Source organism: Juglans regia, chromosome 13 (assembly GCF_001411555.2).
Source record: "Juglans regia cultivar Chandler chromosome 13, Walnut 2.0, whole genome shotgun sequence".
Taxonomy (NCBI): domain Eukaryota; kingdom Viridiplantae; phylum Streptophyta; class Magnoliopsida; order Fagales; family Juglandaceae; genus Juglans; species Juglans regia.
Window position 1 is genome coordinate 35858083 of NC_049913.1, and position 71453 is coordinate 35929535.

The 71453-nt window shown below is 34.2% G+C and overlaps 6 protein-coding genes across 10 annotated transcripts in view; 4 read left to right on the forward strand and 2 right to left on the reverse strand.

The window, feature by feature from the left end:
- Window positions 1-5033: 5033 nt before the first annotated feature.
- Window positions 5034-32088, reverse strand: LOC109021366 (tRNA (carboxymethyluridine(34)-5-O)-methyltransferase-like). Of its 2 annotated transcripts, XR_004798075.1 has the most exons (4): window positions 30864-32088; window positions 15468-15472; window positions 8630-8638; window positions 5034-5046 (listed from the first exon to the last, which is right to left on the reverse strand). XR_004798075.1 is itself a non-coding variant. In XM_018986872.2 (2 exons), exons 1-2 carry the CDS (start codon window positions 31970-31972, stop codon window positions 29809-29811), a joined length of 1065 nt encoding a protein of 354 aa, XP_018842417.2. In that variant the 5' UTR covers window positions 31973-32088; the 3' UTR covers window positions 29580-29808. The 2 variants fall into 2 exon arrangements, 1 of the variants encoding a protein (XP_018842417.2); XM_018986872.2 differs by lacking the exons at window positions 5034-5046; window positions 8630-8638; window positions 15468-15472 and adding an exon at window positions 29580-29917 and having other exon boundaries at window positions 31017-32088.
- Window positions 12780-17647, reverse strand: LOC109007268 (uncharacterized protein At4g37920). The gene is made up of 6 exons (XM_018986877.2): window positions 17298-17647; window positions 16744-17132; window positions 16351-16519; window positions 13987-14231; window positions 13339-13526; window positions 12780-13202 (listed from the first exon to the last, which is right to left on the reverse strand). The coding sequence occupies exons 1-6, from the start codon at window positions 17434-17436 to the stop codon at window positions 13043-13045; spliced, it is 1290 nt and encodes a 429-aa protein (XP_018842422.1). The 5' UTR covers window positions 17437-17647; the 3' UTR covers window positions 12780-13042.
- On the forward strand, window positions 18632-22251 carry LOC109007266 (pentatricopeptide repeat-containing protein At4g18520, chloroplastic-like). Of its 2 annotated transcripts, XR_004798074.1 has the most exons (3): window positions 18632-18851; window positions 19259-21719; window positions 21868-22251. XR_004798074.1 is itself a non-coding variant. In XM_035684836.1 (2 exons), exons 1-2 carry the CDS (start codon window positions 18725-18727, stop codon window positions 21034-21036), a joined length of 1905 nt encoding a protein of 634 aa, XP_035540729.1. In that variant the 5' UTR covers window positions 18632-18724; the 3' UTR covers window positions 21037-21791. The 2 variants fall into 2 exon arrangements, 1 of the variants encoding a protein (XP_035540729.1); XM_035684836.1 differs by lacking the exon at window positions 21868-22251 and having other exon boundaries at window positions 19259-21791.
- Window positions 23045-28879, forward strand: LOC109007267. 2 transcript variants are annotated; one of them, XM_018986875.2, is made up of 7 exons: window positions 23045-23265; window positions 24316-25620; window positions 26860-26915; window positions 27031-27264; window positions 27345-27636; window positions 28074-28270; window positions 28603-28879. In XM_018986875.2, exons 2-7 carry the CDS (start codon window positions 24436-24438, stop codon window positions 28754-28756), a joined length of 2118 nt encoding a protein of 705 aa, XP_018842420.2. In that variant the 5' UTR covers window positions 23045-23265; window positions 24316-24435; the 3' UTR covers window positions 28757-28879. The 2 variants fall into 2 exon arrangements, with proteins under 2 accessions (XP_018842420.2, XP_018842421.2); XM_018986876.2 differs by having other exon boundaries at window positions 24319-25620.
- Window positions 32089-39888: 7800 nt separating the features above from the next.
- Window positions 39889-46811, forward strand: LOC109021367 (probable LL-diaminopimelate aminotransferase, chloroplastic). Its single transcript, XM_019003985.2, has 10 exons — window positions 39889-40046; window positions 40174-40205; window positions 40321-40388; window positions 40679-40795; window positions 42600-42662; window positions 44111-44215; window positions 44339-44389; window positions 44513-44833; window positions 45167-45373; window positions 45995-46811. The coding sequence occupies exons 1-10, from the start codon at window positions 39970-39972 to the stop codon at window positions 46286-46288; spliced, it is 1335 nt and encodes a 444-aa protein (XP_018859530.1). The 5' UTR covers window positions 39889-39969; the 3' UTR covers window positions 46289-46811.
- Window positions 46812-63172: 16361 nt separating this feature from the next.
- The window catches only part of LOC109012582 (putative leucine-rich repeat-containing protein DDB_G0290503), a 15140-nt gene continuing 6859 nt past the window's right edge, over window positions 63173-71453 (forward strand). The window contains exons 1-8 of one of the 2 annotated variants that reach the window (XM_035684145.1): window positions 63173-63379; window positions 63890-63987; window positions 66160-66262; window positions 67387-67587; window positions 67772-67894; window positions 68116-68153; window positions 68228-68357; window positions 69551-71453. The exon at window positions 69551-71453 is cut by the window's right edge and continues 2591 nt beyond it. In XM_035684145.1, the coding sequence (XP_035540038.1) occupies window positions 66185-66262; window positions 67387-67587; window positions 67772-67894; window positions 68116-68153; window positions 68228-68357; window positions 69551-71453 (2473 nt within the window). In that variant the 5' untranslated portion in view covers window positions 63173-63379; window positions 63890-63987; window positions 66160-66184. The remainder of the gene's footprint in view (window positions 63380-63889; window positions 63988-66159; window positions 66263-67386; window positions 67588-67771; window positions 67895-68115; window positions 68154-68227; window positions 68358-69550) is intronic. The other variant, XM_035684146.1, reaches the window with a different exon arrangement.

Below are 71453 nucleotides of genomic sequence, written 5' to 3' on the forward strand. Positions count from 1 at the left end.
CTACGCCTTTTCCCACTCTCGACTTCAGGAAACTGTGAGCCTGAGGCTGAGGGGGTAGATGTAGGTGCCGCAATATTACCACCCCGCAAGGTGGAAAACTCATCAAATAATCTAGTAAGGGTTTCCCGAACCCTTGTTGCAATAAGCTCCGCCCATACTTGCCCGTACGCAAGGCCCAATCCAAATATCATGCCATCCAACTTATACCTCGGGTCAAATACGACAGCTACATATAACAAAATATTAGCTCTAGTTAAATCTCCCCAATACTTGTCGTACTTTGACCTCATAATCAATGCCATCTCCCGCAGCCTAATGTGACCACCCGCGACCATGTCATCTAATTCTTCTTTTACCCTACATATTTGCTGGCATACAACATTGGATGTAGGGTACAAAGTTCCAGATAGCCTCGTGGTGATATCGTAAAAAAGCCTCAAAAAGTCTACAAAAATAGTTACAACTTCCCAATCATCAGCTACGGGTTTCCCCAATCCCCCGTGATCATCAAAATATTTTACATATTGGATGTCTTCATCACCCAATAATGCAAATGCCAGCCTATATTCTTGGGCCGCCTCTAACATCAGAAATGTTGAGTTCCATCGTGTAGGCATATCAGTACAAAGACCCTTCTTAGATGTTAGACCCGCAGATCTCGCAGCAACCTTGAATTTCTCCAACCTTGAAGGAGAAGATCTCACCCATCTCACAGCAGTCCTAACTCGAGCAATCGAGTCATGAAGATCTCTCAAACCATCACTGACAATCAAATTCAGAATATGTGCTGCACATCTCACATGCAGACACTCACCACCCATAAGTGTCTTATTTGCCTCTCTAAGATAAGTTCTCAAATGTCCTAATGCAACATCGTTAGACGAGGCATTATCGACTGTGACTGTAACAACTCGGCTCAAACCCCACTCTTTTATTGAAGCCTCCAAGGCCTTCCCAACTGTCTCACCCTTATGATCGGTGATTTTACAAAATTTTATGATTTTCTTGTGTAATGTCCAATGGCAATCAATAAAATGCACAGTCAAAGACATATAATTAAAATTTTGGATCGATGTCCAAGTGTCAGTGGTGAGACAAACAAATTGATCTGCCAATTGACCCCTCAACTTCTCCTTTTCAATGTAAAAATGCTTTTTTACATCCTTTGCCACCGTGTGGCGAGAGGGAATATTAAACCTTGGTTCCAAGTAGTGAGAATACGCCTGGAACCCTTTCCCGTCTACAATTTGAAAAGGTAGCTCGTCCATTATGACCATACGAGCTAGATGTCTTCTACACTCATCGGGATCATACTTAGTATACCCCCTCAAACTTGCACCCCCACTAGTCCCATCCGCCATTTTTTGAAGTCCAACTTCTAGCCTAGATTGGCTTTTATCTTGTAATGATCTTAATATTGGACTTTTTTTGCATTGCTCTTCTAAGTGCACCTTTAATTGAGAGGTGCCATGTTTCCTATAGTGGCATCCATAAATTTTGCCACAATGGTTACACTTGGCTTGGGGGTTACTTGAGTCACCACCCTCTAATTTGGTGAAATGAGTCCAAACTATTGAAGCAGGTTTCTTGCTGGGCTTGGGGGCGGGGCAAGGTGCCGTAGGGCTAGGGGTAGGGGTATGAGTAGGAGGGGTAGGTGTAGGTGTAGGTGTAGGGGTAGGGGTGCCCTCGGCCTGAAAAGGAGAGCTCGCACTCGAATCCGCTGGAATATCCATGAACTAAAGCAAACAAGAAATCTGAAATAATAGAAAACATAACTATATAATGAACATAAAATAAAAGTAGAATAACAAAAAGTATCACACTATCACTTTACATTCATATATATATATATTGTGTACTTTGGTTATAAAATGTAATAAAGTATATTAACAACAAATACACTATATGTTGTTAATAAAGTATATTAACAAATACACTATATGAGGCAAGAAAATATGGATGTTTCCTTTATTTGGATTCTCACGAAAGTAATATCCAATGTGGAAGAAGGGAAAAGGAGCATTTTCATTAATAAAATGAGACATTGGTTAATGTTGAATGTCAGGAAACAACCAAATTCAAAAATTTTTAAAAGGCATCAATGCAAATATCGAGAAAATGATTGCTAGAGAGGTTGATTTGTTTGAGAAAAAATAGGCTGGCTTGAATTGGGAAAAAAAATACAAAGCGTGGGTTGTATACTCACTACTACAAGAAATTATTTATTTGTAGTCAGTTATTTTATAAGAAAATAATTATTTCTTATCAGAATGAGTCTGTTTTTGTTGTAAATAGTTATTTATTGTCGCAAATAATACGTAAAAAATACTCATTTATCTTGTAATGGTACTATTTATTGAATATTTAGTACTATTTGAAAAAATTACTGACAACAATAAATATTATAGAATATACCATTTAAATCTCTCAAAAGTTATGTCATAAAACTCAAACAAAAATTTAATATAAGAATTTAATTTATCACATTTAATTATATGTATGCGTGACTTTTGTTTACTTTTGATCAGCTTTCTTCTTCGAACCAAAGTAAAATAGGTACGTTGTGATATTCACGTACGGCTATATTATAGTCAAATCAAAAGATGATTCCTCAAGGTTAAATAGATTATTTTTGTTGGAGTTTCTTAAATAGATTATTATAGTTAGAGTTTCTTAAATGCTAGCTATTATTTCAAATTAAAGGGTCTAGATTTTATCTCTCACACACACACATATATATATATATATGTTGGTACTTAGATTTTAGAAAATTCTTAGTCTGATAAATGCTGAATTTGATTAATTATGAATGATTAGTTTGGTTTTAAAACTAGTTTGAAAAACATTAAGTAATTAGGATTTAAGAGTTCTTTAAAACATTAAGGGCTTGTTTGATACTTTAAACATTAGGGTATTTCGAAACCCTAAATTAATTTAGGGGTTTCAAAGATTGAAACCCCTAAATTAATTTAGGGTATTTCGAAACCCTAAATTAATTTAGGGGTTTCAAAGATTGAAACCCCTAAATTAATTTAGGGTTTGAATTTACCCCTAAATTAATTTAGGGTTTCGGATTTGAGCCCTAAATTAATTAATTAAATTATTCATTCCAAATTACATACCAATTTCAATCCAAAGATTCCAAACCGAAATAATTACAGAAATAATCAAACACAATTCACATGCATTTCACGGACTCATTCAAATTTCAAACCAAAACACATGCACAATCTAAGCTCCACAGCACACAATTCACAAAAATCCCATCCTCCATCTCCGATAAACCCCATCCTTCCTCCAATCTCCATTAAAAATATAAATCACAACAAAATAAAATAGGCCATTTCACCTTCGGGATCTTCTGATGAAACGGACCGATATGATGCGACGGCGAAAGCTAGTCAAAAGCCTAAACCGTGGACTTCTGAGAGGGAGGGTTGAGCGCTGAGAGAGATGAGAAGCGGAGGGTCTGAAAGCGGAGACAGGTCGAGGAATCAAGAGCTGAGTCTTGCGTATGAAACGAATGCTGCTTCATACTGAGAGTTTTATGAAACTGAGCCAAGTTTCATGAGTGGTATTTTTTTATAGCAGGCGGATGCAAGCGGGCGGGTATATGCGGGCGTATGGACCTGTTCCGCGCATCTTACCGATAGAGCCCCTGCATGTGGGCAGACCCCATCTCGGGATTTGTGGTTCAGCCTTCGCCGCATGTGGCAATAAATCGCAAGCCAGATATACCCCGCCACCACAATATATTTTAACTTTTATATGAAATTATGTTAATCATGTCAAATGGGTTATATATGTTAGTTCAACACATTTACATGAAACAAATTTAAATGAGGAGTAATGCTACATACAGTCGTGAAATGCGTAAACGTCGTGCAATCGCTTTGAAAAAAAGTGAAATCTACTATTAAAAAATTAATTTATTTTCATGTGGGTTCCATATTTATTCATTTTTTTTAAAACGACCGCACAGCGTTTGCATACTCACCACTGCAAGTATCATTTCTCTTAAATGAGTCATGTTGTGTTATCATATTTTTAATTAATTATTAAAAGAATTAAAATGAGTTATGATTGAGTTAAATTATTGCATATTTTATACATTTAGAATCAATATATTTTAATTATTTCATTACATTATTATTGGTTTTAGATAAAAAAAAAAAAATGGTTAAGATGAATAAATCCTAGTTGTGATTTAAATTGGTTAATAACATGATTTATGCTTAATTTTATAACTTGTAATTTAATTGGATAATATTCATTCACATGCACAACATATTTTTTATATTCTATTATTCTTATTTTATTTTATTTCAAATTTCAAATTCAAAAGAATTTCAGTGGGCAAGACGTTGGAACAACCTAAAAACTTTCAACGAGTGTAGAACTCTTCAAATAAGAATAATGATGGGGTTTGAGAGTAATTCGGATTAAAGTCCAAAATGTGTTAGGAGACAGAATAGACATACTTTAGTATTTTAATTATAAGTTTCTGCTCAAATATCTAATTGATACGATTCTTGATGCGTTGGAAAGCTATCTTAAAGAGTTACAAAGTTGTCTCTAATAAGGATTTCCAAATTCAAACTTCTGAAGCACGTACGTGGCTGCCAAGTTGAGTTCTAAAATTTAAGCGATTTTGTGTGCGGGAATATGAAGACATTAAGATTTCTTTCCTATCCTATTTAAGCATATCATTAGCAAGAAATTGAAAAACTTTTGCAGAGCAACGCCGCACATTTGAAGAACTCTTCCAAGGCCTAATTGTCGCTCAAGCCACCTCAATCTCCATTTGTTTTGCTTGCTTTTTTCACTCTCTACTATTTATTTAATTTTAGTTTAAAGTTTATGGAGTAATTTTGAGATTTTTGGCTTAGAAGTTTGGGCAATTTATTTGCTATTCATTTTACTTAATGTCGTTATTTTCCTTGCTCTTTTAAGCTTTCATTTAACAGTGATTACAATTGTTATGGATTAATTTTGAGAATTTATGATTTGAATACAAGGACGAACTCTAAAATCTTGATTTTGGGACTTTTCAATTTTAAGTTCGTATTTTATTAATTACTTTCTAATCTAGTTTAATTATTAGATTAGTTGTATTAATCTCTTAGTTTCATTGCATATTAGATCAATTAAAGATTAATTATGACTTAAATAATTTATGTTTTATTGTTTAATTTTCAAATTAATTAAGATTGTTTAGTTTAGTTGATTTTCTTTATTGTTAATTTCAATTTGTTAGTTTTTTTTATATTTCATTTCGACAGTCAAAAATTCAAAAATATGAATCTAGTCCATGACTAGTACCTTTTTCATTCTTATTGCACTCTTCCATTCATATCACATACCATCATTTTTATTTTCTCTTTGTGAATATTTTCAACATTTTAACCGAGTTTGATTTTAAGTAATTTTTCCTGAGAAGACGATGTAGGAATTTATTTCTAATTATTACGCGACATCCTCCTGCACTTGGGATAGCCTTTATGCTGCTCATTTTTTAGTGAGTCAAGCGACATGACACAACCCGTTGTTTAAATGGATTGAATTCAAATTTCGAATTCAAATTGATCCATATAGTCGAATGTCTATTACTTGACACAATACGAATATGACTCTAAACACGAATTGACACCCCTACTATGTTAATATGATGACCACCTAGTGGTTCCCACTTCCTAGGACTTTATAGAGGTAATTTTGGGTAAATCTTTAAAATTGTATGTTGGCAAGCACTGTTAACAATGTTAAGGGAAGCTTGCCTACTGGACTACAGAGCATAACAGATGCTGCAAAACAACTCCACACAGTAGAGGGATACAACCCACGACAGCCAACTCAGGAGGATTCAAGAGGCACCTGCATCACGGAATAATGAGTCACGAAAATATTCTTGTAATAGAATTTGTCCTTGTAGATACACGTGTCACTTGTATAGGAATTGAGTTTGTTATGAAATTCGTATATCAATATGCGTGTAAATGCCAAAAGGCAGAGTGTGGAAAATATCCTGATTCTGATTAATGATTCCAGCCCACTGAGGCATTTTCACAAACAGCTTTACTCTCTCTATCATTTACTTCAATATGGTATCGAGAGCACAGTAAGACTAGTCGTCTTCTTTTTCATCTTCTTCTTCTTCGTTTCCATTCCTTTCCTTTCATCATGACTTCGTTTGTCTCCTCTACCCCACCCTCCCCAAATGTTTCCTCCACAATCAATACGTCTATCTAGGGTTGTAAACTCAAACCGGAAAACCGGACCGGACCGGATCGGTTTTACCAGTTTTGAATCGGTCCGGTCCGGAACCGGTTTTTAAAATGTAAAAACTGGCCGGTTCCGGGATTTTTTGGACCGGACCGGTTGATTAAAAAAAATAAAAAATAATATTTTTATATATAAGTTTTATATAAAATATTTTATATATATTAAATATTAATATATATAAGTTTTATATATAATGTATAATTATAAATTTTTATGTGAAATTTTATGTATAACATATATATTTATATATGAAATAATTTCTTATTATAATTTATAAATTATTACATAAAATGTTAATATTAAATCATTAAAAGTTTATGATTAATACTAATATATAACTTATAACTATACCAATAGTCTAATATTAATACTATTATATAGTATAATATATTAATAAAAGTATAAAACAGTTTTTTTTAAATCAAAATTTTTTTTTATAAACAAATTTTTAATGACAAATTGTGAAATTTACATTTTAAAAAAACCGAAAAATCAGACCGGACTGGACCGGAAATCGATAAAACCAGAAGTACCGGTTTAGGAGGGTAACGGTGCGTAATCGATTTTGAAAAATACAAAACCGGTATATACCGGTTCGGTCCTAGATTTTATCTAAAACCGGACCGGACCGGTTACACCCCTACCTCTATCCTAAACTCTGCCAGTCATTTTGTCAATATTAAGTTGAATATTGATAATTATTTGTTGTGGAAGGCACAAATGGTTCCTGTTCTTAAAGGCCATCAGTTATATGCTCATGTGGATGGTTCCTCTATTGTACCACTCCCCATGATCAACAATAATACAAACCCAAAATTTACAAAGTGGTGCTTACTCGATCAGCTTGTAATTTTTGCTCTTAATTCATCCCTCTCCGAACATGTGCTGGCTCAAGATCTGGAATGTTAAACCTCTCGTGAGGTTTGGTGTACATTGCAGGATCTTTTCTCAGCTCAGTCATTGGCTCATACGATGCAAACTCATTTCCAGCTTGCCACACTCAAGAAGGGCTCTGAAACAATTACAAAATTCTTTCACAAGGTTAAAACCCTTTCGGCTTCCTTAAGCGCTTCTGGTCAACCTTTATCTAATTTTGAGTTCGCTATTTATCTTCTAGCTGGCTTAGGCTCTAACTATGAGTTTCTTGTGACTTCACTCACTACACGGGCAGATCCCTTATCACCTTACAATTTTCTCTTAAACCATGAATCATGTCTATCTCATCAGTCCAATGCTCTTTTGTCTGGTAATTCCCTCTTAGCTAACCTCATTGTCCCAAAACCAAACACGTCTCCTTCAAATATTTCTTCCAATTTTAGAGGAAGAGGTGGTCGTGGGGTTGGACGTAGTCGTGGGGGTTATCGGGGTCATGGGGGTGGGGGTGGGCGAGGTCAATCAAACTTCCTCCCACATAGACCTGATTCACGACCCACATGCTAGGTTTGCCATAACCTAGTCACACTGTCGTGTATCAAGTCTCACCGCCTTCTTTCTTCTTTGCTAATCTCACTACCACTTCCTCTCCAGCTACCTTCCCCACATTTAATCAATGGTTTCCAGATAGTGCAGCAACAAACCACTTTACAAGAGATTACAACAATCTAAATTTGGACTTTGTTTCCTATCAAGGCTCGGAACAAATCAGCATTGGGGATGGATCTACCATACCCATCCATCACACTAGTTCGGCTCACCTTCACACTCTTCAGGGAAAATTTCTTCTCACACAACTTTTGCATGTTCCTTCTATCTCTAAAAATCTCCTTTTAGTCGTTCAATTTTGTTTAGATAACTTTGTATATTTTGAGTTTTATTCCACTGATTTTTGTGTGAAGGATTTGCAAACATAGGAGGTTCGACTTCAAGGAACCGTTAAGGATGGCCTTTACGTTCTACCTTCTACTGTTTCGACTTCATCACCCACACCCTCACCACCTCAGGTGCTACTTGGAACTTGGACATCCCCTTCAAACTGGCACATGAGACTCAATCACCCCATTTCCAAAATCACGTCTTCCATCATCAATAAATTTCAACTGCCTTTAGATTCTAAATCTCCTTCTCCTACTTGTATAGCTTGTTTACAAGCTAAATCTCATGCTCTTCCCCATCTCCCTTCTCCCTCTACTTCCAAGTCACCTCTTGCTGTAGTTGATGACATTACAAAGTTTATTTGGATTTTTCCTTTGCAATCAAAGTATGATGCCTCTTCAATTTTTGTTGCTTTTATTCGCTATGTTAGTAATCAATTTTCTACTAATGTTCATACGGTTCAAACTGATGGGGGAGTCGAATTTCAACCCCTTCAAAAAAAATTTCAAAATTATGGTATTGGACATCGCCTAACTTGTCCTTACTCTCATGCTCAAAATGGGAGCATTGAGAGACATCATCAACATATTGTTGAGACGGATCTTGCACAAGCATCCATGCCTAAAAAATATTGGACATTTGCCTTTCAAATTGCTATTTATTTAATTAACTGGATGCCCACATCAGTTTTACAAAATACATCTCCATTTCAAAAATTGTTTGGTCATGCACCGACTTATAAATTTCTAAGAACCTTAGGGTCCGCGTGTTGGCCAAATCTTCATTCATTTAATAAACACAAAATGGACTTGAGGTCAAAATTGTGTGTTTTTATGAGATACAGTCTTGATCACAAGGGTACTATTGTCTTCATATTCCGTCTAGTCGAACTTACATCTCTAGGGATGTAAGATTTGATGAAGCCCAATTTCCTTTTAATTCTTCTAACTCTAGGCAAGCTACTGTCCCCAACTTTCATCATGATCCTTGTTCAAATCCGTTGGTTATGTCTAGTCCAACCCGTGTCATTTTCTCTAGCCCATCACTACATCATGGTCCATCTCATGTCACTCCAGACTCATCCATAGCCGCATCCAGCCCATCGAGGCATACCAGCCCACGATCCTTACTTCCTTTCCCCAACACAGTAGACCCCTCTGCCTCTTCATCTTCTAATTCGAACCCTAGGGAACTCATCGACACCAATGCTTCTCAAAACTCCTATGTAACTACATCTCCTTCTCATCCAACTCAACCCCACCATCCCATGCTCACTAGATTAAAAGATAACATCCGTTGCCCTAAGTCCCACACTGATGGCACAATTTTATGGCCCACTTCTCAACCCTCTCTCTCCCTTACCGAAGCCATTTCTGCATAAATTCCTGAAGAACCTCTCACATACTCTAAAGCAACTAATCATTTCAAGTGGAGATATGCTATGAAGCTTGAATTTCAAGCTTTATTGCATAACTCCACTTGGGAGATTGTTCCACCATCCCCTTCATATAATATCTTGGGTCCAAAGTGGGTTCTTAAAACTAAAAGAAAAGCCGATGGTACTTTAGAATGGCACAAGACGCATCTTGTTGCCAAGGGTTTCCATCAACAACCTGGAGTGGATTACACAGAAACCTTCTCACCTGTTGTGAAACCAGTAACAATTCGCATTCTCATCTCTTTGTCTGTTTCTTCCAATTGGCCCATTCATCAACTGGATGTCCAAAATGATTTCCTGCATGGTGACTTGGAGGAGGCAGTTTACATGAGTCAACCTCTTGGATTTGTCAATCTCGATTACCCAAACCATGTGTATAAGCTCAAAAATGCACTCTACGAAGTCAAACAGGTGCCTAGGGCTTGGTTTCACAAGCTAGGTTCTCAACTCCTCTCTCTTGGTTTTCAAGAATCTCGATCTGATACCTCTTTATTCATATTCAAAAATTTGTCTCAAGTTTTATTTATTTTAGTATACGCAGATGACATAATTGTCACTGGATCTAGTATTCAGCTTATCTCTGATTTTATTGTTGCTCTTGGTAAGTATTTCCCTGTGAAAGACTAAGGTCAGTTGCATTTCTTTCTAGGAATAGAGGTTCACCGAAATGAGTAGGGTTTATTTTGAAGCCAATCTCGTTATATTTCAAACCTCTTAACACGCACGACTAAGCATCATGCTAAGTCAGTTTCAACACCTACGGCCACTTCCACAAAACTTTTTACATTTGATGGATCTTTTTTTAGGATCCACAACTCTATAGGAGTGTCGTAGGAAGCCTACAATATCTAGCTTTTACCCGTCCTGACATTTCCCTTTCTGTTTATAAAGTTTGTCAATTCATGCACAGTCCAAAAAATTCTCATTGACAAGCTGTCAATCGTATATTATACTATTTACGTCATACATGTCTTTTTGGACTTTATTTTTCCAAACAATCATCAAATGTTATTTCAGCCTACTCCGATGCTGATTGGGTCGGTTGCCCTAATGATAAAAAGTCTACTGGAAGATTTTGTGTCTTCTTTGGTTCACATTTGGTTTCATGGGGTTCAAAGAAATAGCCATGGCCAACATGGCATGTGAAATTATCTGGATTCAACCCCTTTTTAAAGAACTTAGAATTTTTTTGAAAACTCCTCCAACTTTGTGGTATGATAATTTGGGAGCCACCTATCTCTTGGTCAATCATGTTTTACACTCACACTAAAAAACATGTGGTTTTAGATTATCATTTTGTAAGGGATTGGGTTGCATCAAAGTCTCTAATGGTATATTTTGTTTCTAGTAAAGATCAAGTGGCTGACATATTAACTAAACCACTCTCATATGCACACTTTGAACTTCTTCTATCAAGCCTCACTATCACTCAAGTGCTGTTTGACTTGCAAGGGGCTGTTAAGGAAAGCTTGCCTACTGAACTACAAAGCAGAACAGATGCTGCAAAACAACTCTATATAGCAGAGGGATACAACCCACGACAACCAACTCAAGAGGATTCAAGAGGGACCTAAATCATGGAATAACGAGCCACGAAAATATTCTTGTAACAAAATTTGTCCTTGTAGATACACATGTCACTTGTATAGGAATTGGGTTTGTTATGAAATTCGTATATAAATATGTGTGTAAATGCCAAAAGGCGGAGTGTGAAAAATATCCTGATTTTGATTAATGATTCTAGCCCACTGAAGCATTTTCACAAATGGCTTTACTCTCTCTATCATTTACTTCAATAAACAACACATTAAACTTTAGATAACACATGGGCCTCATGCATTGTTCTTTCGATGGTACTCCTGGGTGGATCTTTAATATTGGAGGCTAGCAAGCACGACAGTGTGGTGTGTCATACGATTCAAAAATAAGAAAAATGAAATATAAAGAAAGATAAGAGGGTTTTACAAGGGGAAGGGGAGAGATAGAGAGAGAGAGAGAGAGAGAGAGCGTTTTTAGAGAAGCTATGCCTAGGATTGTAATCGAGCCAAGCCGAGCCAAAGACGTCGAGCCGGTCTTTGGCTTGCCGAGCTCGACTCGACTCAAAATACACGAGCTCGAGATTTTTTTTTTATTCTTTGTTCGAGCTCGACTCAATAAGCTAAACTCTCAATTCGAGCTCATCCCACAAACTAGTTCGAGTCAAGCCTGAGCTCGAATTGTTTATTTTTTAATAAGATTTAATAATTAATAAATTAAATAAATATAAATAATAAAAAATCTAATATTGAATTTATACAACTAACAAGTAGAACTTTTATTGAATTAAATTTATAAATAATTAATATATAACTAGTTGATATTTATCCAAAATAACAATAAATTATACGACTACATATATTATTAATACATACACTTAATATGATAGCATATATCTATTTTATATATGGTTCTCACATACTAGTATATGAAATTATTAAATTTTATCGAGTGATTATTATACAAATTATAAAATATACCTATGAAGTATATTCATTATATAGACATAAGTAATTAAATTACATATTATATATTTAATTATAAAAGTGGTATACTTATATTATTAGCTAATACATATATATATATGTATATATACATAGGTGTATGTATATATTTATTAATATATGAATGAATTTTAATCGAGTCGAGCTAAGCATAAACGAGCGGACCTTAGCCGAGTTGAATTTTGTCGAATATGTGTCATTGACAAATCAAGTGGGTATTTACTTTCACGAACGAGGTTTTTTTTTATTTTTATTTTTATTTTTTTTTCACAAGTCGAATTCGATTCGAGTTTAACCAAACAGGTTATCGAACAGACTGGTTCATTTACCGCCCTAACTATGCCAACAGAACATCTTTCTTTTTCTTTTTTGATGAAAGGAGCCGTCCACTTTTGATTGACTCATAAATCGCCATTAGTATCACGCCAAGAAACACGAAACCAACCCCACTAGTTAGAGCCAATTGGTACTTCCTCTTTTGCTCTCTGAATATGGGAGTCCATTGGGGTACCCCTCCCCCACGGTATTGGTCTGCCTTTAATGAATTAAACAATCAAAATAGCAAATGCACAGAAGAAATTTCCTCCGTCGAGAAGGACTGAAAGAGAGTAATATATATTTTTAAAGCTCTTCAATGGTGTGTTCTGCTATACATCTGAAGTACTCCCCAAAAAAAAAAAAAACTACAGCACAATCAACCAAAGAAATGATGAATGATCATGAATATCTATCCAATATCTGAAACTTCATGGTAGAGATCATCCTGCCAGTTTTCCTCCATTTTCTATGCAGATAAGCAGATGCGAAACACTTATGGTTTATATCCTATTCATCTCTAAGCCCAAACGCATAATGTCTTACACATGTTAGCGAAGCTAAGCCCCCCCAAAGTTGCGCTCCAAATGCTTGAAATTATCCAGACCAAGGGCCATAGGAAAAACCTTTTGAGAAATATAATTTGAGCTCTTGGTCACATGAATTTATCTTCAACTATCTTCTTAATTCCCTCCAATTTTTCAATTATCTTCGGATTCATCAGGTCCCTAGCTTCTCTTATGAGACTGCCTTCCCTGCTGAAATGATAAGCATCCACCACAGCCTTTATCCAGCCATGCAGCTGCTCTGGCGTCCTAAGAAATTTTATAAGCAAATAGAACAAAAACAAGCCTGAAACAACTGTGGACAGTCTGAACTTAAAAAATCTAGCAAAAGCATCGTTAACTGACAACAAAAAATAATCAATGCAATCAAGTTTCAAATGCATACGTGTACAGGCTGTCTACATCTTTTCCTTCAAGTTCTTCGCCTGGGGTAAATGCATCTCTTAGGGCACATAGCTGCTCCTCCGGATCCTTAATAGTAAGAAGATACTTAACTATCCGAATCTCTTTTGGCATTAGCCTCTGAAGATTACCTCTGGCGGTCATGTACAAATGATACAGTACGTCTTTTACCTGCAATCAAAGAGAACAATGATTAACCCTAATGTAGCATTTTTGACACTACACAAATGGAATTATCAGATATTGTTTAAGGTAGCAATTAAAACGTTGAATTAAATACATTTTTTGGTTGAATGTAATTATTCTAAAATTTCCAAAGGCTGAATTGTCTAAAAAGGATATATCTTTTTCTGTGTGTCAGCATGTGTGTAAAGCATTTGAATAGACTTGCTCCCAATAAGAAGAAAGTTATGTTCTCTTCCTTCTTCAAGGCAATCTCTACCCTCTGTACAGTATAAATCTCTCTCATTTATCAGAATTTTTTTTTTTTGGCAAATTGTACAAAAAAAGTGATAAGTAGACAATTTGACTTGATTGGAATCTTCTAATGTTCTTAGCATAAAAAGGCAGCGCACGTGCGCACACATAGAATATAGACAATAGGCATTTTCAGAGACCAGTATCACTTCACCTCATCTTTTGTCATGTTTGACTCCTTGGCGGAAGACCAAGCTTTTGTGATCATCAACACCAATGCTGAATCAAGCTGATTTTTCTCAGCCAAATTGTCTATCTTCCTGCAAGCAGCATCTAGAGAAGGAGAGTTGATAATGTCTTTGAATTTCAACTCTGCAGCATTTAGCGCTTCAATGCTTTCAGTTGCAGTGTCATAGGCTTGTACGGCAGCCAAACATGTGTTCCCAAGCTTTGCCAAAGCTAGCATACAGAAACATATAAATATTATCATTGCTAATACACGGAATAAAAATTTCTCTAGATTGAAAGTTCTGGTCTGGCCAGCTAAAGTGGCTCATTTCAATTTCAGGCCAGGTCAGTTTTCCTAGTTTTCCCAACCTTGGCTAAGAAACCCATGCCAGTAAAGCTACATTCCCAGTTGCATTATTTCAGCATAAAGTGTTTGCTATTTGTAAGCCCGGTATGTATGTCACCACAAAATACATTATAGAGTAGGGGTGGGCTCCGACTACAACAGAATTGGAATGGCCAACTCCGACTAGGGTCGGAGGTCAAGTTGAGCTCCGGTTCCAACTCCAATCAGAGCTCCAGAGTCAGAGTCAGGAGTCGGAGCCCAACTCGGAGTTTCCAATTTTCTTCTCACTTTCCTAGAATCCAAACACCATCCAAAGATTCCAAACAATATCCAACAACATTCAAACAAAGATTAAGAAACGTCTTACTTAGATCCGATCTATCTCCTCCGTTTCTCGGCCTAACGAAACCCATCTCACCTCAGCCCACAGATCTGATCGATCTCAGTTCAGCCACCATCTCCGTTGCACCCTGTCCTCTCTCTTGAGTCTTGACAGCATGCACCATCTCCGTCATACCATGCTTCTCTTGACTCTCGGCACCGAAAAGTGAAAACAAGTGAAGAGAAGGATGAAGGGTGGCTCTTTGGGGATTGGGGGGAGAAAATGAAGAAAACCGCATTCAGTCGATTTCATTCTAGTCAATTTCAGTTTAGTAGATACAGCACCAGTTTAGCTAAAAAGCCTAAAAATAATTGTTCTCATGGTCGTGGGGCACTAGGGGCTCAAACTCCAGTCATGAAGTTAATAAAAACTGCAACAACCATTAGGCTAATCGAGCCTCAGTTATTTATGTTGTAACATAAAATATATTGAGTATATCTATTGGAGTCGGAGTCGGTAGTCCAGAGTCTTGTTCAACTCCAAACTATAACTCCGGACCCTTGAGTTTTCCAACTCTGTCAAAATCGGAGCGGGTGTCGGCCAGAGTCGGAGTCGACAGAAATTTTGCCCACCCCTATTATAGAGCAAGTAATGAATTTTGTTATTTGTATAGCAATGGTAGCAAAAGATCAGGCATGTCACTATTTTATTCTTGGAAAGATAAGAGATGTATGATATGTTAAAGAAGGTGGGTACACAAGGAACACTCCTGGGCGAGTAATCAAACCAGCAACAGTACTAGACCTATTAAGCATTCAAATATGTGTTCAGTAACATAACCCATTTGGAAAATTAAGCCAACATATGATACAGGTGTGGATTGTTGGGTTGTATGTGGAGTCTGGTTTGTGAACAAAAATCGAGAAACAAAGAGTTCGCTCGACTGTCGCTCGACATGGCGCTCAAGCGAAACTTAACCCGTGAGTTTGCTTGAGGTGTGCTCAGCAGTGGGCTTGAGTGAAACTCAACCTGTGAGTTTGCTCGAGTCTTGCGTGATAGTAGGCTTGAGCGAGACACAAACCCTAGTGTTCGCTCGAACTATGCTTGAGACACCGCTCGAGCCAATGTTGATTGGTTGTTCGCTCGAGGTGGGCTCGGCACGTCGCTCGAGCCAATGACCCAGTTGTTGCCAAATTAGGGTTTCCAGCACCGTTTACTATAAATATGTAATATTTGACTTAGTGTGTACGATTTTCAACATATTTTTAAGAAAGAACAATAGTCAAGTGAGTGCATATTGTGTGAGAGAGCAAAAGCCTTAGAGAGAGTGAGTTGAGATTAAGTGATTGTAATCTCTTCTGGTCAATAAGATTTCTGCAGCTCTGTGGATGTAGGCAAGTTGCCGAACCACGTAAATTGTGTGTCGTGTGTTCACTTGATCGTGTGCTTGTTTACTTTGGTTGCCATCGTTGGTGTGTGTGTGTTTTGCACAACATGGATGACATTGATTCAACACAACATATGATTGGAACCAAAGAAGACTACCAAAATTCTGTTAATCGTCACTTAAATTTCTTGATCTGCAACGAACCAATGACATAGGTTGCTATATGGGAATTATATGAAAAGTAAGAAAGAGACTAACTAGTTTTTTCATACAAAGGAGATTAATTTATTCTCACCATCTTGCTCCGTTGGATTGTTATGATAGGATTCAGCTACCGTGTGAAGATGCACAAAAAATTCTTTTGTGAAATCTTTACGACGCCTGGCAACAACCTCACTAATCTTGGATGATGATTGTCTGATCACTTGAAGAAGTTCATTGTGTCTTTGAACATCTTCATCAACCTGTGAAAAAATAACTCCACAAACTCAACTCAATAATCATAGTACCATCCCTTGATGGGGAGAAAATTGTTGGCATCTAGAGGCTGTAAATATCCTCCACTCCTTTAGTATAATCAAACATAAGGGTATCAAGATGTGTCTTTATATGTGTGTGCACGTATGCAGAATAAGTAAGAAAAAAAAGTCCACACTCTCAAAAGTTCTATTTATAAATTGCAGTCCACCTCTTTCAGCTTCCTTGCAAGCCGAAGTAGCTTGTGCTTCATTCCAGGATCATCCTCACTATCTGCTCGCTCCTGACACCGCTTATAGAAATGAGGCCTTATATTGTCCCACTCCTTGCTGAAAGCTAGCAACCGTCTCCAGTCAGTCGGAGCAGGCTTATCAACCATGAAAACCTCAATTAATTTGTCACACACTCGGGTCATTTTATGGTCATCCAAGCCCTCAATACCATCCTCCTCATCCCTCTTTTCATCAAATCTCTCAAGCTCATTGGAAACCGATGACTCCTCTCCACTACAATCACTTGGTGCTGTAGTTTTATCACCAACAACAGCAGCAATAGCAGTAGACAACTGAAACCTTTGCGGATTAATCACCAAACGGCCACCTAAACATACAAACAATCATCAATAAAACTGGCTGCGCCTATGGTAACAGCTAAAATACTAGAAATACTATACGGGAAACTTGTAGGTTTTTTCTTTTGGTTCCCACAGAAAAGCCCCAAATACTTTGAACAAAAGCAAACAGGTTCCAAAGCATATATTCTAACCTTCAAGTCGAGAAGAGGAACAAAAGGGAATTCGAGCTGAGTTTCTGGTGAAAGAGAGAGAAGGGGCTCTAGCAGCAAGAGTAGGGGCTCTTACCGTGAAAGAGCTAGAGGACTGGAGAGTCACAGAAGAGAAATCCATATGAAGGTTGAATGAGATAAGGGGAAAAAGTTGAAAAACTCTGGTTTTAGGTCTTTAAAACGGAATGGTCAAACGCAGAGGGAGGGTTTTACGCAGAGTTTGGATTAGGCACGAACAGAACAGAACACTGCACCGATGTTTCGATAACACCGTCGTCGTTTTAATAGATACTTCTGGTGACGATCAGAAACAGCCGTTGCTTCAAAGTTCTGAACTCTATAATAAATTTTCATATGAATTCTTAATTTTTTTTTTCAAATGGTCCATATTAAAGAATAAATAAAAGACAATACATAAAATTATAAGTACTTATAATTTTATCTATAAAATTCATTCTCTCATTTTATGTTAAATTTCAATTTTTAATTTTTAAAATATCAATAATTATCAATAATTCACACGTGAATAAATCAATTTTTTATAAATATTTTTTAAAAATTGAGTTAACATTTTTCATACATAAATATGTTTAACCGAAAAGGTTTTATGGAACAAAATAAATATTTGTAATTGATTTATTTTAAAAGTTATGTTTGGATAGTAGGAAGAGATGAGATGATTTAAAATGAAAGTTGAAAGTTAAATAAAATATTATTATAATATTATTTTTTAATAATATTATTATTTTAATATTTAAAAAAATTAAATTATTTATTATATTTTGTATATAAATTTAAAAAAATTATAATAATAAAATAAAATAAAATTATTTATGTATCTAAAAAAACCTTAGAGTTTTATCCATAAGGTAAGAAAAAGAACTTGGGTAAGATTGCAGTGTACTAATTTTGTAGAAGTTTTTTTTTTTCTTTCAAAAACAAGTGAGATTCACTTAAGATTTTTTTTTTTTTTAATGGTAAATCTTATATTTTTCTAAAAGGCATGTACACACATTCTATACTTACATATAATATTATTTATTTATTTATGAAAAGTATTTACTCTATACAGGAATTATATATAAAAAAGTTTACAAATATTTAATGTGGTTTATCAAATTATAAATTTAATTTATTATAAAATAAAAATCTAATATATTATATTAAACTGGAATAATATCTAGAATTTCTCAATATTTCTTTTTATTTACGAAAGGTGTCCACGACTGTGGTTGAATTTGGACGGAAAGACGCAACGGTGTTATCGATATTATTGGTGCAGTGTTCCGTTCTGTTCGCGCCTAATCCAACCTCTGTCCTAAAACCCTCTCTTTGCGTTTGGCCATTCCCATTTGAAATCCTAGAACCCCAGAAATTTTCAACCTTTTCCAATCTCGTTCAAACTTCTTATGGATTACTCTTCTGCGACTCTCCAGGCCTCTTGCTCTTTCCCGGTTAGAACCCCTACTGTCGCTGTCAGAGCCATTAGAAACTCAGCTCGAATTACCTTTTGTTGTTCCTCTTCTCGACTTGAAGGCAAGAAGATATAACCTGTTTGCTTTAGTTGAATATTTGAGAATTGAGGGGTTCTCTTTGGGAACTAAAAGTAAAAAACTACAAGTTTCCCGAATAGTATATCTAGTATTAGTTGTAATTCTGATGCTAATCTCATTTTGCTGAGCTGGGTTTAAAATTTCATCACTCAGAGTCTTTACTTATATAAAAATAATAATAATAATATGTGAAATAATGCAACTGGGAATGTATCTTTACTGGCCTGGATTTCTTAGCCAAGGTTGAGATTAATAGGAAAACCGACCTAGCCTCAAAACTGGGCAAGAAACGAGCCAGTCTAGCAGGCCAGACCAGAACTCTCAATCTTAGATAAATTTGTATTCTTTGTGTATTAACACTGATAATATTTATATGTTTCTCTACGCTAGCTTTGGCAAAGCTTGGGAACACGTGCTCGACGCAAGGGAAGAATTCGAGCTCAAAGAATAGTAAGCATTACAGAGCCACCACGGATTCAACGTCTCACTATCGGAACCCAAGCACTATCTCCAGCTGCCAAGAAATCCCAGATGCCGATTTTTGTGATGGCCAGTCGGTGAGCCAGTGCCTCGTTCCTGACCGGCTCGCGCTTTGGCTTCGGTCGAGTCGTAGTTTAAAAGAGGTCAGAAGTATACATGCGGTGGTTGTGAAATGTTTTCGGGAGTCTGTCACCTACATGGGTAATAATTTGATAAGTACTTATCTGAGGTTTGGGGAGGTAGTTGAGGCTCGTAAGGTGTTTGATAAATTGCCGAACAGGAATGTGGTTACTTGGACTGCTCTCATTAATGGGTATTTAAACGTTGGTTTGGATGATGAGGCTTTGAGGTTGTTTAATGATTCTATTGAAAATGGGATCCGAGCAAATGAAAAGATGTTTGTGTGTGTTTTGAATATGTGCAGTAGGAGGTCGGATTTTGAGCTTGGTAGTCAATTTCATGCCTGTATTGTGAAAGGTGGTTCGAGGAACTTGATTGTGGATAGTTCCATCATTCATTTCTATGCGCAATGTAGGAAACTGCCAAGTGCATTTCGTGCATTTGATCGGATGCAAGAGCAGGATGTGGTTTGTTGGACAACTATGATTACGGCTTGTGCACAACAAGGACATGGACAGGAGGCCATTTCACTGTTCTCACAAATGTTAAGTAATGGATCTTCCCCTAATGAATTTACAGTATGTGGTGTTCTGAAGGCTTGTGGAGAGGAAAAGGCATTCAAATTTGGGAGGCAGTTACATGGTACCATAGTGAAGAAAATGTTTAGGAATGATGTTTTTGTAGGGACTTCCCTCGTTGATATGTATGCAAAATGTGGGGAGATGCTAGATTCTAAAAAGGTCTTTAATCGAATGAGGTATAGAAACATGGTTACTTGGACATCATTTATAGCTGGATATGCCCGAAAGGGACTTGGTGAGGAGGCCATAAGACTCTTCAGAGTGATGAAGAGACGAAAAATAAATGCTAACAACTGGACAATTGTTAGCGTCCTCAGGGCTTGTGGTTCAATTGAGGCTACACTATTGGGAAGGGAACTTCATGCACAAATAATCAAGAAATCCATCAGGACCAATATATACATAGCAAGCACTCTAGTATGGTTTTACTGTAAATGTGCAGAGTATAATCATGCCTTCAAGGTCCTCCAGCAGATGCCCCGTAGAGATGTTGTATCATGGACTGCCATTATTTCAGGTGGTGCACGACTTGGGCATGAGTCTGAGGCTCTTGAGTTATTGGGAGAAATGATGGAGGAAGGTGTTGATCCCAACTCTTTTACTTATTCATCAGCTTTGAAAGCGTGTGCTAATCTGGAAACTGTCCGTCTAGGGAAATTGATTCATTCTTGTGCAAACAAGACTCCTTCCTTGTCTAATGTGTTTGTGGGTAGTGCATTAATCAATATGTATGCAAAGTGCGGATATTTGTCAGAGGCATCCCAAGTTTTTGACAGCATGCCTGATCGAAATTTGGTGTCTTGGAAGGCTATGATTATGGGTTATGCAAAGAATGGGCTCTGCCAAGAGGCTTTGAAGCTCATGTATCGGATGAAAGCAGAGGGTATTGTGGTGGATGATTACATCATTGCAACAGTCCTTGCTGCGTGTGGAGATTTCAAGTGGGATATGGAGGCTTCATCCGAATATTGCTTGCTGTCTACTTAATCTTTTGCCCAGATGGATTCCAATGGATTCCAACTCTTTTACTTATTCATCAGCTTTGAAAGCGTGTGCTAATCTGGAAACTGTCCGCCTAGGAAAATTGATTCATTCTTGTGCAAACAAGACCCCGTCCTTGTCTAATGCGTTTGTGGGTAGTGCATTAATCAATATGTATGCAAAATGCGGATATTTGTCAGAGGCATCCCAAGTTTTTGACAGCATGCCTGATCGAAATTTGGTTTCTTGGAAGGCTATGATTATGGGTTATGCAAAGAATGGGCTCTGCCAAGAGGCTTTGAAGCTCATGTATCGGATGAAAGCATGTTTGATCTATGTACTGCAGGCATCAGGTATATATATCAACTAAGATACAGCGGGCGGATTTATACTGAGCTGCAGATACATCATAAATTGGTCTGCAGGATTAGTGGTAAAAGATAAACAGTGAATCAATGTATCACAAGAAGTACTGTGAATGAGGGACCATCCCGAACTCCCGCTCTGCACCCTGTCATCGCTCATGTACATGTTGATATAAACTAGGAAAGGTCGAAAGAAAAAGGGTGCAGAGAGTTCCAATTCACTTCATAAATCCATTTCTCGAGAACGATGTAATGTTACTCCTCCATGAATGTTGAGCATCATAGCTCGCATCAGTAAGAGGGCATTACTGTAGACATGTTCAGGTACTAATTATGAATATGTAAATGCACGCTCATTTTTATAAGTGAACTGTAAGAAAGTGCTTTATGTAGGAACTTCGCGTCTCATTGAAGTTTTTTTTTTTTTCTATGTTCAGAGAAAGTGATGAATATTTGTTCCACTTCTTTCTAGGTACATCATGCACTCAGAGGATGTTACAAGACAAATGGGAAATTATAATTGCAAGCTGCCAAGCTGGTGTGGAGACACACTTTTCACACTATTGAGATGATATGATTTGATTTGTCAGATGATTTAATTTTAAAATTTTCTTATAAATCAAATCTTATCGGAAGTGTGCGGACGTGTTCTCCAATGAGTAGAACAGTTTGGAACAAAAGGCCACTTGTAATGTTTTCTCTCGTGTTGGGGTTGTTGAAGTTCATTTCTACAATATCGCACTATATGAGAAATGTGATCTCAACTTGGAAATACACGATCAACTTGTAGAACTTACTATTTATTTGTTGATTGTAGCTTCAATATGAGTATATAAATCAAGTTGTTTGCAACAAATTCATATTTTTGTTTTTTTTTTCTAATTTAAATACAAATTTAATATTATTTATTATTTTATCTCTTACAAATTTTCACATATAAACATAATTTTATAATTGGTCCCCACACTTTTAAAAATTCTAGAAAATCATCATCTCAAAAAGGTTTTTAACTATTTATGAAACCATCTTACATCCAAATAAGCCATTAATGTTAAGAAAGATGCTATTTTGACAAAGAAAGTGTACCATAGTTTATTAATTTATTTATTTTGTATGAACAAAAAATCCTTTTTTTAGCTGATTTTTCATTAAAAATTCAAAAAGTGAAAAGAAAATAGAAAAAAAAAGGGTCACAATTTAGTGCAAAATTCGGTCCTAGGAACATTGTCCGATTCGCAATTAATTAATTAGACACTTTCATTAATTTACCATTAGAAAATTACATGACATTTTTGCACTTGTTTGGATTCAGAAGTCATCTCATCTCATCATTACAATTTTTTTAAATTTTCACATAAAATATAATAAACAATTCAACATTTTTAAATCTTAAAACAATAATAATATTAAAAAATAATAATTTTTTTAACTTTTATTTTTCATCTAAAATTATCTCTATCTCATCTTTAAATCCAAACCGGAGATGAAAACCTAAACTCCAATTTGTAAAGAAAATCACCTATTGAAGTTGCAATAATAATAATAATAAAAAAGCAAATTAAAAAAAAAAAAAATAGTTGAAGATTAACGTAGGGACGAGAAGAGGTCCCCCCAACTATAAAAGGCGGGGTCCAAAGTCCAAACTCCTCACATTCAACATTTTGCTTCTTTTCAGCCCACGGACTTCCCGCTCCTGGCGCTTGTCTCTCTTCACTCTGAAATCGCCTCGTGTCCTGTTCTTTCAATTCATCTTCTGTATTGGCCCCAAAAATACGAAAACAAAACTTGTTTTGTAACTCCCAAGATATTTATTGCCATTTTTGTAATTCCTTCGGATCTTTTCTTCGCCATTCCCAGTCTTCTCAGATCTGTAAGATTTCTTTCTCATTTTCTGTTTGCACATTGAAAATTTTCACCTGAATTTTCGACTGTCATGTTGTCACTGTTTTGGTCTTGTTTGCACAATCTTCTCGTATCTGTAAGATTAATGCTGACGGTTTCATGCTTTTGATTATTATTACTTGTGTGGTTCGTGAGATTGAATTTTCCTTTATTTTTGTTTATTTTATATGCGGGTAATAGGCTTCAAAGATTGATATTCTATATCTATCCGGCTACTGATAATTCATTTGAATTGGAAACGAAATTGTTTCAAAAGATTTTTTTTTTTATTATTTTTTACTTTCTCTGTATTCGGGTAGCTTTAATTGATTTGTTGTTGCTTTATGCATTTGTCCTGGTTTTCTATAGGCAGTTGGTTCTTTGACCAAACTTTGAATCTTTATTCTTTTTCTTACCTTGTTCGAATCTTTGGGATTTAAATATTCTAAGACTTGCATTAGCTATTGACCCTGTCGTTTGATGGAAAGTATTTAAGTGGGCTCCATAGGTGGGTTGTTGTTTTCTGTTCTTATCACGACTGATCTGATATATTCGACATCTGATATTTTTGTCTGGATGAACAAGGCACGACTCTTACATGTCTGTAATGGAAGCAGAAACATTCGTCCAACTGGGCACCTCTAGAATCTACAATTAATTTCTTGAATGTGCTGTATTTTCATTGCTAATGGCTCCTTTAACTACTGTCTTAGGTGGTCGGTGATTTTTAAGACCATCCTATCATTTTAGGCACAGCTATAAGAATCGATTAGATGGGGAATTCCAATGGTAGTGCATATGGGCAGACAAACTATCCAATCACTCCTGGCAATCTAGAACCCAAGTCATTTACCTTTTGGTCTTCATTTTTATCCTGTAACTGCTTATGAGTGTCTGAAGTTTGTATTATTACCTGCATGTAGAAATTTATGAATTAAGAGTTTGCAGTCATGTTTATAGTGCCTCGTTTGTTATATTTTAACATGCAGTTATTTGCGCAAAGTAATGACTTTTTAAGCTCTTGTTTAACTTCTTGTAGCAGCTGCATTAACTGTTTAAACTCTCACAATCTGCAAGTGTGCACAAACATCCAAAATTTTCGTGCGATGTTTTGATAAGTTGGCTTCCAAACTTATCAAACTTATATCTTGCTGGCATTATGGAAAAAGAAGACTCAACTGAGAAAAGTGTAGTGAATTCTCCAACTGCTGAAAAGGTGGAGGAAGAACTTCTTGTTCAGGAGGAAGATCGAGAGGAACCATTAAAGGAGAGGCGGGATAGTCCTAAATTTGGCCACGATAGTCTGCAAGATGAATCGGGTGATAAGAGAGATGAGGGTATGAATTTTCAGGCTAAAGCTCAAGAACAAAAGTTGGATGTTGATATTGGCCAAGTTGACTCTGGTAACAAGATGAATGAGAGCAGGGATTTAGGTGACAAGATGAATAAGAATAGGGATTTGGAGTCTCAAGCTCAAGAGGATGATAAGGACCAAAATATGGAGGGGGTTTTTGGTGAGGAGAACGAAGAGGAGCCTGTCTTCGATGGAACAGAGGGTGTAGTTGAGAAAGCAGTGGCACTCACAAACTTTGTTAAGGAGAAGGGTGCAGTTGCAGTTTCTAGCGTTCTCCGTCGCCTTTCTGGGAAAAAAGATGAAGATGGACAGGATTTTCCTGGTGATGAAAGTAAGGATGTACCTAATTCCTCCGAAAATAGTGATGTGAAAGAAGTCCCTCAGAAAACAACTGAGAGGTCTGCGTGGAATCCTTTAAGCTATATTATGATGTCACATGATGCCGATGCAGATAACAAAGCTGAGCAGAGGGAGGAAGTCAGCAAAGGATCAACACAACCTATAGCCATGAAAGGAAGAGTTATTCTGTACACAAGGTTAGGATGCCTGGATTGCAAAGAGGCTAGGTTATTTTTGTACTGGAAAAGGCTCAGATACGTTGAAATAAACATAGATATCTACCCCAGTAGAAAGCTGGAACTGGAGAAGATTTCTGGGTCTTCTGCTGTTCCCAAGGTGTTCTTCAATGAAATCCTTATTGGAGGGGTGAGTGAGCTAAAGGCCTCGAATGAATCTGGAAAGCTTGATGAAAAGATTGATTATCTGATAAATGAAGCACCATCATTTGAAGCTCCTTTGCCGCCTCTTTCTGGTGAAGATGACCTCTCAAGTAGTGGGGCTATTGATGAGCTGGCTCTACTTGTCCAAAAAATGAAAGAATCTATTATTGTTAAGGACCGATTTTATAAAATGCGAAGGTTCACTAACTGTTTCATAGGTTCAGAAGCTGTGGATTTCTTATCAGAGGATCAGTATTTGGAAAGGGAAGAGGTCAGTTATATTTTATTTTGAGGTTTGGAGAAAGTCAATTTACTTTCTGGGGATCATGGCTCAGTCTGATAGTCTTGAGTGTTCAACACGTGAAGGGTATTTGGGCCTTATATTATGTCGGGACTAGAAGATTTCCTTCAGTCATATAAGTTAAACTTTTCCACCAATCACTGACCCTAAGTATTGTGTAAGATTCACAACAAAACACTCGCACACAAATTTGCATGCACAAATTGTTGACGTTTTTGTTATTTAATTGTAAACTTTGATGATGTAAAAGTAAACAATAAATCACAAAACCAGAACAACTAGTTCATGCACTCATGGTTTTAAACCTTAATTGGGTGTGTTGTTAGAGCTTTCTTTTATCAATCTTTGTTACTTTGGGCTAAGGCCATTGTATTAGAGGGGGCTAATTTTAATGACTTGTATGCTTCTTTCTTTGCTAGTAGGCTGTAATTAGGCATATTTCTCTTGTTTTCTCTTGTATACTACCTGTGTACTTGGGCTTTGCTTAATTATGAGGATTAATAACTTTCTCTTACTTATAAAAAAAAAAAAAAAAAAATTATGCATTTCTAGGACCGTCGCTGAATTTGAGAGCTTAGGTTAGGATCTTGCTTTTTGGGTGGGTGACAGTTGGATGGTAGATCCATTGGCCATGATGAAGGATATGCATATTAATGATCTACCTTTTGGCTATAATGTATATTCAACTCCTAAAATTTACCTATTCTTGCTCCTTATCAGATTACAAGTGCAGTGGGATGCCCTTTGCATTAGATTTTTCTTTTTCTTTTTAGATATTGCTGTATCAATTCTGTGACCTTTATGGTTTTTGTTATTTTCAGCACAAGCGATGCTTGAGCAGTTTACTTATTATGGGTGCTTCTAGGTTAGGTAAAGGAGCAATCTAGATGGCCTTGAATGGGGATCTTTGGTATTATAGATCCCGAGCCTTTCTGTCTCTATTGTGTCTCATATCTAGAAAAGATTTCATATATTGTAATTTAGTATCCTTTCTTTTCTTTATTTACTTCTGAATAGGAGGCTGAGTAGGGGTATCTCTGCCCATTTAATCTATTACCTATTGAATGGCCCTCTTGAATTAATAGTCAAACAAGTTATTAATACAAATGCAAAATAAAAATTCTTTCTCAGTTCATCTTTGTTTACCTTGATTATTTCATTGCTTAACATTTTTATTTCATTTTGTCTTGTTCTTGTGTTTTGGGACAGGCTATTGAATTTGGACGAAAGCTTGCTAGCACATTCTTTTTTCACCACGTTCTTGAGTAAGTCTCTTGAAGGGCGGGCTTCTTGATCTTTATACTTGTGACTCTTGGTCTTATTTTTTTAATTCCATAATTGACCATTCTTCTCTCTCTATCTCTGTTTCGATTTCTCTAGAGAGAATCTGTTTGAAGATGGTAACCACTTGTATCGCTTCTTGGATGATGATCCTATTGTGTCATCTCAATGTCATAACATCCCTCGGGGTATAACTGATGTGAAACCGAAGCCTATCCTGGACATTGCATCTAGGCTGAGATTTTTGTTCTATGGAATTCTTGAAGCCTACACGTCAGAAGATGGAAAGCATGTGGATTACAGAAGTATTCATGGAAGTGAAGAATTTGCAAGGTTTGTGAGCAAAAGTCCCTATCGAGTATTGATCAACAAATTCGAGTTCTTATATTCAAGTCATTTGTACATCTCTCTAGGTACTTGAGAATAGTTCAGGAGCTTCAAAGAGTGGAAGTCCAAGATATGCCAAGGGAAGAGAAGCTTGCTTTCTTTATAAATCTCTATAATATGATGGCCATCCATGCGATTTTGGTTTTGGGTCATCCAGCTGGGCCACTGGAACGGAGAAAGTTGTTAGGAGACTTTAAGTATGTTGTTAGTGGGTCCACCTTCTCACTATCAGCTATTCAAAATGGTATTTTAAGGGGCAACCAGCGACCACCATTCAATCTCATGAAGCCATTTGGTGCAAAAGATAAACGTTCCAAGGTAAGAAAGCCGCAATATAATTTTTCTCGACTATCAATATCGGTGTACATTTTTATGGACTAAATTACTCTTTTAACTGCCACTTGACCATCTCTATCCAATGAGGTGGCGTTGATTTGAATTTTGTTCAGGACCAATATATGAGGTTTTTGTATCATAACATTCATTGTGGAAGGGTAAACAAGGAGCGTATTAATTTTTTATGCATGGGGCCCTAGCCACTGAGCAATTCCTGCCTTGATATATACAAAATGAATGCATTAAGCTTTTGCTATGCACCTCTACTTCTTGAACAGTGTCCCATATTAGAGTAGAAGCAGTTTTTCCTTCCGTCACATCTATGATAGATCTGAACTTCTCGGTGATTTATGTTTGCTTTCTCTTCATTTGCCAAGAGTTGGGATTCTTGATTGGCGATCTTTATTCTTTTGTACCAGGTAGCTCTTCCTTATCCGGAGCCTCTTATACACTTTGCACTGGTTTGTGGGACCCGGTCTGGGCCTGCACTACGATGCTATTCTCCAGGGAATATTGATAAAGAGTTAATGGATGCAGCCCGTAATTTTTTAAGAAATGGAGGAATCATTGTTGATATGAATGCCAAGGTTGCATCAGCCAGTAAGATCCTTAAATGGTAAGGTTTAAAAATGGAGGAATTATTGTAATTCTTTCTTCTTCCTTTTTTTTTTTTTGTCCGGGAGGGGGGTGTACCTTGGTCCATGGAGCACTTCTCTATAGTAATGAATGTCAAACCTTAGAAACTCTCTCTCTCTCTCTCTCTCTCATGCGTACAGATACATAAGGTCCTATATGCATGCACACCTGCCCACACCATCTCTTTGTGTAGCCTAGTCATAGAACAGAAATACTATTAATTCAGTATTTTATACAATCGTGATTTTTATGATAAGTTGATTTAGATTGCAACTTATGGTATCTAATACTATTACCTGAATCGATGGCCAGGTTTAATGTAGATTTTGGCAAGAATGAGGTAGAGGTACTAAAGCATGCATCAAACTACTTAGAGCCTGCCGACTCAGAAGCATTACTGGATTTACTTGCCAACTCTCAGTTGAAGGTGATATATCAGCAATATGACTGGAGCTTGAACTGCTAGTGTTAGTTTTACTCCTAGTTTTCTTACACAATACCTAGTAATTCAAATACCTTCCATAATTTTTGGAAAAGTTAGCATGAAGTGCTTGCAATTTGTTCATGTTATAATTCCATTTATCTATAATACCCCGAAGGCATTGCAGTCTTTGTTGGAACAATATGGTGGCACGCACTTGCTTGATGGTGGGCCATTTTGTAAGCACGAGAAAACTTGTTCATGGGACTTAATGATCTTTTTTTCCATGTAGTGCTTAAATATCCTGATTCCCTTCCATATTTGTTCTGAAAATTTTCGTTTATTGTATTAATGGCCATACTCGTGACATGGTGACCGCGTGATCATTTCTCTCCTTGCAATCTTGACCATATTTGAATGTCAGAATTATGGGTGCTTGAATTCTTAGATCACAGATTTCAAAGGAATCCTTCCGACAGTGTGAGCTGAAATGGTTATGCAGTTTGGAGCAATGTCATTGTAGGCGACCATTCATCACGATAGTGGGATTTTTTTTTTTTCATCATCCTTACATTACACATAATTTTTTTTTTTCTTACCAACTGTGTGATATATAGATGATGAGTTGAAGAATTTCTTTAGTTTAATAAGGATTTCTTTAAAAACGAATAATTTTACTTGAAGGTCTTTATACCATACACCATTCAAGTGGCACAATTTGATTTTGAAGAAAAATTTTAAAATTTTAAAATTTGAATATTTTTTAATGTTATAAATCAAATTATGTTACGTGAGTAATGTGTGGTGTAAAGACATTGAAATAACACTACTCTTTAAAAATATAATTTAAAAGGCCAATACATGGTTATAGTATACATTGAATCACCCAAAATCTCCACGTGATGGTCTGGTACATCTCTTTGAAATTTGAAGGCCAATGCTTGATACTCACCAGTGTCTCCCCACCTCCCAAATGGGGCCAAGCCTTCGCCACAGATGTAAGAAACAGTACACTGAGCATCATAACCACTAATTTGTCAGTGATATGGGCACATGGGTCAACTTGTGAAGCATGAAAGTTTGCCAGATAAAGCATCTTATACAAAACCCATTTGGCTCGCCAAGGCAGCAACTTCAATGATACACCAGTTTGATTTGTCATATGCCCAATCAACAATTATTACATTGCCCATACCGTATACTAGCCTGCAGAATGGCATGATAAACAAGGAGGGAGAAAACATCATGCATCATACATACACAAGCATGTCAAGGCTTGGATGAACATGGGAAAAAAGATATTACAGAATCAATAAAAAATCAAAATATTTAATATATCTTACTTACATAAATAATAATAATAATAATATATCTATCTAGAAATCTTGTACTAGCACTTAAAAAGCCTGGAAAACAACGGAGGGTTATGTCTAGTTACACTTGAAAATGGTTAAGATCATCAAAGGTTAATAACTGAGCTTCGATTCTCTCTTTTAAGTTTCTTAAACATTAACATCAATAGGCCTCTTTCATTATAGGTCTTTCAGTTAGTACATATGGTCATCTGGCACAAACTTGCAGAGGTATAAGCATTCATGTTATGCAATTATTGCAAGGAAATCCCGGTCAAAGTTTCTTTGACAAATGGCACTAACACTAATGGGCTTCCTCTCATTTTTTGACTGTCAGTTAGCACAATTGGCCTTTTCACTTGCAGTAAACGGTCTTTAGCACAAACTCACACTGTTAAGGAATTGTTACAGGAAAATCCTGACTATCAGCCACATATTTCTATATGCTAATCCTACAAAAAAGCATCTCAATCTCCCGTACCCAAAGACAAGTCAACGGAATTGGCTGGTGTGAGTACTTGCCAAGAATTTTGTACTCAATTCATCACAAAAGTAACACTGCCTGGGAAATGCTACAAAGGCAAGTGACTCGACTTCATTGCACAAAACTACACATGCATACATGTGTGTGTGTGTGTGTGTATCTGCAATATGATTGGCCCAGAATCCACAGGTATTGGGATCAAAGGCACCCCAAACAAGAGGCATGGTCAACAGTCATACACAAACACATAGAAGCACAGGCAGAAGGGGGGTGGGGACATAGCTTTCTATTTAGAGACAATTCGAGCAAGGGGGACAATGTGTGATAGACCAGAATTTCCTTTTGAGTGATACATAACCAATTGGCAGAAAATTACGCATAACAAGCAATTATAGAATCAATGACATACAAAAACAATAAAAACAAGTTAAATCAACATGAAAACATATAAAAGAAAGTAACAGGTTACCTTTCAAGTTCGCCTTCACTGAAAACATGGTAATATCTGTTGTACACAACGGCACCCTTCTTATCATCTTTCATAGCCAGTTCATTTGCAAGAGCAGAAGCAGAAGCACCACTTACCTCAGCACAATGATAAGGTAAATGCCAAGGGACAAAATACTCCTGTTGATTCTTGGTATTCTCTTCATGTTTAAAGGTCGCTGATCCATTTATAATTTCATACATATTCTCCATTGAAGTCCCCTTGCAATGTTTTACATGCTCTCCTGATCCATTCCCCTCACTTTCTGGGATGCTTTGTAATGGTAAGGATGAAAGGCTACGTACATGAGGACTACCTGGTCCTATCCACTCTTCAGCATACTTTTCTGTTAGTGGTGTCCATTTTGCAACCAATGATCTATCCTCCTGTTCTACAGCCCATACTGTAATCAGAACTAGGCCACCCTTTTTGACAACTCTAACTAATTCTTCAATGGCTTTTCTTCTCCTAGTCTCTGTACTTAGATGATGTAATACAGCAACAGAGATTGCTGCATCACCAAAACTATTTCTGTATGGAAGATTTACAGCATCTGCAACCAGAACCCCATGCCCTCTATCCACACAGATTTTGATTAAGGGAGCACTTATATCACATCCTATGAAAAAGCAATCAGGATTCAGACCCAAGTACTTACGATTTCCACATCCTGCATCCAGAACAAGAGATCCTGAAGCCAAAGATGATAAAAAGGTGGCAACTTTTGGCCACTTGGCAAACCAGGTGGAACTGAAATGTGGAGCAATAGCATCATAAACACTATGCACGTCCTTCTTTTCAATTTCAGGGGTGGATTGTTCATTTAAGGATGGCTTCCCCACATTCTCAGTTACTGATACAGATCGGGGGATTTCGTATTCTTCATCAGATACATTAGTATACAAACTAGAAGCACCATTTATATGAACTTCCCTCATGGTGCTAGAAATTCCAGAATGGGGGGCCCAATTCTTTTGAACAGTGATGGAGGAGGAGGAGCTCGGAGAGGAACTGCGGGTGAGGTATATACTTGGACAATATCTGTAAAAGGAAGGAGTAATTTTAGATACAACTGTGAAATGCGTAATCGTATTGAAAAAGAGTAGAATTTATTATTAAAAAATTAATTTTTTTTATGCAGATCTTATATTTTATTTTATTTTTTTAAAATAATTATGCGATGATTACATAATTCACAGTTGTAAATCTCTTTTCTCAAAAGTAAAACGTGGAAAAGGAAAAGGGTGTAGGCCTTAGGGAATTTACGACGTCGTTACCATGCAATCCATTCCTCCCTCTTGTAAATTTATCTTTTCTAATGGATCACTTCACTTTAGGGAGAGAGAGAGAGAGTTCTATCAAATGTCATGCAAAATTTATATTATATGAAATCGTTTAGAATTCTGCAATATATAATTATTTTTGTATATTTTTTGTGCACATCATTGATATGATTGGCTAAAATAATTATTTACATTAAAAAAAATGACGCAATCAAGCATATTAGTATATTGTATAAGGAATACACAAAAGTAACTGTACATAAAATTTTTAAATTGTTTATATTGTATTAAATGTTGCAAGGTTAATCTGGTTATCTCTTTTCGAAATAAAACTGACCCAATTCAAGAAGAGAAAACTTTTTTAAAAAAATATACCCACAATTTTAACAATGAGATCGATTTTTGTTTTTGGTGTTGAAAAATGAAGTTTTCAAGGAACATATATCTCTTTCGCTAGTTTTGTAGGGACCTTGTGAATAGTCATACATCCCATGTGATACTCTAAAATAATTGGTTAAGGCATAAATGATGCTTACGATAGTTGGTTTGGTTTCTCAACTCTTCTCAATTCATCTCAATTTATTATTACAATTTTTTCAAATTTCAACACAAAATATAATAAATAATTTAATTTTTTTAAATCTTAAAATAATAATAATATTAAAAAATAATATTTTATCATCTCAACTCAACTCAACTCAATTCAACATCCAAACACATAAATGTTCTTTCTTAAATATGTATTTTATTTAATTAATAATAATAAATCTTTTAAAAAAATATCCATAGTTAGAAACAAAAAAGGGAGATAAAAGCCTATTACAAAAATTGAAGAAATATACCCATAAAAAAGGCCTTATGAAAAAAGCACATGGTTATATATATATATATATATATATATATATATATATATATATATATATATATATATATTAAGTATCGTTTGTTTTATAAATGAAATGAGATGAAATGAATTGATATTAAAGTTAAAAAATGAATAAAATATTATTAGAATATATATTTTTAATATTATTTTTATTTATAATTTAAAAAAATTAAATTATTTATTTTATTTTATATAAAAATTTAAAAAAATTATAATAATTAAATAAAATGAGATAAAAAAAATTATAAAAACAAACGAGACAGGTAAAGCCGGATAGGCCTGCATCGGAGTAACCGGATGCGGATGTTGATTTTGCTAGATACTCAAGTCTTCAATGGGTGAACAATCTTACTTCAAGCTATTAATTAAGTTTTAATAAGAATATTGCATAATTTTTTGGTAACAAAACCCGGAAGGCAAAAGGCCCAAGAAATCAAGTCCAACTGACCAAAGGCCTTAAACGAAAGGAATCACGAGGGAAATAGGTAGGCTGTCAGCGATGAGGAATGCAATCCATCCCGACTCGCAACAATTAGGGTACGTTTGGGTAGTGAGAAGTATTGAAAAATATTGTGAATATTTGTGAATAATAGTAAAAAAGTAATAAAAAAGTAATAATAAAATATTGAATAGTAGTAAAAAGTAGGTGAAAAGTAATGAATAGTAAAAAAATAGGTAAAAAGTAATAATAAAATAAAGAATAGTAGTGAGAGTAAAAATATAGCTTAGTCGAATGAGAGTAAAAATATTCAAGTACTCTCACTCGCCAAACATAGCTTAGTCGAATGAGAGTAAAATATGCAAAGTATCAAGAAGAGGCTGGCCGAGGCGAGCAAACAGCTAGGGATCAGTTTATTAAAATGATCGGACATTAGACCTGATTGAATAATGAAATGATATGAATTGAGATGATTTATGAATAATAATGAGATTATTAGTTAAAATAAGATGAGATGAATATCCAAACTTACCCCTAATATAAAAAGATTTGGCGAATCCTCGCAAATTAGCATTAAATAGAACCAACCAAGTGAAAAGCATTAAATGTTGATGACACTCATGGACCTAACACAAAGAGAGAAACTTCTCGCCAAAATCTCACCCAATTCTCTCTAGGTCTAATTTGGATAGTAAGATAAGATAATTTGATCTGTTAATAAAAATAAAATAGTTTGTGAATAATAGTAAAATAGTTTGATTTGACATGTTTTATGAGATTTTGAGAAATGAAAAAAAAAGTTGAATAAAAATATTATTTTTTAATATTATTTTTGTTTTAAAATTTGAAAAAGTTGAATTATTTTTTATGTTTTGTTCAAAATTTTGAAAAAATTATAATAATTAAGTAATGATTAGATAAAAAAGTTGAAGATTTAAAATTGAAAAATATTTATATTTGTGGTGTATAAATATTGAGATGAGATGAAAATATTTTTTTATCCAAACCAGATCTAGGGTCTTATAAAGCTAACTTAGATAATCCGATCAACCATCTTCTTTTCTCTTGCAGGCTTGGGATTTGGAGGCCCTTGTGACGGATTTGGCTAACGGGAAATTATATCAACATACAAAACAAATATATATATATATATAGATAATTAAAGATTATATATAGTTGAATAATAACTACTTGAAGGTCATCTTTAAGTTCGGTATGACTCGATAATTGATCGTGTATATAAAACAAGAGCAAAGCTACCCTCACAGCTCCCTGTCCCGCTATATATTTTTTTTAATTTTTTTAATATTTTTTTTACTTAATGATTAAGTAAGTATTTTTTAATGATATTATAATTTTTTTTTAAAATATTTTCATGTATTAAAAAAATATATATTTAAAAAAATAAAATAAAATAACATAACATTTTACACATAACGGTGGCTCCCGGACTAAGAGCGGTAGCTGTAGAGCCACCCATAAAACAAAGCACGTATATGTGTCCATCTATTATTAGTCACAATAAAGTCCTCCCTCTCTCTCTCTCTCTCTCTCTCTCTCTATATATATATATATATATATATATATATATATATATATATATATATATATATATATATATATACAATGGTCAAGGATAGATCTAAGAAAGACTAAAAAGAAAAAAAGTAATTTGGAATAGTTGCCAAACACTTTTGACTAATTAATTTGAAATCTTCCACAAGAACACCACTGAGAAAAAAGGAAATCTTCCAAAAAGTTCTTGGAACAGGGCACCAAGTATATTATATGCTGATAATTGCATGCAAGTGGAATATTTTATCTAATTAAGGTTGTAATGAAATTCGTGTGTATAATCACTGTATATATATATATATATATATTGTACTCTTCACGTAGCTAGCATTTATTAGATATTACTATGATCGAGTATTAATATATATTCAATCCTTTAATTTCTTTTGTCCTTAATTAATTGGTCATTACTCTATTAATTGCATGTATTTTACGGCTTAATTAACCAATTCCTTTCAAGTTCTTCCAAACTTCATAGAAGTTCTTCAATCTACACCAACGGTATTATTTCCTCATTAGCAACGGTATTAGCAACGGTATTATTTCCTTGCAAAAACATGTTAGTAACATTTCAATTTCCTTGCGAAGAGAATATCAAAATTATAAAAACCTCATTAGCAACGATATAATTTCCTTGCTAAACACATTAGGCTTTAGCAACAATATTATTTCCTTGCAAAAACATGTTAGCCACTTTTAACATCGTAAAACATGTATTTTACGATATTTATATACTCTATAATTATATGTAATATTATTGATCTTAATTAACCACTTTTCTTAAAAGTTGAAACTAAAAAAAAATTAAATTAAATTATTTACATTGTATTATAATATAATATTATTTATTTAGTACATTTAGGCCTTGTTTGTTTTTCAAAAACATCTCATCTCATCTCATCTCATCTCACCTCATCATTACAACTTTCTCAAATCCTCACACAAAATAAAATAAACAATTCAACTTTTTCAAATTCTAAAATAACAATAATATTAAAAAATATATTTTAATAATATTTTATTCAACTTTTTAATTTTAATCTCAACTAATCTCATCTCATCTCATCTCTAAAAACAAACGAACCCTTAGCTACTTTTACAGAAGTGTATGGTAGCTTGTCATTTTGGTGTGAGTCCCCAAGACTTTTATTTTTAACAATTATTGAGCACTTGGCCCAATCAGAGTACTTCTTCCAGTGGATGATCAGAGTAGTTCATTTCAGAAAGAACACGTGGACTTCTTCCTGTGGATGATCACTTGGCCCAATCAGAGTATTTGACTTTTCATTTAAGCTGTTCTCTGTCTCTCTTCTGTCGTTTTCTATGTTTTCTTCGTGTCCTTTCTTTCCCTTTGGCCGCCCTCATTAAACATGAAAGAAAATGACGGAGATATGATTTTTTTTTTATAATTTTTTTAATTATATTTTAAATAGATAATATTTTTATAAAAATAAAATATTATACATAAATTACTATTTATTTTCACATTTTACATTAATTTTTTTTATAAAATATAAGAATATTTTTTATAAGATATATAATTATTTTTTATAAAGTATAAAATATAAAATAATAAATAATAACTGATGAGAATAATTTTTTTATAAATATATCACAATCTATAAAAATAATATGATTTTATAAAAATACATTAATTTAAGATATAATTATATAAAATATGGGCGGCTCTACAGTCAACACTCGGGCTCCTGACATGCATTTCATCTTCTTTTTTTTTCATCAATTTTTTATAGATTATTATAAAAAATTTACAATATCATTCAAAAACACTTTTTTAATCATTAATAATTAAATTAAAAAAAAAAGCACCCATTAGAAATCTCCTACAAGAACAGCAACATTTCTCATAAAATATTATAAAAAAGTTATAGATATATCATAACTCAAAAATAAAAGAGCAATGTTAGACAACCTCTCACCTTCACATATTATATTTTTTTAAAATTTTTAAATTTTTTAATATTTTTTTTTGAGTTTATTCTTTTTAAATTAAATTAATTTTTTTATTCATTATTTATATATTAAATATTTGATAAAAAAATAAAAATTAAAAAAAATATGATGTATGAAAATTGCGTGAATAGTAAGAAATTGTATAGATTTTTTGAAAATAAAAACCCTCTTTTCAAAACACTGCTGGATTCATGACCACAAACATAATTATGAAGTTTAACACTTTACCTGTCTAGATGTGATTTTGTGGCATATTATATATTCTATAGTTAATATATATTTGAAGTTAATATAATACCGGATGAATTTTATTTCTCGAAGAGCTTTGAGTTCAATTAAATTAATTTATTTATTTTTATCTTCTTTTTTAGTTATATTATAGTTTTTAGATCTTATTTGATACTAATTTACAGAAAATGTTATCAAATAAAAATTTAAAATTTTTATGACAAGTCAATTGCTTAAAAAGTTTTATTTTATATTATATATATGTTTGTTCTATTTGAATTATCGACTCTAATAAATATATTGAAATTGTTTATGGCTTTTCATCTATCAACTATATATGAGATATATAGAACTACTGTTACAGTTATAAAAAATTTTTATAAAAATAAATATATAAATTAATATAATTTTATAATAAACATAATTTCATAATTTAATGTATATTAGTTTATATGTGAATTTATTTTTATAGGATTTTTTTTTTTTGTTTAACTAAAGAATTGCTCTATACAGGATGATATTGCTGATGATCATGGATCGGAGTTTCTATTTGTCAGAAAGAAAGAGACTTTTTTAATTTCCATGGTGGAGAGGAATTCCGAGCTGACATTGTTTTGGAAGCTATAACTTTGTTTCGCTTTCACATAAATTAAGAAACGGACAATTCATTGGTTTGGAAAACATTATTTAACCTATGTGGCTAGCTTGTAATTTCCTCATCATGCAGTATTGTCCCTATATCCTTTTGTTTCAATTTAAAGTAATACTATGTACAATCGTGAAATATGTAAGTGTCGTGTAGTAATTTTAAAAAAGAATAAAGTCTATTATTAAAAAATTAATTTTTTTTTTCTATAAATTTTATATTTAATTATTTTTTTTAAATGATTATACGATACTTACATATTTACGATTATAAATATCATTTTTTTTAATTTATATATTCATGGTACGTACAGTGTTTTGTGTCGTAACATTGTCTCTAACTTTTTCCTAGTAATTGTGGTAGTGTAAGAAAGAAAGAAAGACAGACACATGATATTCATGAGTACTACGTAATATCAAACTCGTGATGTTGTTAATTTTCTGAGTAATTGCATGCGGGGTTCAACTTTTCTTGAAGTTTCGTGCAATACATGAGATGATTAGGTAACAAAGGTTTATAACCGAGAAATTGCATGGCTTTAAAAATTTATATTTACGAGTCGATATGATAGTAAGGCCTCATTTATTTTTAAAAAATATATCATTTCAGTTTATTTCATTTAATTATTATAATTTTTTTAATTTTTAATATAAAATAAAATAAATAATTTAATTTTTTTAAATTTTAAAATAAAAATAATATTAAAAAATATATTTTAATAATATTTTATTTAACTTTTTAATTTTAATCTTATTCCATTTCATTTAATTTTTAAAAATAAACGAATCTTAAATTTACGAGACCCGATGTTAAAGACCTCATCATGATGACGTGTGCCGAGTCATCACTCCAATCCAAATGCTCCACGATTCTTCAAGGAGGAAAATTCGTACTATATCTGCAAGTTTCTTTTAAGAGCAATGCTACATACAGTCGTAGAATGCGCAAACGTCGTGCAGTCGTTTTGAAAAAGAGTAGGGTCTACTATTAAAAAATTAATTTCTTTTCAGGTGGGTCCCTTATTTATTCACTTTTTTCAAAGCGACTGCACGGCGACTGCACGCTCACGACTGTAAGTATCATTTCTCTTCTTTTAATTATTAGCAGCCATTAATAATTATATTCATCCATTGGACATGATGTACAAGTTTTGAATATTCTCACATTTTTTTAGGAGTAATAATTATAATCGAGTACGTAAATATAGTATAATTATTTAAAAAAAATTAAAAAAAATATAAATTTTATATAAAAGAAATTAATTTTTTAATAATAAATTTTATTAATTTTTTAAATATTATACGATATTTACCGACTATCTAAATTAAGTATAACAATTGAAGTTTGGAAAGTCAGTCTTTCTCGAAAATAAGCATTCAAACATGCAACTACAAGAAGAATAAGGGTCTTTTCCAGCATTCAATTCCGTCGCAAATTATCCTCTAAAATATTGCAAATGACTTTTATCGTCGGCTTTTGCCGGGCCGGCTGCTCATGGGAGGATCAAAGTAAACAAAAAATAATATCCATCCATGGATATCATGGTCCACGAAAATGTATAGAAAAGATGATTGGATCAAACCATATATGCGTGCGGCTTTTTTCCACATTTCTTCCCTGTCTTGTTTCGCTGCACAGACTTCTCTGGTTCTTTGAACCACCTCAGAAAATTCCATTTCATGTGCCCAAAAGAAATAGTCACACAGATGCACGTACATTGCTTTTAGGATGTGCCAACCACCCTCGAGTCCACCCTCCCCCAACTCTCTCTATATATATATAGCCTCTTTGATGCACTCTCAAACTGGAATATTACTCGGTATAATACCTTCATATATATTGAGATTATAAATATTGGAGGAGCTAGCTTGATACTTCGAACAAAACTTCGAAACAAATTAATCATGCAGTACTCTCAACTTTCAACACGCATTTGCATACCTTATGCAGTTTCATTACAACCTAAAACAACTTGGAACAGGTATATATTCATGTTAAAAACCTTGAAAAAAGTCCATAAATGAAGGGTGTTAATGTTTGTTTCAAATTTCTTTACGTATGGTACTGATCATTTATCTCCTTTCATGTTTTCTGGTTGATTTTCACAGGCCAAAGTTCAACAATGAGAAGAGTACTGTTGGTAAGTTACTGCCTGCATGCATCTGCTTAAAGCTTTGGGAATGAGTTCTATACTTCAGAAATGCATCTATCATTACGTAAAGATAACAGAACTTTGCAAACTATTATAAACACAGGTCATTGCACAAGAGTTCCACGCAATGCTAATATGGAGAAACTGCAGAGTGGATATTTGTTTCCAGAGGTATGCCAGTCGCTTGATCTGAAGTCTTCCATGGCAGTAATGTTTTTGTTTTTTTTTTGTTGGTATTTTGTTACTTTTATCGTTTTGCAATAGTAGAATCTGATGGCTGATTGCGTATGATCGCCCGGTTCTCTAAATAAAAAATTTATGGAACCCCGATTTTTTTTTCCATTTGTGATTAATCCTTCTTTCAAGTTGGCTTCATGAGTACGGCAGATAGCCAATATTAATATTACTGTGATCTATTAATGGTGATTTGTTTGCCTTTGATGTATCAATAACTCAAGCAGATATGCATGCGTGAGTTTGAACACTCTCAGAAGTATCCACAAGCAGGCTTAATAAGACTAGGCGTTGGAGATACTACAGAGCCTATACCAGATATCATAACTTCTGCTATGGCTGAGGTAGATATACATATGCTTTTCATTGTTTTCTCGTTTCTTGCCCAAGCAAGATTTAGATTTAGATCAATACTTTCATCATCACACCCCATGCTTTCGTCCAGTACCGAGCTAAGGCCAAGTAGCATCTTCAAGGACAGAAATCGTGACTTTGGGTCATGCTACAGCCCCCGCTGGGAGGGGTGTAGTATTGTTTTACATATATTCTTTTTAAGTTATTGTTTATATAAATTTTTTAATATTTTAAAAAAATAAAATAAATTTAAAACATAGTTAAAAAACACTTTCTTAATAAAAAATTAGAAAAAAATTATTAAAAAATACTTTCTTAATCATAAAATAAAATAACAAATTATAAAAAATATTTTTTTATAATTTTTTATTCTACTTCATGATTAAGAAAATATTTTTTATTTCTTTTTTTAAAATTATTAAAAAAATTTATATAAATTTTTTTTTTTAAAAAAATACATAAAAATACACTTATTAGAACCCAGCGGAAGCCACCAGCCTTCATCTAGCGTTTTCCAATGGTCTAGTGTTTTTAACGTAAAAGTTGAAGAGAAAAGTAAACAGTGACCTGGATTTTAAGAGCAATTATTTATATAAGTCATTATTAGAAGATTAATTACACTTTACCTTTTCAAACTTTTACTTAATTGATAATATATTTTTGAAACTAATACTTATTACATCAAAGTATACCTTCAAACTTTCAAAACTTCTCAATTCTACATTTCATCTACCATGAGCATTAAATCTAACAGAAATTTACTGTACGTATTGTTTATGTGTATAATATTCACTATAAAGATGTAATTTTTATCTAATTTATTATCATTGACCATATAAAATATAAAATAATATATGCTATCGATTAATAATAAATCATTAATCATTAAATAATTTTTTTATTAATTTATATATAGTTAATGAATATTAAATAATTTCACTGTATACATAAATTATTCATATTTGTTTGCAACTTAGGTTTAAAATAATTTTATATATGATTAATGATTAATTATTTATTATTAATTAATAGCATATATTATTTTATATTTTATATGGTCAATGATAATAAATTAAATAAAAATTACATCTTTACAATGAATTTTCATTAAATTTGACACTACTGACAGACAGAATGAGGGATTGAGAAATTTTAAAAGTTCAAGAGTCCACTTTGATATAATTATTAATTTCGGAAGCACATTATAAATTGAGTGAAAGTTCAAGGAAACAAATTAATTCTTATCAAATACTCTCGGACAAGTGATATTTATATCAACCTATCATAAGATATATATTGTATCATGAAAAATTAATATTTACACAAATAATTTTAACGTCTTAAACATATCATGATAACGTTGATAAGACGAAAGTAGTACCATATCATCCATATTCTGAAAGTACCTCATAATTCTTCCGATGCAATATCAAATTAGCATGATAATTCGACCATTCATCCAACCTGGTGTGTAATTAATTAAAGGTGCCTTTGCCACAATGATTCTTACCTGATCATTTACATTATTTTCCCAGTTTTTTATTTTTATTTGTATTTTATATATTTTAGCTGCGAAAGACCTGCATGCATGCATGTCGATATATAAACAGATATGCAGGATTTAATGATTTGGTCATTCCCTTTGTCTCGATCTGTGGTTGATGAAGATCAAAATGCTATATATATATATATATATATATATATATTTGAACTTTGTGTCCGAAAATTATTTCTGGAAAGGACTTTGGTATATTCCTTAGAAAAAGGAAAACGTTAATTTCTTCTGTTTTGCAGCATGCACATGCTCTATCAACGGTTCAAGGTTATAGAGGGTATGGAGCTGAGCAAGGCGACACGGTACATCGATCAGCACTTTTTGTAATTTTAGAGTATATATATATTTTGGGGAAAAGATCATGACTTTGCAAATTTAAGCGATAAGAAGTTTTGCACTTTTGCCTTCCAAATTATGAGAAGTATCAGCACGTTACACCATACTCGTTTGGATAATAATATGAGATGATTTTAGATAAGTTGAATAAAATATTATTATAATAATATTATTTTGAGATTTGAAAAAATTAAATTGTTTATTATATTTTGTGTAAAAATTTGAGAAAGATGTCATGATGACAAGAGATGAGATAAAATTAGGCGAAATGGTTTCTGTATCTAAACGAGCCCTAATGACCAAATATTGAAAACCAACAAACCGACAAATTTTGACTCTAAAAATTTATGAAAAATGGCTTTTTTTTTTCTTTTTTTTTTTTTATAGTTTGATAATATTATGTGTCTTTTTTTTTTAATCATTTTAGGTATAATTAAAGTACAAAAACCTTCATAATTTAGGATGTAAATTATACTTATGGGACAATGTTTTTTTCGTTTCATACTTATTTTAGTTGGCATAGCTAAACATGTTATCTACCATGACTCAAAAAGAAGGGGAAAAAAAAAAAACAAGGATGATTGAAGCCACTCCTTGTTAAAGTGTTGTTATTTGGAAAGCAACGATTCTTTTACACCACAATAGCAGGTTCCTAGAACAATCCTGGACTGAATTCCTAAACAATTCATATACTTGTGTTGGGCTCCCAAAACATAAACACTCGGATGTTTTGTCTCCTGTCTCCTCCTCCAACTTGTCCGCTTACTGTTGTATTTAATTAAACGCATGCAACTCTGACTTGTTTGAGGACAATTTACCTAATAAAATTGCCAGAATCTGTTATGTTGTTGGTCTTGTTTCATCATGTAATTAATTTTGTTTCTGTCATCCAATATTGAGTAATTGTTAAGAACGAGAATCCATTTGAAAAAAAACGCTGATGCCTTAGCTCAAAGAAAGTCTAAAGTTATCAGTTCAGATATGAAGTATATTGTTATATATACTTAACACTCCCCCTCACGTACAGGCTAGACTTTCCCTCAATGAGTGACCCAACACGTAAAATATTTAATTAAATGAGATAGAGTGTAGAGTGTAGAGTTTGAGTTTGAACTCAGGACCTCTGCTATGATATCATGTGAAATCACTACTTGTCCCAAAAGCTTAACCTAATGGGAAGAAGTACATTTTATTATTTATTTTATATCTTAACATATATAAGATTAAAGACTAAATATTTTCAGGCCTTCGCTTTAAAATTCTTGTCAATTATTCTATTTTGTGGTATCTTCTATGTTTCTTTGCATGTGGGGGATTAAGTACATTGCTTTGTGGATTAAGTACATTGCTTTGTGGTTCACTTCTGATCTTTCCTACTCATATCCGACTGCTGAAAGTAATTTTCTTGCTGCAGGCATTAAGAAAGGCTATTGCAGAAACATTTTACAGAGATGTGGGTGTAAAAGCCAATGAAGTTTTTGTATCAGATGGTGCACAATGTGACATTTCCCGCCTCCAGGTAAGAAAAAATGAGTGTACATGTGTAGAAGATATATATCATTCTGATCAATTAAAGGACCAATTTCTATTGCTTGATAATGATAACTATGTTATAAATCCTTCTTGGTTCTTTTGTCCACAGATGCTTATGGGGCCGAATGTGTCAGTGGCTGTACAGGATCCATCTTTTCCGGTAATTCTTCCCCTTTTTTATATCAAACACCAAAAAATCCTGCAAAAAATACTTCCATTTGACAAACATCATGACAGATTGTATTTTGGGCCACCGTATTAATGGGTGCTGTGCTTGGAACAGGGGTATATAGATTCCAGTGTTATTGTTGGTCAAGCTGGCATGTTCCAAGATGAAAACGGGAAGTATGAGAATATTGTGTACATGAAGTGCGGGCACGAGAATAATTTTTTCCCAGACTTGTCAACTACTTCAAGGACTGATATCATTTTCTTCTGCTCTCCAAACAACCCAACTGGTTATGCTGCATCACGGCAGCAATTACAGCAGCTTGTGGAGTTTGCTAAAGCAAATGGATCCATAATTGTTTATGACTCTGCCTATGCTACTTATATATCAGATGAAAGCCCCAAATCAATCTTTGAAATTCCAGGAGCCAAAGAGGTTTGTCATTTGCATGAATCATCTTATGTTTTGATAACAACTATTCTTGCTGCCAAAGTTAGAATAGAGATTTTCTCCAATTGTCTGGTCAAAATTTGGAGAGTGATAGACACACTATGTGGGTCTTACAACAGTTAATGTTGTCTGTAAAGGATTTTCAGACAATGTGAACTTCACATGAACATTTAAATGTTATGTCTATCTTTTTCTACGCTAGACTATCCAATTTGATTAAGAAATTAGAGAATATTTCAATTGCCAAATTTGAAATGAACCTCTAGTGTTTAGCATCAATGAACGATGACAATCTGGAACATTCGTTTCCCAATATAGGTTGCCATTGAAGTTTCGTCCTTCTCCAAGTTTGCTGGTTTCACAGGCGTTCGCCTTGGTTGGACAGTGGTCCCTGAGGAGCTTTTGTACTTGAATGGATTTCCTGTCATTAAGGATTATAATCGCATTGTGTGCACCTGTTTCAATGGTGCATCAAGTGTTGCTCAAGCTGGGGGACTAGCCTGCCTTTCCAAAGATGGTTACAGGGTTGGTTGTTTTCCACACTTTCCGTTGAAATCTTTTGTTAGAATTATGAATACATTTAGCATTTTTTATCAACTAGGGTAATTTATTTATCATGAAATCAATCCTAATTTCTGTCTATCTCCAATTTAAAGTTTAAATTCCATGTTGAATCTCACTGATCAAACAAAGTTGAATCTATACCAATTACCAAGGGGAGTGTTAAAATAATGATGAACTAAATCCATTTTTGTTTCGGGTTTAAACTTTGGAGAAATGTTGTCCTCCATCCTATATTTTGTCATCTTCAGTCACACATGTCGATATGACACATTTTATGTAGTTGTCTAGATCGACAAGCATGACAACATTTCTCTAAACTTTTTGGGATAGCTGGCAAGTTATTTTCGCTAGTTGTTAACTTCTTATATGATTTCAGATCATGATAGAGTACTAGAAGTTAGGTTCAGTTTGACATAAGGGATTTTTTTTAGCATTTTCACCAACTCTGGTAATTAAAGCTGCTTCACTTCACTAAAATGAAAGTCTTTAGGAAGATGGTTCTCCAACCAGGAACATAACTACAATGAAGTTGATTTTTGGAATGAAAACTTACATAGTTTCCTTATTTTATTTTTGTTTCAGGCCTTAAGTGCTGTGGTTGATTACTACAAGGGCAATGCAGGCATAATTGCTGATGCATTTGCATCACTAGGGCTAAAGGTGTATGGAGGCAAAAATGCACCTTATGTGTGGGTACATTTTCCGGGAATGAGTTCTTGGGATATATTCAGTGAGATTCTTGAGAAAACACACATAGTGACAGTGCCAGGCAGAGGATTTGGTCCTGGTGGTGAAGAATACATTAGAGTAAGTGCATTTGGCCAGAGAGAACGTATATTGGAAGCTTCAAGGAGGCTCAAAAATCTTTACAAATAAAGGCATTTCACCCATGCCTTTTTTATCACTAGAATCAAAATAGTGAAGTGTTTTCCACTTCAAATTATATTGCTATCTTTTTCTTCATAAAGACGCCTATAGCCAGAGTGCTTTGAACAGAGGTATCTTCCTGCTGGACTCTACTGCATAGTGCAGTGAATAGTTGGGAAATGATCTGTACTGACAATTATTGGGTGTTTTAAATGCCATATACTGGCTTGAGAACTGGCCCTAATGTTGTAGAATACAGATATAAATATAAGCTTCAGTAGCACTTACTTGGAACCTGGAAGGATGTTCTGCTCATGTTGATATGCTATCCTTTACCTCACCTGAGATTTTATTTCCTTTTCATGTCTCTGTTCTTTTTTCCCCTGCTTATTTTGGGGAACTCTTTAGTTTTATCAGCCCATTCATAACTGGGGTTGGATTGATCTCCTCATGAACCCAACTGGTTACAGCCCGGTTTTCAATCCAAAAACTTAGAATAATGATTGAAAAAAGGTTACTTTTCTTTATGATCCAAGAATTCTGATAATGTCAAGACAAGACAGTAAGATAAAAGTCAGTAGAAAGAGTGGCATATAGTTATTTTTAGAAAATAATGGTTATTATTAATTATAAGATAAACTATGATAAGGCATCACCTATTGATCCGTTTAGTGAGCTTTTGAATTTAAAAAAAAAAAATCAAATTATTAAGTGGGCACCTAACAAAATGCCCACTTGAATGAATCAGTTAAATGTTTCTAATTGTGTTGTAGAAGTGTCTTGTATGTCTTATTGCTCGTGATAATCCATCCCTTTATATAACTTACCTTTCTTGTTCTCATATCTTTCTCATACGATATCTATTAATAATAGAGTTATTAAATTTTTAAGACAGTGTGTAGAGTACATTATTCACATCACTTAAATGGTAAGATTTGATTTATAAGATTCAAATTTTAAAATTTCTTTTTCAAATCAAAGTATGTCATGTAAGCACTTTACAAAATATGTTCTATGCACCGAGTTAATAATATAATTTTTTCTTAATAATATTGCTTTTGGACATTTCTTCTATTTTCAACCACCAAATGCAAGCTACTGATCATAACATTCTGCTTTAGTAGCTACACCTAATTAATTTTGAAAGGCAGAATTAGATTAGCCGTCTAGTATATATCTAGGCGAGAATAGTCAAGTTGCTGCAGCCTGCAGTGACATAGAAAACTACAAGAAAGCCAATATCTTTGATGCATGTGTTTTTTGTGGAGTAACTCAGGTCTTTAACTCTTGTGGCCTCCATTTGGATGTTGAGCTGAGCCTAACTTTTATGAATAATAGTGAATTAAGTATTAGAGAGAATTATGTAGGGCTCATCTAAACTTAAGTTTAAAATATGTTTGGATGTTAAAATGAGTTTAGTACTTTTTATAGGAAATTGAAAAAGGTTGTGGGTCCCATATATAAAAATGTGTTAAGTTGAAAAAGGTTGTAGGTCCCATGTATAAAAATGTGTTAAGTTGAAAAAGGTTGTGGGTTCCACATGTAGTAAGATTTTGAGTTGAGATCAATTTAATAATTTGAGAGTTAGTTGTTTGGATATTAGACTTAGCTTAAAATTAGACTGAGTTAAATTGAGTCTTACAACCAAACGCAGTCACTTTTCAGAAAAAAAATATTAGTTAAGTTCTTATCCCAATTTGAGGATCTTGAATGGAAGAGAGAAAGATAGATACATAACGTAAGTCTTATTATATTTATTTTTGCTTGTGTGAATATTTTTGCAGTATCAAAGGTTCAATGAACGTTGTGAAGTCTATTCACATGTTTATCTCTTTTCAACTTGAGTGCCCGGGTCTCTCAAATTTGAATAAGAATTCAAAGAGATCTTGATCCCTATCTACAGGTCGATATACAAACATACTTTCTCTGAAATCCATTGAGTTATATTAAAAATCAAAATATAAATAATTTTTTAATGCTAAATTAATAAACAACCTTGTAAATAGATTCTTTTATTTAATTTCCACAGCCTGTTCCTAAAGAATATATGCGTATCGATCAATTAAAGACACAAAAATATTGAAAACTCCTGCCTACAACTTTCTGTCTTCAATTCTCATTACACTCTAATATGGTTAAAAAAATTACCAATAGCCACTGCTACAATAGAAAAGGCTCAAGGCATTTGATTGGCTTTTTGTAATTTAGTCAAACAGCCATCAGACACAAATTAAATATGAAATTAATATGCAAGTGGGTGCAAAAGGACCCACAAAAATAGAATCGCACCTCATTGCTGACAACCTCACAAAATTGCCTCCATATCCAAACTTTTCAAATGTGGCACCCTCATTCTTGACCATGGATATGTTTGTGGGACCCCTTTGTATTACTTGGTCGCCAAGCCACGTCACAATCTTCCAGCCCAAGCAAAAGCAATCCCTCCACTTTTGTTTTTGCCTGCAGCCGTCCATGCCTCCATGAACACAGTCAGCCAAGAACAGACCGACTTTAACGCGGAAGCCCTTTCGCTGCATGCGCTACCCATCAAGGAATATTGCTTGCTTGCTCCCCAAGCCAATTCAAACGCCTATAAATCACCTCCCGAGGCCAAAAAATGTATTATGTACTCGTCCAGAGCTAGACATCTGAATATTATTTGCCAATGGCATCGGGATATGGTCTGGCTGAAATCTACGTGTTGAGAAAGCTGCACAAGGAGAAAATGAAGACCATGGATCAAGAGGAAGGAAAAGACAATAATATGGATGCAATCGAGTTCAAAGAGAAAACATCCAGCGGATGTTTCTTCTGGGTGTTCAAGAAAGTCCATCCAAGCAGTACTCGGATTGTGGGTTGTCCTGGAAAGGAAGTGGAGACTTGGGGCGGCCATGAAGGCTGATTGCCTGCTGTCTTCGTAGCTTTGCAAATGTATGTTTCGTTGCTGAAGTTAACATGGTCCGGTCACGCAGCAAGCTGCAAAATGGAAGAAAAAGCAAGACCAAATACCCAGATCTTTGGACTGGGTCCTCCCCCTATGTTGGGCTTTTATGCATGTCTTCTTTGCCGGTCCGGGCTGTGTATCCTGCCTAGTGCCAGCCCTCCTTGTGCCGTATTTGGGTTCTGCATAGAAAAATAAAGGGAAATGCTACTCTTCCGGGAGCTCCCTCTGAGATTTTTTATTTATTTATATTTAGAAATTAAAGAAGTATTTTTTAATAATGTTGTAAATTTTTTATTTTTTAAATTTTTATTTGTATTTTTATGAATTTTTTAGCAAATTTCTTCTTTATCAGGCAAAAATATCACGTTATATATATCTTTAACATCTTCTAGAGAGAGAGAGAGAGAGAGAGATTCAAATTAAGTTGATCACTCACGGATAAGAGATGATTTGGTAACAAAAGGGATAATACTTTTAAATATCATATTCATATGATGGATCGAGAAATTCCTTAATTTGTGTCATGAATTTAAATATGTATTTTTCTGCTGTGCTAAGGCGAATATGCACCCACAATTCTTGCACATCCTTTATTGTTTTGAGAAAGATGAAAGAAAGGAAGATGTCTTGTAGTTTTTGTTTTAAAATTATCTCAAGAGCAGCCTCGCCTATTTTGACGTTTCTTGAGCTCTTGCGTAAAATGTTAAAAGTAAAAACAAAGGAAATATTTACGTTTATGGCACCATGTAAATCAATAGCATTGAACATTGAAGTTGATATCTGCACCATAAAGGAAATGAGAGGCGATGTTACATCCCGACCAGCGCCAAATCCAAGCCAATGGTAGGTTCTATAAAAAAATTTTGGTTAAAATGTACGAAAAGCTCACTTGAGATTTAATGAATAATTCTGGAATAGGCTATGGGTCCAAAAATTTCTTTTGACAGGATATAGATCTTATTGAGTTTGATAATTAGGTTAAAATTTTTTACTGGACCAAGTGAGAATTGACCAAAAAAATTTATGGAACAAGTTGTATTATTTTTAGAGGTAGAGTTCAGGCCCATAACTCATGGAAAGGCCCAAACCACGTACACCCAAATTCCAAGCCCGTGAGAACTAGGTCCAGACTCCAAACCATGCACGTTTCCACTCCATGCATGTCTCCTTCCCACTACATTCACAGCAACAATACATATATATCTATATATTCACGTATAAGTTGGATGTTCATTTTTTTTCCTCAGTTAGGGTTGCCGCACATCCTAAATTTTCTTCGGTTTCTTTCTCTCTATATCTCGGCCACGTACATCAAGCCACAACATCCTCCCACGTCAATGTTTAAGAAAATTGTGTGGATACAGTAATCTGAAAAAATAAATGTAACTTTGAGGCATGTAGAACACTATCTTTAAGGTGATAATCGCCCCCACTTAAAAAAGTTTGCTACCGGGTTATAAGCAATTTACCTCCAAGATACAACAAAATCACCAACTGTAGATAGCAATTCTGAAATTTTTCTTTTAGAGTTTCTTTACAAAATTGTGCAACTAACTGAAAATATGGGAGAATGGAATTAATAAATTTGTGGGTCTCATTCTCTATAAACCATGTGAAAAATCACAACTCTTAACTTGTGACTTTTCAACTGATAGTCATAGTTTAAAGGTCATGTTGTTTCATTTAGAGACCAAAGAATATGTTTGGTCAAGTGGTTGGATACCTCTCTTCCTAGGCCTGCAACCCGACTAGCCCGATTAATGTTTAGGATCGACCAGACCCGAACCGACACCCAGAACAAAATAAGACGACCTGACCCGACCTGAGTTTGATGAGTAATAACACCTTTATTCTTAAGAGATCGAGATTGATGTGGGCATTGATTATAATTTTAACCACCGAGTGAAAGAGGTACAGAGACACAAATGTAGAGAGAAAGCGAGAGTGAGAGAAACTAACAGAGGAAGTCGAAACAAAACCGTAACCTCAACCATAATAGAGTGGGAGAACTCACCATGGCTGCAACTACGTTCAATGACATCACTGCGTGGATCCTGTTGGCTCTAGCCGTGGCACTCGCGGGTGAACGTGACAGTGACAGTGATAGTGGTGGCCACAAGAGCCCCCTGATATCAATTTGGGTTCTCCTATCAGGTGCTGCATTCGTCGCTTTCATATTGGTTTTCATCAGACCTGCGATGAAATGGACATTTTTTTGCAGAGCATCCGATATGGGTTTTATGGGGATTCCTGGATTGTGCTTGGACAGAGCTCCTCACAATTGATGCAAGCAAGCTCTGCTTTTCTTCTTCAATTTAATCGTTCGTTCGTTCGTGTAGTTTATAAGGTTTGATTTTTTCTCCATGATGAAATGCTCTATTTTGTTCTTTTTATTTTTCCAAATCGGCATAAAAACTGAGGATTTTCCTTGTGGTTGAACAATAGATCAACAATCCGTATAACATGCTCCGGCTCGTGCTTTAAATCGACTGCAAGTGGTTATGACAACACAGAGAAATGGGGAGGGATGACAGCTAGGGTTTGAGATGAATTGTGAAAACGTGTAGTTGGTTTCAGTGGGTTCAACCCGCAAGCTATTTCAAATCGTTTTTTCAAGTCGGGTCTTAATGACGGACCGAGTTACGTACTTTTTTGCACAGCCCTATCCCTTCTCCAAGGTAGGTCACTGGTTTGAAACACCTATTCATCATTTCAGTTGAATTTATTTTGAAGCATTGCACCCATCCAAATGGGTCTTCACACGGGCCGGTTCGGCCCATTCGTGGTGTTTTGAAATAGGTGTTTCAAACCAGTGACCTCCCTTCCTCGAGAGGTGTCCAACCACTTGATCATGCATATTCTTTGGTCTCTAAATGAAACAACATGACCTTTAAACTGTAACTACTAGTTAAAAAGTCACAAGTTAAGAGTTGTGATTTTTCACATGGTATCACTTCATTATCTATAAATAGAGGATGAGATCTACAAATTTATAAATTCTATTCTTCCATATTTTCAGTCACTTACACAATTTTTTTAGAGAAACTCTAAAGGAAAAATTTCAGAATTGCTATTTGTAGTTGGTGACTTTGTTGTATCCTAGAGGTGAATTACTTGTAATCCGGTAGAAAACTCTTTTGAATGGGGGAGATTATCACCTTAAAGGTAGTGTTCTACATGCCTCAAAGTTGCATTTATTTTTTCAGATTACTGTATCCACACAATTTTCTTCAATAATTTTAAGGTGATAATCGTAATGAGTTAGAATCTGATATGACGACTTTCAAGATGATGAATCAAGACTTGTCAAACTAGATAGGTTTGATGGAATGAATTTTACTCACTAGAAAGACAAGTTTATGTTCATTCTTGCTACATTGAAGATTTCATATGTTTTGGATTTGAACTTGTCGGTACTTCCAGAACCCAAATATGACGATAATGATCAAATCAAGATGGAACGCAAGAAGCACGAAGAATATGAAGTGGTATGTAGAGGACACATTAGAAATACATTTTATGATCGTCTCTACGACTTATTTACATCAATCAAGTCACCAAAAGAGATTTGAGAGGCATTGGAATTCAAGTATAGAATCGAAAAGCAATGTAAGAATAAATTCCTTATTATAAAATATTTTGAATTTATAATGAATGATAATACTTCTTTGATGGATCAAGTCTATAAATTGCAAGTTTTGGCGAATAAACTTTGAGATTTTAATGTTGAAGTTTCTGAACATTTGCAAGTTGTGGCTATTATTGTCAAACTTCCTCAAAGTTAGAATAATTATAGAAAGAAATTTATGCACACAACAGAAGATTTCACTATAAAGTAAATTCAAAAATATTAATGAATTGAAGAGGAAACTCAAATTCATGATAAGAAATTATTTTCTCAAAATGGTTCTAAAGTGAATTTTGTTGATGAGAAAAATAAGTTTCAATGTAATTTTGGAGGAAATAAGAAAAAATATAATGACTTTTCCAACAATAGTGACAAGTCCAAAAAAATAAAAACTTGTTACAATTGAGTAAAGAATGGACAATTTAAGCGTGAATGCAAGTACAATAAGAAATATAAGAAAAAAGTAGCAATTCCAATAGTGCAAATCTAATAAAAAATGAGACTTCAAAAATTATTGTCATGGTCTCTGAAATGCACATTAGCATTATTACAAAGTTAAATATGGCTACAACAACCAAGTCTTTTGATTTGTGGTATGATTCAAACGCTACCATTCATGTTTGCAATCAGGGATGTCAACTAAAAAATTATGAAAATGTAGCAAATGGACACGTAGTACTAATGGAAAATCACAAATCTACAAAAGTTGTGGAAAATGAAACTGTGGAACTTCAGTTTACTTATGGGAAGAAATTTATTCTTGTCAATGTTCTTTATGTCCTAGAAATAAAGAAAATTCTTATATCTACAAATTTATTTTGTAAGAAGGGTGTCAAGACCGTAATCGAGTCTGATAATGCAATTCTTTCCAAAATGGGAATGTTTGTTGGAAAATGATACTTTTATGATGGTATGTATAAACTAAGTATTAATAAAATAAGTTCTAATTCTGTTTATATTGTTGAGTCTTTTACTTTATGGCATAATCGTTTAGCACATTTGAATTTTAAATTTTAAAGTTTATGTCTAAATATAGTTTAATTCTATATAATCACGGACATAATGCTAAATACAAAATTTACATTCAAGCAAAAATGATAAAAAAAACTTTTTTCTAAAACAGATAGAAATATACAATTATGATATTTGTGAACTAAATGGTATTTTAACTAGAGGATACAATATATATTTTATTACTTTTATTGATGATTTCTTAAGATATACATATGTATACTTAATGAAAGTAAGGATGATCCATTCAATATGTTCAAATCTTATTAGTCTGTTGTTGAAAATCAAAAGGAAAAAAAATTAAGATACTTTATAGTGATAGAGGTGGTGAATATTTTCCGACTGAATTTTCTTTATACTGCGAGGAGAATAACATAATACATCAAACTAGTGCACCATATACCACACAACAAAATGGTTTAGCAAAAAGAAAAAAATAGGATACTAGTTGATATGTTAAATACTACGATTTTAAATGCAAAATTATCTTTTAATTTGTGGGGAGAAGCATTGCTCACGCATATTATTTGCATAATAGAATACTTTTTATGAAATTCAAAATTTCATCATATGAATTATGAAAATGTAGGAAACCAAATTTGGAATACCTAAGGGTATGTGATTGTTTAGCTTTTATAGAATTCCGAACCCAAAAATAACAAAATTAGGTTCAATGACAATTAAGAGTGTTTTTATAGGATATGTTGAGAATTAAAAAACATATAGACTTTTGGATTTAGATTCTAATGTTATAGTAAATTCAAAGGATGTGAAGTTTATTGATGATAAATTCTATAATGACTCTAAAGTAGTATTAGATCCTACTCAAGCACCAGAATTTGACTTGAGTCGAAAAATAAATTGTATAATTTTTGACACATTGGCTGAACCGAGGAGAAGTTAAAGAGTCAGAAAAGAGAAAAACTTGGATCCAGATTTTGTGTTATCTCAAGCTATTATTTTCCTTTTGGAATGAGATAGAGATGATATTTTAAATAAGATGCAAATTCTATTATATATAGAAGAAGATTAAAAAACATTTAAAGAAGCTATGATTTCTAGAGATGTTGCATTTTGGAAAGAGGCGATAAATAATAAAATAGACTCAATATTGTCAAACAATACTTGGATTTTAGTAGACTTGCCTCTTAGATCAAAACCTATTAGTTGTAAATGGGTATTTAGGAGAAAATACAATACATATGGGTTTTTTTCAAACTTTTAAGGCCAGATTAGTAGCCAAAAGTTTTAAACAAAAAGTAGGTATAGACTATTTTAATACTAATGCTCCAGTTGTTAGATTTACATTCATTATAGTGCTTATGACACTAGCTTCAATATATAATTTATTTATACACTAAATGGATATTAAAACTGATTTCCTAAATGGTGAACTAGATGAAAATGTGTACATGGAACAACCAGAATGATTTGTTATGCATGGGCAAGAAAAGAAAGTTTGCAAATTAATTAAGTCATTGTATGGATTAAAGCAAGCACCAAAACAATGGCATGAGAAATTTGATTCGGTAATTTTATCTCATGAATTTACGCATAATAATACTAATAAATGTATTTATTCTAAATTCAAGGATTGTTATGGTGTTATAATATGTATTGATGTGGATAACTTGCTTATATTTGGAATAAATATGGAAGGAATATCTTAAACGAATATCTAAAATTAAGAAATATTTATCTTTAAAGTTTAGAATGAAAGATCTTAATGAAGTTGACACTATTTTGGGTGTCAAAGTAAAGAAACATAGTGAGAGTTATAGTTTATGTCAATCTCATTATGTTGAAAAAATACTTCTTAAATTTCAACATTTAGAAATTAAAGAAACAAATACTCCATATGACTCTTCATTTAAATTAACTGAGAATGCTGGTAAAGCGATTGCTCAGTTAGAATATGCTAGTACAATTAGTAGTTTAATATATGCAATGCATTGCATTAGACCAAATATTTCCTTTGTAGTATGAAATATTTCTAGATATACTTGTAATCCTAGTATAGAGCATTGGAAAGCAATTGGTAGAGTCCTTGCGTACCTTAAAAGAACTAGTTCGTTAGGATTGTATTATACCAATTTTCCTGTTGTACTATAAGGATATTGTGATGCTAGTTAGATTACTAGTGCAAGTGATAATGAGGCTACGCCTGGTTGGGTTTTCATCCTTAGTAGTCTAGCTGTTTCATGGGCTTCTAAAAAACATATGTGTATTTCACATTTTCCAATTGAATTTGAATTTGTAGCCTTAACGGCAGCAGACAGAGAGGTAGAATGACTGAATAATTTATTATTTGACACAATGTTGTGGCCACAACCTATGTCAGCCATTTCCTTGCACTGTGATCAGTGTTTTAAATTTCGTACCGTACCGGCCTGTACAGCTGAAATTTTTCATTTCGGCCGTCCGTCCGGCCGGTACAGGTACTATATCTATACCGTACCGGCCATACCGTTCTAAATTTCGACCTGTATCGGCCTATATTTTGGCCGGTACCGGCCGATATTTCGGCTTGTGTGATTTTTTTTTTTTTCGTTTTTCCAAACTACAAATTTATTTTTTAACCCCTAATTCAGATTAGACTATTTATAATTTATATATATGTATTTATATATAATTTATTTATATATAGACTATTATTTTAGAATATAATTTATATATATATTTATATATATAATTTATTTATATATTGACTATCCCGAAACGCTATCCCGAAACGGTACCAGTACAGAAATATTTCGTTTCAGTGCCTGGACCGGTACGACGTCCGGTACGGTATTCAAAACATTGACTATGATAGTGAAGCTACTATGTCTAAGACTTTTAGTAAAGTTTATAATGTAAAATCTACCATGTCTAAGGCTTATACTAAAGTCTATAATGAGAAATCTAGACATATTAACTTAATATATGAATATGTCAAACAATTAATAAGTGATGATATTATCACTATTATATATGTGCGCTCAAATAAAAACTTGGCAGATCCTTTCACAAATGGACTCTCGAGAGATTTAGCAAATAGTATATTTAGTGGAATGAGTTTGAAACTTTTCTTTTAAAAAAGTCACCTGTAATAGGAACCCAACCTTACACTATTAATAAATAGTTTAAATTTTAATGAGTAATAACAAGTTACAATTATGTGGCTGTGATAACACCGAAATTTAATTTAATGTGATAAACCCTTATAGAATGGTCAGTACTAGTTGTTACGCTAAATGCAGGATGATTATTATACTCTTAATGAAGTTCAATAGTTGTATTATACTCTTAATGACGTATAAAGTCTTGGTTTAAGCTCAGGCCATCATTGAATTTGTTAAGAATTTGAGATACTCACACTAATTGAATGACGTTTAAGTCGAATGATACATTTTTGTATGTATGACGATATCAGTATTTGACTAAAAATTTAATGTCGCAATCTAAGTGGGGGATTATTATATTTATTTTAGATTGTGATATTAAATCTGTTGAATGTGTTATTATTTATTTTCGTGAACTACTATCTCAAAGAGATACATTGGTTCAGTGGCAAGAATGTGTTGTTTCAAAAGAAATGGTATAAGTTTAAATCACCATGGCTACACTTTGATACTTTAATTTTAACAAGGTTGTGGAATAGCCTAAGGGGCGCATGTGGGCCAAGTCCGAAGAGGCACAATGTTTGGGCCGAAGAGACATGATGCTTGGGCCGAAGAGGCACCACACATGGGCCGAACAAACACAATGTATGACATGGGCCAAATAGACACAATGTATGGCGTGGGCAGAAAAGGCACCAAGCATGGGTCGAGCCAGCCCGTGTGAAGACCCACTTGGATGGGTACAATGCTTTAAAACTATAGGTGAAGACCTACTCGAATATGTGTTTTGAACCAATGACCTCCTTTGGGGAAGGGAGGTGTCCAACCACTTGACCATGCATGTTCTTTGGTCTATAAATGAAACAACATGACCTTTCAACTATAACTGCCAGTTGAAAAGTCATAAGTTAGGAGTTGTGATTTTTCACATTGTGTCACTTCATTCTCTATAAATAGATAATGAGATCCACAAATTTATTAATTTCATTCTCCCATATTTTCAGTCACTTACACATTTATAGAGAAACTCTGAAGGAAAAACTTTAGAATTGATATCTGCAGTTGGTGACTTTGTTGTATCCTTGAGGTGAATTGCTTGTAATCCGGTAACAAATTCTTTTGAGTGGGGGCAATTATCACCTTAAAGATAGTGTTTTACACGCCTCAAAGTTGTATTTATTTTTTCAGATTACTGTATTCGCACAATTTTCTTCAACAGTCAAAGCAAATCAACCAACGGACATCACCCATTCAACCCTTTTAGTTTCTTTCCCCATGTCTCCACCTGCAAGACTATCAACCTTTCACGTACGTTTCCATCACCATCACCAAAAGCCCTTGTTTCCAAACGACCAAACTACCAAGCACATGGATCACACGACAATTTCATCTTCTTCCTCAAGTCCTAAAGGTCACTGCAGTCGTGATTATTTTTTTGAAACTCTTCCTCCATGCACAACGGAGACCATCATCACCGAGACCCTGTTCTAAGCAAGAAAAACAGAGCACTGTTTCCCCCACCGCGAGCCAACCTCTGATGCACACAACCTGTCAATAAACCATGGAGACCGCCTCCAACAGCCACATTCATAACCCCTATTTTGCATTCCCAAAAATAGAGCACCATCACATGCACTCTCCTCCATGCCGCAACAGCCACGAAGAGCGGTTTTGCACCATTTCTCCACCGCTAGTCCCATGGTGCCTTTCGGAGTCCTCACTATGCCACCTCCATTTTCGACCGACAGAATCAGAATCATAAGCCTCTCTCTCTCTCTCTCTCTCTCATAGAAACTTCTGCCACCGCCGTAGTTCTTGGCTAGCCCAGCCTCATGCTTCATCGCGTGTCCCTTTATCTTTCGGTGAGGATGACTCTCTATCTCCCGACCATTTTCTTCTACAAGTGAGGCTGCCGTTTATTCTTCCGTGAGTATATTCACATGGAATACTCATTTACTTTATTACCCTTAGTGTGTAGGTTATGGCAGCAGCCATTTTGGCCATCCTTTCACATGCAACATGTTTGAAATTTGGCTTAATTTTTATCTTGGGCTTACTAGTTTTGGGTTTGATTTTTTTTTTTTTAAATATCCGAATTTATACATAAAATACTTAAGGGTTTAAATTATATTACTAAGTATTAGTTTTAAAACTAAAAATTTAGTAGTAAATAATAAAAGTAAAATTTATTCTTAACACTTTAAATACGAATAAGTCTATTTTATGAAACAAGTTTTCACTGTTATTTAATATATTATAATAAAATATCTTAAGTGCGTCGATTTTACTGATGAGTTAGATTGTTAAGTTGGACTGATTTTAATTGTGACAAAACACCACTATAATATTTTGTAGTGAGCTAGGCTGAAAATAAATTTTAGGTTTAGGATATATGGGTTATTTAGGCATTTTAGGTTCTTAATTATAAAGTACATGCTTAATTAAAGAGTCACGCATGGTTAAAAATTGATGCAAGTTACGTGCCTATTTATAGATGAAGATTGAATTCGCTCGGCACTGTGGTGAGACAATTCAGAAAAGCTAAAAAGTCTAGGTAAATAGAGTTCCAATACTAGACTTTGTATAAAAATAAATGAACTGAGATTGATTTTGAAAAAAATATACATGTTTGTTTAGAAAGAAATGGGAAAACAATCTCAGTTATGTGTTCTGCATTACTCATGAAATCTGTGTAAAAGAGAGAGTATTTTCTGTCATGACTGGTATAGACATTAGCAAACTTTTGGCATTCTGTTTTCTGAACTGTGCAAAAAGAGCGAATATGAAATCTGGAAATTTGTGCATGTTATGTTAAGATGCTCTAAATCTGTTTTGATTATGTGAAGATGATATGATTATGTTCAATACTTTATTTTGATATGATATGACATCTGAAAACCGTTGGCATGAAATTCTAATTTTGTATCTGTTTCTACTTTGCTCTGCTCTGACCTTATCATGGGTGTAAAACTGTAGCCTCTATTATATGGTTGGTACTAACTTTTCTGTCTCTGAGTGCACCTACTTTGAAAATAAAATAGTTTTCTGCGTGGTCTTTCCTGTGTACATATTCGGGGCTCCGAGAATGATAAGAGAAAGATTCACTTATGTCACTGTCCAGTTTGGCCACCACGGATAGTACAACCCTACCATGGGAGGCTAAACATGACTTATGTTCTGATATGATACTCTGGTACGATATGAGATGATATGATGACAACGTTTAGTTATGCTATGCCAAATGATTTTTTTAGTATGAATATTTTTGAATTGTCGCTCTGATATTTTGAGAACATGTTTTAGTTCCGCACTCTGAAATTAAAAATGTTGTGCTTTGCATTTTGAATTCTATGAAAAAGCTCATGTTTACATACTAGTATATGCTATTTGCTGACTGAGTTGTTGATAACTCGCTCATTATTTTTCACAATATTTTCAGATGTTTTGGATGTTTCAACCGAGGATCAATGATAGAAAGCATGGGCATGACTATGAGAGTATAGTAGATTAAGTGCAAAGATGATACTTTGATTACTGGAGAATTGTATTTAGTAGATTTGTTTTATGCTGTTGACTTGGGCTATTGGAATGTTTTGAGATTTTGTGATGTCTTAGATTAATTATACTAGATTACTAGATTAACATTGAGTATATAATATTACTAGAAAAAACATTGAGACTTTGGAATGTTTTAATTTTATAATATTTCTATTCAACTTTTTCTCAAAATCTCATAAAATATTCCAACTCAAACTATTTTACTACTAGTCATAAATTTCTTATATTATCTCAACATCCAAACTAGACCTTAAGAGCTAGAACCATGATATAATTTTAGTTTGGGAGGCAGAATTATAAAAAGGGTTGTTTGAAGGGGGTGAAAATTAATTTTTAAAACCTACTAGGAATTTGGGAGACACCAAACATGAACTTGGGTCATGCTAGCTGATAGAGATAGATAATTGGAGGAAGAATATAACATGTTATTAGGGCAGACATCAATAAATGCAAAATGTTGGCTAGCTTGAATAAAATCTCACACTCATGGATCTTCCTACATTTTGTCATCCATATTTATTTCTTTCTCTTTTCTTTTCTTTGTCTTTTTCTCTGGCTATGCTACAAATTTAATGTCTAAGATGCAGTCTTTTCCCCTTTTTCTTTCATTTTATGCACTGATGAGAACTGAACCCTAAATTTTTTTTTTAATTTTTTTTTTGCTTTACTTATTGGTAATTATCATATCCACATGATGGGAGTTAGCTTTCCTGTCTCAAATCATTTCACCCTTATTAGATTAACCTGTCTAGCTAAGACCAAAGTCCTGGTGCATGATTAATTCAATAATAAAGTCAACAAGTTTGCTTGCTTTTTATTTTGTGTTGCTTGTAAAAAGAATGAAGTTTCAGAAAAGAGAACCAAAAATCTAAACTTTAAAGGATGAAAAGCTGAAGGTCATTGGCATTTTGTCTCTGAGTTTGGCTATGGCTATGGCTATGCAAAAGTGTAGGACACCCCCTCCCCCCAAAGAGATTTTAATCTCAGGAAACATCAAATCAGAGGTTGATGCATTCACAGACCATCTGTAAAATGCAGTAATTTTATCTCAAGTTGTCAAAGATGATAAAGGCACTCCCAGATCAGTCATGATGCACGTGCAGCTCAAATGGTGTCACGTGATAAAGCACACACAAAACAGCTTAGCTGTGAAACTATGATGCCCACTCTGACTAGAAATTGATACGTAGTGCCACCAAAGGTACCAAACCCATGTGCATTTGTGCCCACTTTGAAGGCGACCCCTCCCTCCCTCCCTCCCTCCCAATGGTAATGCCCAAATTCATGGCATTTCTATTACTATTATTCCTCCCCAAGTAGCCCTTCAAATTTACACACTTTCTCTATGTCTTTGGCTGCATCCCTATTGTCCTTTTGCTTGCCATAATCACGCTTTGTTAGGACTGCATAATAAAGCTAAGAGCCGACTTTGATTTGCATTATTACAGAAAAGCATCACCTGCAACCACCTCACCCCAAAAAAATAAAATACCCATATAGGATTAAACTTTTAGGGCAACGAAAAAAAATAAAAAATTTTAGGGATTTATTATGTATCAGTCACTATTCACTCTCACACTTATAACTTTTTCATAAGGTGTGTGTGTTTTTCATAGAATATGAAGGTATTTTTTATAAGGTATAAGGTGGTGAATAGTGACTGATGAGAATAATTTTTTAAATTTTTATATGCATTAATTAAAAGAGAAGTGTTACATTTTTATAAAATGATGCAGTTTAATTTGATATAATATATCAGATCTATTTTATAATAAGAACTATTTTATAATATGATGTACCAGCTAAAAATCATATTCATTTGTATTTTTTTTTGTAAGACATATTTAAGATTACAATATACTATAAATTATATATAGCACAATATACACTATAAATTATGTAGAGTGCATATTAAATATTACAATACTAATTCAAATATGAAATTTTGGATTCTTCATGAACTTATATTTATTATTTTTGTGAATTAAATAAATTTTTATTTGCACACGACACCACAACTGAAAATTACAGATGATTTAATTATTTTTATTAGTATCAATGATTGTTGACTAAAGTGGTCACAAATTGCCCGGGGGGGAATACAGCTAATAAGAAGTTGCATACGTGTCAATCATTGGCCATCCGTAAAACAAGGGAGAAACATACCACACTCTTACGATATATTGTCTGTATGGACTGAGAATGGAGGCCACAATTACAAAAGGAGTCAAACCCAAGGGCATTTCAGTAAATTGAAGACGCTTCCGGACCAGACCAGTGAAAATATGAAGCCACACCGGCAACCTCGGTTTGTGTTAATTAAGGTATCTTTATTTTCGTAAATGAAATAAGATGGATAAAATGAATTAAAATAATTAAAAAATAATTAAAAAATAATATTTTAATATTAATTTTATTTTAAAATTAAAAAAAATTAAATTATTTATTATATTTTATTTAAAAATTTAATAAAATTATAATAATTAAATAAAAGAAAGATGGAAGGAGATCGAAATGTTTTGCGAAAGTTAACGAGGCCTAAGTGAAGTGAAGGCGAATAATGGAGTATTATCAGAGTGTTTGGCGGGTTTTTGAGGTTGATATAACATCTGAACCCCCCACAAAGCTCCATTTCACCTTATTAATGGCGATACCCCCCTTCTCCCCCACATTTTTGCCACTTATTTACTCCAACTCTCTCTCTCTCTCTCTCAACTAAAGTACTAAACTAAGGCATGCCTATAACCACAACACACTGTTTTCAGTTCCTCAAATCTCAGTGGGAGTCTCAGAGCCTTCACTCTAAAGCTTTATCTTCTTTCTTCCACACCAAGCACCTAAAGATCCGGAACTAGGTACCCACCGTCACTTGCTTTCCCCCATTATTTTAATCCCATTTTGCATGTTATATTTATATATATATTTTTTTACGTTTGGTTTGAATTTCGAATGTCAACACATTCGCTGGTTTCTCTCTCTCTGTTCATTTCACTGCTCTGGGTGCTGAAAAATCAGCTGAATTATTGCGCATTCTTTTGGCGTTTTCTTCATTGTATGGTTTGGTTTGAATTCGACGTCCAAACGTGTCAAATCTGGTAATTTTTTTCTTTCTTTTTGTTGGAGTGGTTTTTTTGTTTTTCTGACGTTTTGTTTAAGAAAAACAGTGGGTTTTAGCTTAAGATACCTTTTCTTCCACATTTGGCTGGGCATTGGGTTAAAATTCTATTCCCCTCTTTTCCCTGTTTCTCAGTGTTTTAGCATTGTAGTTTTTCTAGGTCTTTTCTTGTCCTTTCTTCTTCTTCTTCTTCTCTCTCTCTCTCTCTCTCTCAGAGGGTGAAAAAGCTAAAATTCTCTGTGTTTTCTAGGACTGGGATCCGTGAATATTTTCTTTCGAGTCAGTATTTGAGATTGAGATTGTCTCTGGGTTTGGCATTTTCGGAAAGTTTATGACTCGTCGAACAAGGTACGAGCCGGGATTAGCTTTTGTTTCCGTTCCTCGTTAAAACTTTCCCCTAATATGTTTACTTTCTGTTTGGTTACTGAGAAAATTGTGGAACGTAATGACAAATAAAATTTAGATGCTTGAGCTCTACCCAGCTCGACCAAGTAGTTGTAGTAGATCCGGTTAAGGGGACTATCTGCATTATATGATTCCCAAGGGGTTCCGTTAGGATTTGAAGTTATATCAACATATTTTTTGTCAGACCAACCGTGTCTTAAATTTTTGATAATGTAATTTGAAGATCTGATTTGTACAAAACCTCGTCTTGTCTGAGTTTCTTCATGATTTCAATTGTCCTTTTTTTATGCTAGCAACATTCTCATTACTTTTCAGTTTTGTCCGGCCCAGGGAGTTGTGGGATCAAATGCCAAAACCTTTTTTCTTAAAAAATATTTTTATCTTTTAAAGAAAGATGTGCATAAAATGTCATGTGGATTACCATTTTATATCAACGGTTTATTTAACAAGACTAATTACACACACACACACACAGATGCGCACACACATTTTGGGCCTGCCAATTATTGTGTAACTAGCTATCCCTTAATGAAGGAAAAGTGGCACAAGCATATGTTTGTGCTGAGAAAAGGATTCTAATTTGAATTTTGAATGGGAAATACAGGGAAATTTAATGGCATATGCAATTTGCTTCTTTTTATCACATTTATATTTTAGACGCGTCAGAATTTGAACTCCGGATTCAATAACTACTGGAAAGTAATTCTCGGTTCTGTTATTACTAATTTTGACCTGAAGAATTTAAATTATCAAGTTTCTTCTTTTGTCTATTTCGTCTAAATTCTGGTTGCTAGGTAGAATCCACCCTTGAGGATGTTTTACCACTTTTAAGGTATATTACACGTCAATGTACTTATAAGAAAATGTGTTTTAATCTTCAAAGCTCAAGGCTTGAATTAGTGGAGATGATGTTTGATTAAAGGTTCATGTAGTTTATTTATGTTTATTTTAAGAAGGAACGAGTTTGGTAGGACTGAGCTTTAACTGACAAAATGTAGTGAACCTTCAAGTTTATAATCTTGAGCCATGTTGGATGCACCATGTCAATGACTGAATCTCTTCTATTTCTTCATCCATAAAAAAAAGTTTCCCAACTTTTGCACAGTTTTCATGCTTTTATAAGAAAAACTTGTCTTGCTGAATGCTTTTGCCCATTTGAGTTTCCATGAGTAAGCATCTAGTTCGAGTTCTGGTATGCATATCCTGCTCTAAAATCTTTGTCAGGTTCCAATATATATGTTTTTTTATAAGTAAGAAGAAATTTTATTGGAAACAAATGTATAGGCAAAGCCCATGTACACAGGAAGTATGCAAAAGAAAACACCTAAATACATTCTAGGAAATAGAAATCGACATCAGAAAATCATGAATGGAATTGCTGTTAATCACTAAAGCAGAAACCAAAACGGCAAAGAGTACACAAAAAAAATTCCAAAGTTGCTCCTAAGAATGCTACTTGTCATTAAAATACCGCTCATTCCTTTCCATCCACAGTATATGTTTTTCTTTTGTCAGATTTATTTCTATGTGCTACCACAAGGGATTAATTATGGTTGCCTGAAATACTATGCTTTTTGGTTGTTCGTTTCTATTAGTCTTCCAAGCATAATGATGCCTTTCATTGATTGCTTTTATATGTTTATGATCTCTCTTTTTATCAAACAATATACTCTTCTGCTAGCTATAGAACTTGTTAGTCATTGCTTCTTGCAAGGGGATTTAAAAAAAAAAAAAAAAAAAATTCTAAGAACAAACTGCTACTGATTCTGGTCTTTCTAGAAGACCTTACTGACCTCCAAACTGAAAAAAGAAAACTGACCTCCAAGCTGGTTCGAGGTATTTGTACCTCTTCAAAGTTGTGATCTTCCTGCACAATGGACTAATGTTCCTTTCTATGCATTTTTTCTTGTAAGTTCATAATATTAGTTGAGAACAAAAAATTGTTTCTAGAATATTGGTGTTTGTCATCCAGCAGACAACAATTTTCACCATTCCCCATGTTTTCTGCTTTTAAAGGTTCAGCATTATTACATTTATTGTGAAATAGTACAACTTTTTGTGTTGATCTAGAATAAATGCTAGAGGGGACTGATGTGGAACCCTGATATTATGCAGCCAATCATAGATTAAGTTTCCAGCAATGTCAAGGATTACAAAGTGGAAGCTTGAGAAGACAAAATTAAAAGTTGTCTTCCGTCTACAATTCAACGCCACACATGTAAGTTTGCTTACAACATCGTAAAAATTTATGCAACTGCAAGAAATTTCCATAAGTTCAGTTTATCATTATCTGTGTTGATTTCCTTGGAGGTGTAACATATGCTTCTGGTTAAGTTTTTTCATAAATTAGGATTTCACTATTTAAATACTTACAGACAGGCACCCACAATCGTTGACATACATTGATACAGAAATTACAGCAGCGTAAGGTGAACTGGAAAAGGTTATTAAACCATATGAGTTAATGTAAATTGTGAAATTATTGCAAGATGCTGAGCTAGCTAGGAATGGAGCCAAGTATGGCTGAGTAGGGCAATTTCCTTCACTGAAATTTCTATGAATTTTAGGTTTGGCTCATAAATTCTACAATTTTTAGAGCTTCTATTTTTTGCATGCACTGAGATTTTTAAAAATGGAAGTTGATAATTCTAAGAAATTATGAGGTTTTGTTGTAAAGGAAAATTACAGGATTTCAATATGAAGACCTTCATATTTTGAAATTACGTACTTATAATTTTTCATTAAAACACATTAGCTATTCCGGTGTGATGCGGGGTTCTGCAACTAGTTTAAAAAATATTTAAGGAGCTAAAAGAACCTACAAATTTGAATTTAGTTGCATGAAAAAGTGTACTGAAAACTCTTTCCGTATAGTTATCTTCTGGTGTTTCGTGTTTTATTATTTATGAGTGCACACATATATATATATATTCAATATTACTGTACTTATAAAAAAAATCTTCATTATTACTGTGATAATATGTTGTGATAGAACTGTTTCTTTTATACAAAAATTTCAATGCTGCAGTATTTGTCCCAGTATACATATGTTTTTTAAGCCTTAGAGACTATGATGTAGACTGAAGTATTGCAAGCATTATTTATGTTCTTATTTTTTGGTTCTAATAAGCTTTTGTTACTTTTCCAAAGTACATAAGTAAAGGAATCGGGATACTTTGCATATACTAAATTCTCAGTCCAAATGACTCTGTACATTTCTCCCATGGATGCATAAATGTTCACCACATTTTGAAGTGCTTTACCATGCATTCTGAATATGTGAATTTTGTTTTGATTTTTTTATATAAGCATTAAATAATTTTTTTTTTCTCCGTGATCTAGATTCCCCCAAATGGATGGGATAAGCTGTTTATATCTTTCATTCCTGCTGATTCTGGAAAGGCAACGGCAAAGACGACCAAGGCAAATGTGAGAAATGGGACGTGCAAATGGGCAGATCCTATTTATGAAACTACCAGACTTCTTCAAGACATAAAAACAAAGCAGTATGATGAGAAGTTCTATAAACTTGTGGTGGCAATGGTAAATTCCTTCTATCATTACTTCAAATGAGATTTTCAGTAATGTAGTTAACGTGCGAACCATATAAGTTTACCTAATCTGTTCCCAGTTATTATCTTTTTCTTCTTAACAGTGGTACTTCCATCCTTTCTTTTTGTTTATTTTTTTAATAGCTGAGATTGACTTCATATTGGCCTAAATCTAGGGTTCTTCACGTTCCAGTATCCTTGGAGAGGCTAACATCAACCTTGCTGATTATGCCGATGCCTTAAAGCCTTCTGCTGTTGCACTGCCTCTTCATGGATGTGACTCTGGAACTATCTTACATGTGAGGATTTCTGCATTTCATTCTCTCCTTACATAATGCTTTCTTCAGAAAGTATTTGTTAATTATCTGCTCTCTAGCTCATAGATTAATAACACCTAATATCGTCGTCTGTAGCTTCCAGTAACAGTGTTTTATTCTAGCTTGCTTGCTGTGAAGTATTTCCCATGGAGATTTAATGTTTTTTCTCATTATGTTTTGTTGGTTTTGTCATTCAATGCCAGGTCACTATACAGCTGCTAACATCTAAAACTGGTTTCAGGTATTGCATCTAGAAGTATATTTTTTGTACTTAGGCTAATTTCAGCGCATTCATATCTATGTGTTGGCTTTCAGAGAGTTTGAGCAGCAGAGGGAACTAAGAGAGAGGGGTCTGGAGACAACTTCAGACCAAAATAGTCATTATGAATCTGCTGGTAGAAAAGTAACATCTTCTGGAGAGATTGTCAATGATCTAATGGATAAGGTTTGATCATTTTGTTGTTGCTTTGTATATATAGTATTTATCTTCTCTTTGTTATAATAGTAGGTCAAGTAATCTGTCATAAGGAAAATTTCCTCCTCAATAACAATGTATTTCTACTAATTTGTCCAATGCTAGCCTGAGCATCTGGCTTCAGTGTCATGGCTAAAAAGACTTATTCTAAGATTACAATGCTTTTGAGGTTGTTTTAGTTGCATTTCTAGGAAATTTCTTTTGTCTGTCACGAATAAAATTCCTCTTTCAAGGATTCTATGCTTCCGTAGAAAGATAGCAATTGAGGCTCTCTGTTATGCTGTTCTATAATCATCAAACAATTGACATGAATCCGTACTACACAAGCTTAGTTTCAAATAGCCTGGCAAGAAAATAGGCATTGTTTTGCATTTGAAAAATAAGTCCAGTGTCACCATTGCCTCTAAACTTCAGCCAACAATTTCAGTCTTGCATTCATATTATTGAGGCAACTTTGTTGAACCTTTTAGGCGATATGGTTTTACAAGTTCGCTAATTGCTTGGACTACAATTCGGTACAAATTTTATCGTATAAGATATTTGTTTATTCACTAAAAAAATCTTTTTCCTAGAAATACAAAGGAAATATGCAGGTCTTGTTAAACCATTTTGGGGAGGGTGTGGGCTCCGAAAATTCAGAACAGAGAAGCATAAGAAACCATAAAAGCAAGGTGGAGAAGCAAAGAACTACTAGGTGATCCTGTCCGGGAATTGATACTTGCATGATTTAGTCATGATCTAGAAGAGTCCAGTGATTATAGTAATTCTCTCTAAATGAAAGACAATAGGAAAACCCATCTGTTATAATTATACTCTCTCTCTCTCTCTCTCTCATAATTACACCACAAGTTCAGTGATACTGATGAGATTAGGCCATCTTAAAGTGATTAGCTCATTTCATTGTTGGAATTACTAGCGCCTCTGTCTTGGCTGGCATACATTTTTGAATACATATATGAAAAAAGATTTCTCTTTAGTATCATTGTATCCAAAGTACTAGAGATTTCATTAATAGAATTTTGTGTACTTTGGGACAAGTTGAGTGGCCTGAATTATTTGATGGTGAATGATACAATTTAGTGTTCATATTCAAAGCAATTTTCTTGGCTCAAAGATTTTCTTTATGATTGACAAGCATGCTTTTCTTCTTTGATTTTCCATAGATTAATGCAAGAGTTAGATTCAAAAAAGAATCTCAAGAACTTCCTTCGCTTGAGGAAGAGGTTGGACTGAATGAAGAGTATGCAGACTCCACGGTTGGGTTTGATGGCTCATCCAATACTTCAGAAAGTATATATGCCGAGAAGCATGATGTGTCCAGTACAAATGAAATTGACAGCCTTAAGAGTACAGCCTCAGGCGATTTAGGTGGACTCTCCCTTAGTCAAAGTCCTCAGCCAGAGAAAGGGGACCATTCTGATAATAGATTTTTGGCCCAAGGGACCAGTGATTGGGTTCAGGGCTGGAGTTCGGACTATTCTGCAGACAATGATTTAGCAATTGTTTATGAAGAGAATAGTAGACTTAGAGGAAGCTTGGAAATGGCTGAATCTTCTATTCTCGAGCTTAAGCTGGAGGTAAGTGCGTTACAAAGCCATGCTGATGAAATAGGTGTTGAAGCACAAAAAATTGCCCAGCAACTTGCTGCAGAAATTGCTTCAGGGGAAGAGCTGGCAAAGGAAGTATCTGTGATGAAATCAGAGTGTTCAAAGTTCAAAGATGATCTTGAGCAGTGTAAAGGTTCTAAATTAGGCCCTCAACGTTTGGAATCTATTGTGACAGACCAGGAACATGTATTTCAAGAGTTACATATAAAATGGTTAAAGGGGCTTTTACTAGTGGAGGATAAGATAAGAGAGCTTCAAAACAAGGCATTCTTTGGATCACATGAAGTTGACTTCAGGTTTCTGCATGCGGACTTGGAGGCACTGCTTGGTGTTCTGCAGGATGTCAAACAAGGAACTGGACAGGCAATGTCAGGGCTCAACTTGACAAGTGTAAAGGATACCAGAGAAATGAAGTTACATAGAAGTGAGCTAGTTGTGCCAGGAACTGGGTTTGATGCTGACTTGTATCAACCAGAAGGCATCCTTCATTGTCTTAAGATTCCTAGCCTGGTGTCTCATGAATCTGATTCTGTTGATTCTATGAATGCATTGAAAGGGAAACTCTTTGAACTTCTAAGGGAGTTGGATGAGTCCAAAGCTGAACGGGAAAGCCTTGCCAGAAAAACGGACCAGATGGAATGCTACTACGAAGCTCTTGTTCAGGAACTTGAGGAAACTCAGAGGCAGATGATGGGAGAGTTGCAAAATCTCAGAAACGAGCATTCTACTTGTATATACACAATTTCATCCACTAAGGTAGAGATGGAGACTATGCACCGAGAAATGAATGAACAGCTGATAAGACTTGCTAAAGACAAGTGTGATTTGGAATCTCTTGGCAAGGAGCTTGAAAGAAGGGCTGCTTCTGCTGAAGCTGCACTCAAGAGGGCACGCCTTAATTACTCGATTGCCGTGAACCAGTTACAAAAGGACCTAGAACTGCTTTCTTTCCAGGTTCTATCTATGTTTGAGACTAATGAGAACCTTATCAAGCACGCTTTTGCAGATTCTCCTGGACCAGTCTTTCAAGGATTCCCCGAAATGGTGAAGAACCAGAAATTGGATTCAGAGGAATTTGGCACTTCCAAATTGTTGCACAGTCAGCATAACTATCCGGGGGTAAATAAAGAGAACTTGTGTGGAGATATTCCTTTAGAGGATTTGAAAAGATCACTATGCTTGCAGGAGGGGCTTTGCCAGAAGATTGAAGAAGAAGTTTATGAAACGCATTTAGTGAACGTGTACTTGGATATTTTTTCCAAAACTCTACAGGAGAGTTTGCGTGAAGCAGGTTGTGAATTTATACTTGTGAAAGAGAAACTGGAAGAATGTACATGGCAGCTGGAGCTTTCAACCAAATCCAAGGAGTTACTGATGCTTAGGCTGCAGGAAGCTCTGGATGATGTTCATTCTCTTAATGATTACAAAGCCACTTGCATTGCGAAATGCAATGAGTTAG

Excerpts from the sequence above, each read along its gene's own strand:
- LOC109021366 (XM_018986872.2), bottom strand. The coding sequence starts at position 31,972 with ATGAGGGAAGTTCATATAAATGGTGCTTCTAGTTTGTATACTAATGTA. Across the intron at positions 29,918-31,016 it reads AGTGAAGGCGAACTTGAAAG|GCTAGTATACGGTATGGGCA; the intron begins GTAACCTGTTAC and ends GCCATTCTGCAG.
- LOC109007267 (XM_018986875.2), top strand. The coding sequence starts at position 24,436 with ATGGAAAAAGAAGACTCAACTGAGAAAAGTGTAGTGAATTCTCCAACT. Across the intron at positions 27,265-27,344 it reads GGAAGTGAAGAATTTGCAAG|GTACTTGAGAATAGTTCAGG; the intron begins GTTTGTGAGCAA and ends ACATCTCTCTAG. Across the intron at positions 27,637-28,073 it reads CAAAAGATAAACGTTCCAAG|GTAGCTCTTCCTTATCCGGA; the intron begins GTAAGAAAGCCG and ends CTTTTGTACCAG.
- LOC109007268 (XM_018986877.2), bottom strand. The coding sequence starts at position 17,436 with ATGGATTTCTCTTCTGTGACTCTCCAGTCCTCTAGCTCTTTCACGGTA. Across the intron at positions 17,133-17,297 it reads TTCCTCTTCTCGACTTGAAG|GTGGCCGTTTGGTGATTAAT; the intron begins GTTAGAATATAT and ends TTGTATGTTTAG. Across the intron at positions 13,527-13,986 it reads CAAACATGACAAAAGATGAG|GTAAAAGACGTACTGTATCA; the intron begins GTGAAGTGATAC and ends CTTTGATTGCAG.
- LOC109007266 (XM_035684836.1), top strand. The coding sequence starts at position 18,725 with ATGGATTACTCTTCTGCGACTCTCCAGGCCTCTTGCTCTTTCCCGGTT. Across the intron at positions 18,852-19,258 it reads TTCCTCTTCTCGACTTGAAG|CTTTGGCAAAGCTTGGGAAC; the intron begins GCAAGAAGATAT and ends TCTCTACGCTAG.
- LOC109021367 (XM_019003985.2), top strand. The coding sequence starts at position 39,970 with ATGCAGTACTCTCAACTTTCAACACGCATTTGCATACCTTATGCAGTT. Across the intron at positions 40,206-40,320 it reads CAATGAGAAGAGTACTGTTG|GTCATTGCACAAGAGTTCCA; the intron begins GTAAGTTACTGC and ends TTATAAACACAG. Across the intron at positions 40,796-42,599 it reads TAACTTCTGCTATGGCTGAG|CATGCACATGCTCTATCAAC; the intron begins GTAGATATACAT and ends TCTGTTTTGCAG.